This window comes from Ammospiza nelsoni, chromosome 7 (assembly GCF_027579445.1).
Source record: "Ammospiza nelsoni isolate bAmmNel1 chromosome 7, bAmmNel1.pri, whole genome shotgun sequence".
Lineage (NCBI taxonomy): Eukaryota > Metazoa > Chordata > Aves > Passeriformes > Passerellidae > Ammospiza > Ammospiza nelsoni.
This window is the reverse complement of record NC_080639.1, coordinates 39,496,660-39,557,607: the sequence shown is the minus strand read 5'-3', so window position 1 is coordinate 39,557,607 and position 60,948 is coordinate 39,496,660. Positions and strand designations below refer to the sequence as shown.

Below are 60,948 nucleotides of genomic sequence, written 5' to 3'. Positions count from 1 at the left end.
ACCAGGCTGCTTTGGCTGTGTTTCTGTGTAAAACCAGGCTGTTTTGGCTGTTTTGGCTGTTTTGCTGCTGCTCCTGTGGCAGTGCTTGCAGGTCCCCAGTGCCCCCAGCCTGGCAGCTGTGTGGGGATGCTGGGCACAGGATGGGCACAACCCCTGGCAGAGCGGCATGAGGGATGGGCACCAGCAGGTCTCTAGGGGACAGGGGGCCTTGGCAAAGCGGGCAGCAGAGGCTGGGTGCCCCTGTGCCATGGGTTGTGTCCATCCAGTGCACCCTGACCCCTCCTGCATCACTGCAGCATCACTGCAGCATCACTGCAGCATCACTCACCAGCCCGGGCTGCACAGGGGCACCCTGACCCCTCCTGCATCACTGCAGCATCACTGCAGCATCACTGCAGCATCACTCACCAGCCCGGGCTGCACAGGGGCACCCTGACCCCTCCTGCCATCCCTGCAGCATCCCTGCAGCATCACTGCAGCATCACTCACCAGCCCGGGCTGCACAGGGGCACCCTGACCCCTCCTGCCATCCCTGCAGCATCCCTGCAGCATCACTGCAGCATCACTGCAGCATCACTCACCAGCCCGGGCTGCACGCTGGCCAGGGCCCTGTGGAGCCAGGCCAGGCTGCGGTTCCTGCCCTGGCACGGGCGCAGCCCCACGGCTCCCAGCACGCCCGCGGGTGCCAGGCACAGCTCCCCGTGCTGGATCAGCCTCAGCCAGGTGTAGTTGAACTTCTGGTTCTGTGGGCAGAGAGCAGGAGGAGACACGGCCCCGTCAGGCTCCACGGCAGGGCTGGGCACCGCGCTCTGGGCACCTGTGCCAGGCTGCCCACCCTCCCAGCCAGGAATTCCCAATTCCAGATATCCCACCCATCCCTGCCCCTGGCAGTGGGAGCCACTGCCTGTGCCCTGGCACTCTGGGTCCTTCCCTGGCCCTCTCAGAGCACTGGAAGGGCTGTGAGGCACAGCTGGATGGACGGCCAGCAGCTGCACACAGATCACAGGCTGCTGTTTAAATCTGTCTCAGTTTTCATGTGCAAACTCACAGCTTTATCCAGCTTTCCCAGCCAGCTCAATTCGCTGTTTCTGGCGCTGTTGCTTGGCTACAGGCTGCTCCTACCCCTTGCTGCTCCCAGGCATGGCCTGGCCATGGGGCAGGGGCTGTGTCAGCCCCCAGGAGGGGACAGGTCACCGGGGAGGCTCATGGTGCCCGGTGCCGCAGGCAGGGTGGCACACCCAGAGTGCCCGGTGCCACAGGCAGGGTGGCACACCCAGAGTGCCCAGTGCCACAGGCAGGGTGGCACACCCGGGGTGCCCCTGCAGGCAGGGTGGCACACCCAGAGTGCCCGGTGCCGCAGGCAGGGTGGCACACCCGGGGCCCCTGCAGGCAGGGTGGCACACCCGCGGTGCCCGGTGCCACAGGCAGGGTGGCACACCCAGAGTGCCCGGTGCCACAGGCAGGGTGGCACACCCGGGGCCCCTGCAGGCAGGGTGGCACACCCGCGGTGCCCGGTGCCACAGGCAGGGTGGCACACCCAGAGTGCCCGGTGCCACAGGCAGGGTGCCGCAGGCAGGGTGGCACACCCAGAGTGCCCGGTGCCGCAGGCAGGGTGGCACACCCGGGGCCCCTGCAGGCAGGGTGGCACACCCGCGGTGCCCGGTGCCACAGGCAGGGTGGCACACCCAGAGTGCCCGGTGCCACAGGCAGGGTAGCACACCCGGGGCCCCTGCAGGCAGGGTGGCACACCCAGAGTGCCCGGTGCCGCAGGCAGGGTGGCACACCCGGGGCCCCTGCAGGCTGTCCTTACCGTGCTGTTAGCATCACACTCCTCAAAAGCCAGGCTGGTGCCTTGCACAGCGATGCACCCCGCCAGGGCCGCGTTAACGAGCTGGAAACGGGAACAAAAGGCAGATTTAGACAGAAATTCCCAGGATGGGGGAGAGGATGTTGCACTGCACTGAAACGGAACCTGCTGGGCTCTCAGATTAACACTGTCCACACACCGAAGGAGGCAGAACAGAGTGTTCCCGGCAGGCTGGACGGGATTTGGAGCACCGCGGTCGAGTGAAAGGTGTCCCAGCCCACGGCAGGGATGGATTAAACTGAGCTTCAAGGTCCCTTTCCACCCAGACCATTCTGGCATTCTGCGGTGGAGGAGGAGGGGAGCCTGACCGGGTGTCTCTCACCGGGCGCCGAGCGAGAGGCTTGTGCGAGCAGCACTGAACCCACAAGGGCTTTAAAGCGCTCTCTGCCCCCTGCCCTCGGCAGGGTCCGAGCCCGGAGCGGGGCCGGTCCCTTCTCGGGCCCGCAGCGCCGGCAACGCGAGCGGCTGCTGCGCTCTGCTGGCGGCGGAGCCGTGCTACAGACCGTGCTCCTATAGAGCCTGCATCTACAGACCCCTTTCTTATAGACCCTGCTCCTATAGAAACTGCTCCTACAGACCCTGACCCTATAGACCCTGACACTACAGACCGTGCTCCTATAGAGCCTGCATCTACAGACCCCGTTCTTATAGACCCTGCTCCTATAGACCCTGACACCACAGACCCTGACACTACAGACCCTGCTCCTATAGACCCTGACACTACAGACCCTGACACTACAGACCCTGCTCCTATAGACCCTGACACTACAGACCCTGACACTACAGACCCTGACCCTATAGACCCTGCTCCTACAGACCCTGTTCCTACAGACCCTGTTCCTACAGACACCCTGACACTACAGACCCTGACCCTATAGACCCTGCTCCTACAGACCCTGTTCCTACAGACCCTGTTCCTACAGACACCCTGACACTACAGACCCTGCTCCTACAGACCCTGCTCCTACAGACCCTGTTCCTACAGACCCTGCTCCTACAGACCCTGCTCCTACAGACCCTGACACTACAGACCCTGCTCCTACAGACACCCTGACACTACAGACCCTGACCCTACAGACCCTGCTCCTACAGGCCCTGCTCCTACAGACCTCCACCCTCCAGACCCCGACCCTCCAGACCCCGCACCGCACTGCAGCCCCCGAGTGGGGGCCGGGGGTGAGGCCGGCTGTGCTCCCCCTCGCCCATCCAAACACCCAACCAGCCCTCTAGAGGGACGTTATCCCTTCTGTTTGTGACCTGTTTCTCTATAAAAATACTCAGGAATGCAGGCCTCTGTGCTGTATCAAACACCCCAAAAGGTGCCAAAGGCAGGTGGGCACTGCCCAGGGCACGGCCAGCCCCTGGGGGTTACCTACCTGCCCACTGGCCTTGACCAGGGGAGCCTCCAGGTCGGGGTACACGTTGTGCAGGTACCAGCGGAAGGTTTTGCAGCGCAGCCTCTGCCGCAGCTGGATCTGCTGGCTCAGGTCGCCCACGTCCACGCTGTGCAGCAGGTGGTAGGCATGGCCGTAGAACAGCTCCTTGTACTCGTCCAGCCACACCTCGGCCACCCGCGCCAGGTTCCTCTCCACCGTCCTCACCCGGTCTTTGGGGAAGGAGTAGGGATTGTCATTCCTGAAAATGTGCCCGACCCTGGAGCACGGCACTATCTCGATCTCCCCTCCGCACATCCACACCTGCGGGACAGAGACCACTGACAGACACCAGCTGAGGGGGGCACTGCCTCAGAGAGGCAGCTCAGGTGCCCAGGGAGATGGAGCAGTCCCTGGGGAGCCCCTGCATCACCCACCCAGGCTGGCAGGGGTGCAGCTGTGTGACAGTCACCCACCTTGAATGAAATCTCCATGTTTTCCCCTCCCCAGACATCCAGTCCTGGGTCGTACATTCCCAGCTCAGAGAAATACTTCTTGTCGATGGAGAACAGGCCACCTGCCATCACGGGGCACCTGGGGACACAGAGGCCACACGGTGTGACAGAAAGGGTGTTTGGGTGGCTTTACCTGGCCTGAAAGCTGTGATGGGGCAGGGAAGGGCAGGAGAAGCAGTGACAGAAAGGCAGTGAGGAAAGAAAGGCACTGCCAAGAAAGGCAGTGAAATGTTCTCCTGGCTGGCACACCAGCAGTGCCACGTGTGGGGAGAAAGGCTTCCTGGGCTCTGCCCATGCCTGATGGGGGGATTGCCTCTGCCTCACCTGTCCTGGAAAGCACAGGAACAATACCTGGCCACAAAATAACATCATTTGGCCTCAAAGGAGCCTCTACTGCTAAATTATTACCAAAGGAACAGGCTGGTTTGCACAGCTCTCGCATCTCTTTTATTTACCTTATTATATCAGTTTCCTTGATCTTATTTTTCTCAATGACCTCCTGTGGAATCTGCCTCCATCCGAAATTCATTGGCCAAGTAAAAATCCCCCGCTGGTAGTTGTCCACGGTCATGTAACTAAAGAGAGGAAAGATCGGGCTGACTAATTCTGAGTCACACTCCTGATTGAAAGGTCACCCCTAATGGGAGAAGATGAATATCTGTGGGTAATTAAACCAGGATTTTAACAAAATTCATCAGGAATCCTCTTCATGTACTTAAAGTTGTGAGAAAGGAGAAAGGTGTGTGATAAACAGTGGCCACATCCCCAGCTAATGTTTGTGAGAATTCAGTACATCTGAATGTCCAGAGCTGCTGGGACCCCTGCCAGGGGGCTCAGAGACCCTGGCACACAGCCCAGAACACCTGTGGGCTTGGTTATGACCCGTGGAGCAAATTACCAGCTTTGTATGAAGGCCTGAAAGCCACAACAGTTTAAGTAGTGTAATAATAAAATTATCACTAGGTGAAAAAGTAGCTTTTGGGTTTTTTTAGAATGGGGGTTTTGGGGACAAGATGGAGCGACTTGGGCATGTCCAGCCTTTCTTCCTAGTCTTCTCTACCTCCATCTCCTGCTGTGATGGTGGCACTTTGGGATTGGTTCGGAGTAGAAGCTCGCTGTCTCACACAGGTGATGGGCATTGGGCAGTAATTGTAAATATTGCACAGGTAGTTTTTAGTATAAAAAGATAAAACCACCCTGGGGCAGGCAGAGTGCCTCTGTCTGTGCTGCTGAGCAGAGCTGGGCTGGGCACGAGAACAATTTTTTTAGATAAGATATAATAAACAACTCTGAGAAAAAAAAAAAGAAACTGAGAAACTCTAATTCATTCTTTGAACGTGCAGGCCGAAACAGACTTTTCACGCGTCTCGGGGCTGCAAAAAACCGCAGAGCATCCCAGGATGTCAATGCCACAGCAACGCTGCGTGTGCCCCGCGGAAGGCTCTGCGGGCTGTGAGGCCTCTGGAGCCGCAGATGCCCGGCCTGCAATGGGTGCTGTGGGTGCCAGGCTGTGCCTGGACGGGATCCCTGCAGGGAGGGCTGTCCCACCTCATGTCCCTGTCGCTGATGACCTCGATGACGGGGCAGGCCACCTTGGTGCGGCGCAGGCGGACGCGCTCCAGCAGCGGCTCCAGCCAGCCCACGTTGCACTCCACGTGCGAGTCCAGGAAGGTGAGCACAGCGCCTGGGGCACAGCAGGGCAGGCTCAGCCCTGGCACCCCAGCCCTGCCCTGCTGCGCAGCCCCTGCGGGCTCGGGGTGCTGCTGCTTGCCACGGCCCTGCTCTGTAGCCACGTGTTTTCTGAGAAACCCTTTCCTTAGGGTTTTCCCCCTGAGAAGCTGGGAGGCCTCAGGAACAAAATGCAAGCAATGGTTATCTGCTGCTGTGGGATGCAACAGGTGCATCTGGGATTGGTCTCATGGGGTTGTTTCCAATTAATGGCCAATCACAGCCAGCTGGCTCGGACTCTCTGTCCCAGACACAAACCTTTGTTATCATTCCTTTTCTATTCTAAGCCAGCCTTCTGATGAAATCCTTTCTTCTATTCTTTTAGTATAGTTTTAATACAATATATATAATAAAATAATAAATCAAGCTCTCTGAAACATGGAGTCAGATCCTCCTCTCTTCCCTCATCCTCAGACCCCTGTGAACACCGTCACACTCCCTGGCTCCCCAGACCTGCCCAGCCACAGCCAAGAGCATTTTTCCCTGCTTGGCAGGGCAGCTCCTGACAGAAATGGCCATTTTAGTGCTGACACAGCCTGGCAGGACAGGTGGTGGAGCTGGGGCTGGAGATGGTGGCAAAAGGACACCCCTGGTGCACTGGGAGGGACAAAGGCCATACTGGAGGGGGGGCCCAGCACCTCTGGGGTCCCCTAAAGCGTGTTAGCCCAGAAATTTTTTTGGGTTTGATCGCTCCAATTGGGTTTTCTTGTTTTCCCTCTAATCCCAGTTTCCCCTCAGCATCTCGCAAAGCCTTGTTATGGCAGAGAAGAGCTCTGGTGATTTCTCCGAGCCCCCACGCTAAGCATTAAGCCGTAAACTAGGAATATAAGACTCTTGTCTGAATTAAAGTCTTTTCCCTGGCATTGTTGGGCATGGGGCTGCCTTTGGGGGGGCTGGAGGAGGAGCAGAGCCCCCCACCCCTGGCTGGGAGCTCTGGCAGCCCTGGAGCTGCCCCATCCACCCCGGATCCCCCCATACACACACTGCCGCCATCCCGCCCCGCGTTGCTCCCATGCAAATCCTGCAGGTCCCAGGGCTGCAGTCAGAAGTGCCCGTCCCAGCACAGCCTGGCTCGTGTCCCCAGGCCTGGCCCGCCCCCGGCTCCTGCCCTACCTGTGGCGATCTCAGCTCCGGCCAGCCTGGCCCGGATCAGGCCGTGCCTCTCGCGGAGGTGCAGCACCTTCACCTTGGGGAAGCGCGACATGTACGCGTCCAGCTGCTCCTTCAGGTACTCTGCACAGGGGACACGACCCTGAGCCCTCTGACACGGGGAACAGCTGCAAGCAGAGCTTCCCGGGCATGCCAGGGGCTCAGCTCTGGGCTGTGAACACCTGGGCATGGCTCCTGTGCCCGTGGTGAGAGCCCTGAGCCATCTGAGACAGCGCTCTCCTGGAGAACCAGCAGCAGGCAAATGGCACCCCTTCTCTGTCACAGACATCTTTCACGAAAAATCTTTTCTTTACTATTTTTCTTCTTGAGAAGCTGAGAGACCTCAGGAACAAAATGTGAACAATGATTATTTGCTGCTGTGGGATGCAACAGGTGCATCTGCGATTGGTCTCACGTGGTTGTTTCTAATTAATGGCCAATCACAGTCAGCTGGCTCGGGCTCTGTCCAAGACACAAGCTTTTGTTATCATTCTTTCTTTTTCTATTCTTAGCTAGCCTTCTGATGAAACTTTTTCTTCTATTCTTTTAGTATAGTTTAAATGTAATATATATCATAAAATAATAAATCAAGCCTTCTGAAACATGGAGTCAGATCCTCGTCTCTTCCCTCATCCTCAGACCCCTGTGAACACCAGCACACTCCTCGACTTTGGAGGGCTGAGCCAGCAGAGAGTGCAGGGAATCACTGCAGGGGCTGGGTAGCAGCTGAGATGGTGATGGAGGGCCCTGTGCAGCACAGATCCCGGCTCAGCACTGCTCCCACTGCAGCTCCTGCCCTCTGGGGTGTCCCCCCTGCACTGGGAGCACGGGCACCTGCCTGGGAGCTGCACACTCAGGGCTGGGAGCATCTGATTGCACGAGCCCTTGAGCCAGGACACTCCAAAGATGAATGGGCCGGGCAGGACGCAGCTCCCTGGTGCTCCTGGAGCCTCTGGCAGCCTCCTCCTTCCTCCCCCAGAGCCAGCCCCAGCACCCCTTGCCCTGCGATCACCCTCAGCCCCAGCGCAGGCCAGGGACGCACTTCAACACAGCGGAAGGACAAAATGTGATTTCTCTCCTACTCGGAGTTGAATCACAGAGAACAAATTGCGTTTTCCCCCAGGTTATATCAGTTCCACAGAGGCAGCAGCAGCAGCGGGCTCCCTACCCTTGGAGCTGCAGTCGTCCACCAGGATGATCTCCTCGAGGAGGCGCGGGGGCGAGCGGCTGAGCACGCTGTGCACCGAGCGCAGCAGCGCCGACCACACCTCGTCCACAAAGCACATGATGACGCTGGTGCTGGGCAGGTCATCGTGCACCTGCTGCTCAGAGCACCTGCAACGGCAACGCGGCCCACAGGTCACCGCCCGGCCTGGTGTTCCTGGGAAAATGCGTGGGGAAAGGGAAAATGCCCAAGGCGACACAGGGAGGGAAAGCCCTGCAGGGCTGGGAGGGGAACAGAGGGTGAGGAGGGACCCCACACACAGCCCCAGGGCCCCCCTGCACGGGCAGCCCCATGGGACGGGATGGACTCACTTGGTTCAGACACTGAAGGAAATTCAGAGGCATGTCAGGGCTTTGCAGTTAATCACAAGTGCTCTGGCTAAGTGAAATTCACCCCAGAATTACTCTGTGTCACAATCCTTGAGATGTGTTTGTCTGTCTGTCTGTCTGTCTGTCTCAGGGAGGTCAGTGGGCAGAAAACCCCACAAAGTCCATTTTGGATCCAGCCCTGCCTCACCTTGCTGGGCAGTGGTGAGCAGAACTGGGTCACGCCCCCTTTGTCCTCCACCACGGAATCCTGGAATGGTTTGGGGTGGAAGGGAACCCAAAGCCCATCTCTTCCCAAGGGCTCCCATGGCAGGGACGCCTTCCACTAAACCAGGCTGCTCAGAACCCCATCCAGCCTGGCCTCAAACTTCCAGGGACGGGGCAGCCACAGCTTGTCAGGGCACCCTGTGCCAGGGCAGAATTCCCTCCCAGTATCCCATCCATCCCTGCCCCTGGGGGTGGGAAACCACTGCTCCTTGTCCTGGCACTCCAGACCCTTACCCAAAGTACCTATGATCTCTCTTGGAGCCCTCATGCACTGAAGGGGCTCTAAGGTCTCCCTGGAGCCTTCTCTTCCCTTTCTCTCTCAGCCGCAGGACTCCTGATCCAGGCTCTGCACGGGATGCTCCCCACGAGCCTCCTGCCCCCCACACTCCTCCTCAGGGCTCTCTCCCTCACCACACTCCTCCTCAGGGCCTCTCCCCACAGCAGCTGCAGGGACACAGCGCCCATGAGCACAGCACCTCCAAAAGCAGCGAGCACTGAGCACAGGCAGGCACGGATTGGCCAGATTTCAGTGCCCAGTGCAGTACTCCAGGCAGAACCACAACAGGAACTGGAGTTTAAATTGGGACAGACTGGAATACACCAAAAATTAACTGTTGGCTGCCACCAGCCCCTGCCCTGAGCTGGCCCTTACAACCTGGTTGTGCCAGTGGGCTGGGGCAGAGCCTGCACAGGCTCCTGCCAGAACCAGGGTGCCCAGGGCAGACCCGTGCCCCGAGGCAGCAGCTCACAGCCCTGTTTGCCCAGGTGTTCCCGTGACAGCAGCTCACATCCCTGTTTGGCCAAGGAGTTCCCCGGGACAGCAGCCTGTTCTGGGCAGCTGGGCTCAGTGGGTTACAACCTGCCAACTTTACCCAGTTTCGTGTTTAACAGCAGGCTGCTCTGAGCTGGACGGGCAAAAGGCATCTGACAGGTGGCACGGCTGAGGTGGAGGGCTCTCTGTGCCCACAGCAGCCCTGCCCAGAGCCACGGAGCCAGGCCCAGGGTGCAGCCCGGGGCTCTGTGCTAGGGGGGCAGATCTTACCCGGCAGGCCTGGTGTCGGCAATGGCTCGATCCACAGGGATCAGGTCGCTGAGGTAGGCATTGAAGTTTCCTTCTTTCCACCTACTTTTTGCTTCTTCTTGTTTGTCATCAGGCACAGCAACAGGGTGTCCAAACTGGCCGGGAGCTCGGGGGTCTCTCGGGGCGAGTGTTATATCCATGGACAGGACTCTGTGCATCCCTGGGATGCTCCCTGCTTGTTCCTGCCCATCCTGGGCAGCGCCAGCTGCTCCAGGAGCTGCTCCCTGCTGTTCCTGCCCATCCTGGACAGTGCCATTTGTTCCAGGAGCTGCTTCCCTCCGGTCCTGCCCATCCCGGCCAATGCCAGCTGCTGCAGGCACTGCTCCCCCTTGCTCATGCCTATCCTGGTCCGTGCCATTTGCTCCAGGAGCTGCTCCCCTCCGTTCCTGCCCATCCTGGCCAGTGCCAGCCGCTCCAGGAGCTGCTGCAGGGGCTGCTCCCTGCTGTTCCTGCCCATCCTGGCCAGTGCCATTTGTTCCAGGAGCTGCTCCCCTCCGTTCCTGCCCATCCTGGCCAGTGCCAGCCGCTCCAGGAGCTGCTGCAGGGGCTGCTCCCTGCTGTTCCTGCCCATCCTGGCCAGTGCCATTTGTTCCAGGAGCTGCTCCCCTCCGTTCCTGCCCATCCTGGCCAGTGCCAGCCGCTCCAGGAGCTGCTGCAGGGGCTGCTCCCTGCTGTTCCTGCCCATCCTGGCCAGTGCCATTTGTTCCAGGAGCTGCTCCCCTCCGTTCCTGCCCATCCTGGCCAGTGCCATTTGTTCCAGGCGCTGCTCCTGGTGTCGTCCCCGGCGTCCGGCTCCGGCCACCCCCGGCAGTGGCCCCAGCAGCGGCATTCTCAGCGTGGGCACGGTCGCTGCTCTTTTCAGCAGGTTCTCTGGGCTTTCCACGTCTCCCCGTGGCGTTGCCCGCAGCGTGGGGCCCGCGGCGCGGGGCTGCGGGGCCGGCGAGGTTCATCCTCCCTTTGCTAATGGGGACGAAGCGAGTTTCGGACGGAGTTTCTCCTCGTCCCGTGTTGGTGTCCTGAGCTCCAGGCTGGGCTGCGGGGCCCGCATCCTGGACTGCCGCGCCGCTCGGTGCCGCCGAACCCCTCGGTGCTGCTGGGTCCCTCGGTGCTGCCGGGTCCCTCGGTGCTGCCGGGTCCCTCGGTGCCGCCGAACCCCTCGGTGCTGCCGGGTCCCTCGGTGCTGCTGGGTCCCTCGGTGCCGCCGAACCCCTCGGTGCTGCCGGGTCCCTCGGTGCTGCCGGGTCCCTCGGTGCCGCCGTGCCGCTCGGTGCCGCCGTGCCGCTCGGTGCCGCGGGGCCGGAGGGGCGCCGCTCGCTGCCGGGGGCTCCGGGCAGCGCCGAGCCCGTCCCGCCGCCGGGACCCGGGGGCTGGGGTGAGGGCGGCGATGGCCCCGGGCCCCCGGGGGCTGCTCCCGGCCCCGCCGCTGCCTCCGCCGGCGCCCCGGGGCCGCGCCGGGGCCGCGCCCGCCCCAACCCCAACCCCAATCCCGGCTGCATCCCCATCCCCATCCCCACCCCCGGCCCCGGCCCGCGCCCCGCCGCCTCCCGCAGCAGCCGCCCGCCCGCCTCGCCGAGCGAGAGGCGCAGCGCGGCCATGTCGAGCAGCAGCCAGGCCACCGAGGCGGCGAACACGAGGGCCAGGGCCCGCCCGCTGCCGCGGAACAGCCGCCGCAGCCCGCTCATCCCGGGCGGGCGCGGAGCCCGCGGGCCGGCGGGGCGGGAGCGGGACGGGCCGGGATGGGGATGGGCCGGGGATGGGGCCGGGACGGGGCCGGAACGCGGCTGACCCGCCCCACCCCGCGCCGGGACCCGCCCGCGCTGGAACCCGAGCAGAGGAACTGCCCGGACCCGGCGGGACATCCCGGGAGGAGCGGGGCTGTGCCTGAGGGAGACAGCCCGGGGGAAGCGTGGTGGGGCTGGGGGCACATCCCGGGGATCGGTGATGGGGCTGGGGCACAGCCCGGGGATCGGTGATGGGGCTGGGGGAGACAGGCCGGGGATCAGAGATGGGGCTGGGGGAGACAGCCCGGGGATCAGAGATGGGGCTGGGGGCACAGCCCGGGGATCGGTGATGGGGCTGGGGCACAGCCCGGGGATCAGAGATGGGGCTGGGGGCACATTCCGGGGATCGGTGATGGGGCTGGGGGCACAGCCCGGGGATCGGTGATGGGGCTGGGGGCACAGCCCGGGGATCGGTGATGGGGCTGGGGGAGACAGGCCGGGGATCAGAGATGGGGCTGGGGGCACAGCCCGGGGATCGGTGATGGGGCTGGGGGCACAGCCCGGGGATCGGTGATGGGGCTGGAGGGGGGCACAGCCCGGGCTGGGGGTGTCTCTGCCCGGGGCTGTGTCCGGGGGTCCCCGCGGGCGGCAGAGGGGCCGTGCCTGTCCCCGCTCCACGTGGCAGCTGGCGCGGCGCTCGGTGGCTGAGGCGCTGCTGAGGACGTGGGTGTGTTCCACACCCCGCTCAGTTACAGGGCACGGCAGCCACGCTGGCGAGCACGGCAGCCTCCGGGGGCTGAGCCGCACAACGCCGAGGAAGGAGCCAGCAGGGAACCACCCTCCTGCTGCTCCTGTTGGTGCTCCTGCTCCGCCAGGCTGGGACGTGGCAGGCTTTGCTGGCAGGGCTGGCTGTGCTCGCTGTCCTGGCTGTGCCAGCTGTGCCATGTGCGCTGGCTGTCCGGGCAGGCCAGGCTGCACTGGCTGTGCTCGCTGTCCTGGATGTGCCAGCTGTCCTGGCTGTGCCAGCTGTGCCATGTGCGCTGGCTGTCCGGGCAGGCCAGGCTGCACTGGCTGTGCCAGCTGTCCTGGCTGTGCCAGCTGTGCCATGTGTGCTGGCTGTCCGGGCAGGCCAGGCTGCACTGGCTGTGCTGGCTCTCCGGGCTGCTCTGGCTGTGCTGGCTGTGTTGGCTGTGCTGGCAGTGCCAGCGCTACTGACTGTCCCGGCTGTCCTGGCCATGCTGCAGCCATGGGCTGACCCTCAGGTATCAATTCTCCAGGCTTGGCTGCTGCTGGGTGCGGGGGGCACAGAGTGAGCCACCAGAGAAGCTGTTCCAAGAACTTGGGATACTGGCACCGAAGTGAGAGAAAAGCCTGAGCTGGTATTTTGCAGCTTTACTAAACTTAGCTTAAACTCTCTTAAAGTTCTCTGGTATTAATAAATTTAATAGCAATGCACTGTATTTCAAATCCTAAAGCAAGAGATTTTGTTAAATAAAGGGCTCCAACCCACTACAGCGCATATGAATATTGAAAAGAAATCAGTGGAAAAAATGACATTAATATTCATACTTTAGTAATATCAAAACCCAGCCTATGGTTACATTGTGTGGTGGAAAAGAAAGGAAATGGCCATTCTGTTGTTTTTCCAAGGCTTTTCTTTGCCAAGCAAACTCCTTGAGACGTGGCAGGCAGTTCTGATTACAGAGGATTTGCATGTGTGGATAGTGCTTAAGGACTCCCAGTAAGAGAGGGAAGGATAAGGTTGCAAAAACTCTCCAAAGGGAAAAAAAATGAGCAGCAGCTTGAGAGTAAGCAAGAGATGAACTTCAATGGAACAATTCAGTTTGTTTAGAAATAAAACTTTGACGCACACGGTCTGTGCTTTGCTCACCACGCTGGCACCATTTTCCCATTTTCATTTGTTTTTTCCCCTTGCTGGTGCTGACCCTCCCTCGGGCATGGCTGGGTCCCCAGTGCTGGGCCCTGCATGCACACCCCAGGGCTGTGTTTTGGGGTTCAGCACAGCGGGGCTCAGCCATTCACCACGCTGGCACCATTTTCCCATTTTCATTTGTTTTCTCCCTGGCTGGTGCTGACCCTCCCTCGGGCACGGCTGGGTCCCCAGTGCTGGGCCCTGCATGCACACCCCAGGGCTGTGTTTTGGGGTTCAGCACAGCGGGGCTCAGCACCCACACAGGGACCCCTGGAGCTGCTGGAAGTGTGCTCCCCAGGCCAGCAGCCTCTTCCCTCGTCCCTGGGCTGCTGCTCCTTGATCCCAGGATCCAGGAGCCCACTGAGCTTCAGCCTTACGCGTTGTGACAAAGTCTCGGCATGGTCACACACTCTGCGCCTTGGCTCTCCTCCCTGGCAAGTACCAACGTTCCAGATAGCTGAACAGATTCCATGACACAAGACAGCTGCTTTTGTAGGGAGGAATTAATTTAATCAAGTACTCCATCATTAAAATAATCTGACGCGTCAGATGGAAAAGCGCAGAAGCGAGCTTGCTCGAAGATGAAAACTCAACACTTTTCCAGCCAGAAGTGTCCCAGAAGATAGGGAAATGTTAATATAACCCACTCTGGGTCTCTGTATAATATCTTAGCAATGTAAATAATATATTGTCTGAAAAGAATTTGTGAGGGAATGATCTCTTGCCAAAGCCTGGCTAGCTCGGTAAATTGTATTTCTTCCATGGAGCACAAGAATCTCAGAATGGTTTGGGTTGGAAGGGACCTTAAAGCTCATCCAGTTCCACCCTCTGCCATGGGCAGCGACACCTTCCACTGTCCCACTGAAGGAAACACTGAGGCTGGAGTACCCTGTCCCAAGGTGCTGTTCTGGAAGTCAGATGGGAATGAAAATGGGAACTTTGGAACAAGAGTTTGCGGTCGTGTTCTGCAGGAAAAGCCCAAAGCTGTAGAGGCAGGGAGCTAGGAAATACTGTGCAACTGTGTGCTGGATGCTTAAAAATCTGAAGATGAAGAGACTGAAATTCACATTTCTGTTTTGGAAGGTTTCTGTGTTTTTAAGCTGACCTCGTTATACCTGGCTGGATGACGGCAGCGAGGCCCCGGTGCTGGATGGCCTGTGCACCATGTGTGATTGAGGGCAGCTCTCCCCAGACAGGGCTGGTCACACAATCAGAGCCTGGCACAGCTGCTGGTGGCTGCGTTTGGCTGCAGGTGGTGCCTCTGGTGCCTCTGTGGCACTCCATGCCGTGGCACAGGAGCGTGCCAGAGTGCCACTGTTGTCACTGGGAATGGGAACAGCAGCGGGCACCCTGATTTGCATAGAGGTCATGTTTTACTAATATGTGTCTTGTAGAAGCAGACAGCATGTAAAAGAGGATGGTTAGAACCTGACCCAGCGATGTTTTTAAATTTCAAATTATGCATAACGTATGCATTAAATTAATTAGGGAATTTATTAAGAAGGGAAGAGTAAAGAAACTAGTGAGCAGTGTGCAGCATTAGTAATGTAAGCCATTTTCTATAATTGTTATATAGAATTTGTCTCATAACATTATCCTTTGATAAATTATTCCAGCATAATATGATATATGTAGCTTATTAACAGTTTCATTAATTACTATTAGAGCAGAGACACTGAAGTCTGGCACACACAGAACAAGTGCTGAAGCAGATGGTTGAAATTAGTGAAATGCAATTGGTTGCTGAACCCTTTTACCTAATTACATTATTACATCAAAACAGTTAAACCAAATTTGTCAAGTTGTCTGCTGAGCCCTGGGATGTTTGGAGCAGGGATGGCCTGGGCCCAGCTCCCCACGGGGTGCAGGGACCCTCTGGGCACCATCCCCTGGCTCTGGGGCAGGAACTGCTGCAAACCTCGACCTTGTCTCCCTCACTGCACCCTGGTTAGTCTCAGGTTCCTTTTCCTCCTCGTTTCCCACTCAGCCTCACTGTCCCCAGGGCTGGGCAGGGAAGTTAGGCACCAGCACTAACTTGTTGGTTCCTTTATCAGGAGCCTTCACATCCTCCCTGCTGCTGGATTCCGTCTGGGAACATTGTCCTCCTCCCCACATGGAACTTGGGGATCAGTCAGCTTGATGGATAGCACCCATTCCCTGCAGCATTCCCACCAAAAGCAGCATTCCACACCAAAAGCAGCACTCCAGGAGCCTCCTTCCTCATCCTCCCCGTGGCTTTTGTGAGCAGGGTGAGCTCTGGGCAGTTTCACCCCAGCCAGGCAAGGGCTGGGCTGCACACATCCCTTCTCCCCCGGGGCTGGGATGCACCAGCCTGGAATGCTCCAGGTGGGCCAGGGCAGCTGGAGGCATCCCTGGCAGGTCCCCAGACCCCTTCAGGCTGGGGGTGGGCCCAAGGAGAGAGAAAATGCAGAGCCCTAAACACAAAGCGTGAAAATCCATAAGTGCTTCCTTTCTGCTGAGCAGCAGCAGGTGTGTGGGAGCAGCGGGGGAGTGTGGGGACTGAGTCACTGAACAGCATTCCTTGTGCTTGGGACTAATTTTAATTATTCATACCGGCAGTTTTCAGGAGATCTCACACCTTTGTACGCCCCCAGCATGGGCACCAGTGTCCATGGAGACAACAAAATAGATGGGGACAAACCTTCAGCAGGGCCTGTTGTGACAGGACAAGGGAGAGGGGCTTTAAAATTAAGGAGATTTTGGTTTGGTGTTAGGGAGAAATTCCTGGCTGTGAAGGAGGTGAGCCCTTGGCACAGGTGCCCAGAGCAGCTGTGGCTGCCCCTGGATCCCTGGCAGTGCCCAAGGCCAGGCTGGACAGGGCTGGGAGCACCTGGGACAGTGGGAGGTGTCCCTGCCATGGCAGGGGTGGCACTGGGTGGGTTTTGGGTCCTTTCCAACCCAACCCAACCCAACCCAACCCAGTCTGGGATTCTTTGGGGTGAGGGCAGCGTGTCCCCCTGCCAGAGGGACAGGTCAGCTGGGGATGGCACTGGCTGTCCCTGGAGCTCTGTCCCAGCGTGGAACCAGTGTGGAATCAGCGTGGAACCAACGTGGAACCAGTGTGGAACCAATATGGAATCAGAGTGGAACCAGCATGGAACCAGTGTGGAACCAGCATGGAACCAGCGTGGAACCAGCATGGAACCAGTGTGGAAGCAGCCCTGTCCCAGCATGGAACAAGTGTGGAACCAGTGTGGAACCAGCATGGAACCAGTGTGGAACCAGTGTGGAAGCAGCGTGGAACCAATATGGAATCAGAGTGGAACCAGCGTGGAACCAGTGTGGAAGCATCCCTGTCCCAGCGTGGAACCAGTGTGGAAGCAGCCCTGTCCCAGCATGGAACCAGCGTGGTACCAGTGTGGAACCATCGTGGGACCAGTGTGGAAGCAGCCCTGTCCCTGCGTGGAACCAGTGTGGAACCAGAGTGGAACCAGCGTGGAGCCAGTGTGGAAGCAGCCCTGTCCCAGCGTGGAACCATCATGGAACCAGGGCAGAACCAGCTGCAGAGCAGGCACAGCAGCTGGAGGGGCGAGGGCAGCGGCAGCACTGGCTGAGGTCACCCCCATCAGGGCTGCAGAGGAGGGATTGCAGCCAGGAGTGCCAGTGCAGGGCTGGCCTGTGCACACACTGCACGGACACGGACCATGGTGAGCCACAGAGAGATGCAATAAAGCAGCTTCTGCTGCAGGGACCCATTGGCGTGGGGCTCTCTGTGGCAGGGGGCGATGGGCAGGGGGCACCCTGCCCTCAGCACTGCCCACCATGAGGCTCCCAGTGCCAGGGATGGCCAAAAGGCTGGGAAACCCCGAGTGAGTGCAGCTGAAAAGCCGCTCCAGAAACATTCCAGGGCTATTTGTGATGCTTGTGCAACTGAGCAGGCACCTTTTTTTTTATTTCTATTCTGCAGGAATTAAATTAATTTTAGAAATGGCACTATAACTATTTTCCTGCCTCAGGGACCATTTGTTTTAAAATCATAAAAGTCTTTTATATGACACCGCACTGACATTTGATGTGAATAAATTAAGGGAATTAGTACAAAACTGCTTTATTTCCGTGGAACTTCCCAGCCCATCTCTGCTGCACACACAGTGCCGAGGGTGTGGGCAGGCCCTGGTGCTGGTGCCCACAGTGGGATGCATTTCCAGCCCTCTGAGAGCTCCATGGCTGCAGGAGGGTGATCCCCCTCAGTGGGGCAAACCCCTCATGAGTCCCCGCTGTGCAGGGGGAATCACGGATGAACAGGATGGTTTGGGTTGGAGGGACTCTAAATCCCACCCAGTGCCACCCTGCCATGGCAGAGACACCTCCCACTGTCCCAGGTGTTCCCAGCCCCAGTGTCCAACCTGCACTCACAGGAACAATTTCCTGCCGATACCCAGTCTAAATCTGCATTCGGCCCCCAGGTGAGAAGCGCTCAGCCCTGTTTTGCTGTTTCAGGGAGCACTGGGTGCCCATGGTGTTTAACTCTCCCTGTGCAGTGCTGTACAGGGGGGTCACTTGCTGTGCCTCTGACTCCAGCTGTCCCCAGCTCTCCGGGAGCCTGTCCCACTGGGTTTGCTCCCACTGCTCCTGCTGACACTGGGGGGAGTCAAAGGCACCCGAGCTCTGTCAGGAGATCACATCCTTTTGTGTGCTCTAACCCCACCGTGTGATATGTAAGCAAATTGCATTATTCCGTGATTGCTTTCCTCCATGGGCACGTATAGTCAGAAGGGTGCAGGATGCAGGGTGGAGGGATACAGGGATGCAGGGTGCAGGGATACAGGGTGCAGGATGCAGGGATACAGGGTGCAGGATGCAGGGTGCAGGGCTACAGGGATACAGGGATACAGGGATACAGGGATGCAGGGTACAGGGTGCAGGGATACAGGGATACAGGGATGCAGGGTGCAGGGATACAGGGTGCAGGGATACAGGGATACAGGGATGCAGGGTGCAGGGTGCAGGGATACAGGGATACAGGGATACAGGGTGCAGGATGCAGGGTGCAGGATGCAGGGTGCAGGGATGCAGGGATACAGGGATACAGGGATGCAGGGATACAGGGATGCAGGGTGCAGGGATACAGGGATGCAGGGATACAGGGTGCAGGGATACAGGGATGCAGGGTGCAGGGATACAGGGTGCAGGGATACAGGGATACAGGGATACAGGGTGCAGGATGCAGGGTGCAGGATGCAGGGTGCAGGGATGCAGGGATACAGGGATACAGGGATGCAGGGATACAGGGATGCAGGGATGCAGGGTGCAGGGATACAGGGTTTAGGGATACAGGGATACAGGGTGCGGAGATACAGGGTGCAGGGATAGAGGGTGCAGGGATAGAGGGTGCCAGGATACTGGGTGAAGGGTTAAAAGGTGCAGGGATACAGGGTTTAGGGATACAGGGATACAGGGATACAGGGTGAAGGGATGCAGGGATGCAAGGTGCAGGGACACAGGGTGCAGGGATACAGGGTGCGGGGATACAGGGATACAGGGTGAAGGGATGCAGGGATACAGGATGCAGGGGTGCAGGGATACAGGGTTTAGGGATACAGGGATACAGGGTGCAGGGATAGAGGGTGCAGGGATACTGGGAGAAGGGATAAAAGGTGCAGGGATACAGGGTTTAGGGATACAGGGATACAGGGTGAAGGGATGCAGGGATACAGGATGCAGGGGTGCAGGGATACAGGGATACAGGGATGCAGGGATACAGGGATACAGGGATGCAGGGTGCAGGGATACAGGGTGCAGGGATACTGGGTGAAGGGATAAAAGGTGCAGGGATACAGGGTTTAGGGATACAGGGATACAGGGTGCAGGGCCCCAGGCTGAGCTCGTTGCCTTCCCCTCTGTCATCTCGTACTTGTACGGCAAAGTGCTGTTAATAATCATTTAAATGCTTTGGTGTCACTCACTGCTCTTTCTTTGTAAATGTTACTCATTTCATAAATAAATCAAAACCTGCAGACCCTGGGTTTTCAGAAACTTGAATGCTTTTGTTAAAATTGTATGAAGCAAATTCACAAACACATGATTTATATTATCTCGGTACAGCACGGGAGATGATAGAATATACTATTTAAATTAACTCCTCTCCCAACAAATGAAATCAATTCTGTTCTTGGGTTACTTTTCATCTGCCTTTTGTCTTGTTGCTGAATCTTTTCTGTTTCTTTCACTCATTCATCTATTGTGCCCTTTCCTTGATCTGATAGCATTAAACATATAATTAAGTCATAAAGGAGGGAACTGATGAGTATAGCAGATGGTAATTGCTTCCTACATTTGAATGAAATGATATGCATTGCTACAATTTACAGCTCTCGCCTCATATTTTATTCAGGAACCTTTTATCTCTTTTCCTGCAGAATTATTCTGCAATAAATTTAGACATCTTATCAATAGCTTGGGTGATAGTCACAGAAACAGGGGAAACTGAACTTTGTGCATCTTAATGTTTAAAATAATTTTCTACAATAATTGAATTATCCCCCAGCAAATACCATAGCGAGAACCTGCTGGACTCGGTTGTTTTCCTTTTGAAAGCCCATCCTGTGACTGGAGAGGAAAACCCACCGGTGTAATTACACTCATGGCATGAGGAGGGGCAGGGGGCTCCCCATCTCCTGGGGCTGGGTTTGGTTCCCAGGAGGTGCTGGGGAGGTGGAACCTGCTGGGTGCTCGCAGGGCACTCCCTGTTCTGTTCTTCCATGCTCACAATTGAAAACAAAAAAAATTTAAACTTATTTCCTCTGTAACCACACCCACCAGGGCCCGAGGGTGGAGGAGCATCTGTGGCCTCGGGTGAGGAGGGTTTCTTCCTCTGCTGGGTTCTTTAGAGGAGGAGAATTTACAGCTCACAGGGAATGGCATGGGCACTTGGCCATAAAGTTCAGGTAAAGGAGGGAACAGGTGTTTTGGGGAAGAACACCCTAATTTGGATGCTGTTGGTTAAAGAGCCAAAGGAGTCGGGGAAGAAACACTGGAGCAGAATGAAATCGGTTGAATTTAGCTAGGTGCAGAAGCTGGAACAAAAAAGAGGCACATTAAAAGCTAACTTTTTTCTTTTAAGTCTAACTTCAAGAGCAGGAGTCCTTATTCTACTTCTCAGTTTTATTATATCCCTTAGTTTTTATTACCTTATTTTTCATTCTATTTATTGGCTTTTATTTTATTTCTTAGGTTTTCTTCAAGTCTGTTCTATTTTATCCTGTTTTTCTTCTTCTTTTCTCCTCCTCCTCCTCTTTTTCCTCCTCCTCCTCCTGTTCTAGCCATTCTCTCCATCGATGCCACTGTGTCCCAGGCCATTAGAACACAGCCAGCTGCTGTCCTGCTGGAAGGATGTGACTGGGGCTGGGTGGGTCCTCAGCCAGTGCAGCTTTCCCTTTCCCTTTCCCTTTCCCTTTCCCTTTCCCTTTCCCTTTCCCTTTCCCTTTCCCTTTCCCTTTCCCTTTCCCTTTCCCTTTCCCTTTCCCTTTCCTTTCCCTTTCCCTTTCCCTTCCCTTCCCCTTTCCTTTTCCTTTTCCTTTTCCCTTTCCCTTTCCCTTTCCCTTTCCCTTTCCCTTTCCCTTTCCCTTTCCCTTTCCCTCTCCCCTTTCCCTTTCCCTTTCCCTTTCCCTTTCCCTTTCCCTTTCCCTTTCCCTTTCCCTTTCCCTTTCCCTTCCCTTTCCCTTTCCCTTTCCTCTTTACAGGGGCAGAGCTGTTTCCAATTTTTCACAGGATTTTTATTTTTAGCACTTGAGCAGGTGCTAAAAAGCACCCAAAATGTTCCACAGTCGTTTATACCCCTGGTATGTGATTTTGGCCATATTTAGACAAAATTAGACATTTGAAACAACGCGCACTCGGAGATTCTGTTACCTCCGGTGAAGGTAAAACAGGGGGTCCTGAGCACACACAGCAGCAAATCCATGAACTGCTGTCATGCAGAGCATCCCAACTCCTCACCGCGCTCCTTCTGAGGGGTGAGGCAAGAAAGACTTGTCAGCAATGATTTCCTCAGTGATTTTTAAAGGTCTGTGACTCCTTCCCTTTCTGGCTTTAATAAAAGAGTCACTGCTCCCTGAGCTCACTCAGAAAATGATTACCCCTCAGCGAGACAGAAGACAAACACCTGAGCTATTGACAGCCCTGGTGGGGCTGTGGAGGGACAAGCCCTGCCTTTTCTCCACTGCCTGCCTGAAGCTGGGTTCTTTCTGAGGATCAGAGCTCTGCCAAGGCCTGAGCTCCCTCCAGGCCCTGCAATAGCAGAATCTTTGTGTTGGAAGGGACCCCACAGATCACCCAGCTCCACCCCACTGTCCCTGTCCCCCTGCCATGGCACCAGGCTGCTCCAAGCTCTGCCCAGCCTGTGCTGGAGCCCTTCCCTGGCTCTGGGCCCTCTGTGACCATGGGAATCCTGCACAGAGCACGAGTGGCCCTGTGGAACCAGCACCTGGTGCCCAGGAGCTGCTGCAGGCCCTGGATCAGCAGCACAGGACCTGTCCCTTCCTGCAGAGCCGGCTGTCCAGGAGAGGGACAGGGACAGGGACAGCAGGACAGGGACAGAGGCAGGGACAGGGACACAGGGCCAGGGACAGGGGATGGGGACACAGGGACAGGGCCATCACTGCACATCCAGGACCCTGCTGGAGCTCCTGGCTGGGCTCTGGTGCTGTCCCCATGCTGTGACACAGCCAGCACAGCGCTGGAGTTCAACACAACACAACTGATTCCCAGCATTTCATGAAATTCAGTTTTTCTACCCGTCAGCTAGGAAAAAATGTGGTTATAATGCTGAGATCCCGTTGTTTGGAGGAAAAGGAGGGAGGCAGGAATGATTTGGGTTTGGTGAACACAGGCTGAACATGCAGCTGTGTGTGGTCAGGCTGCTATTGATGCCTGCGAGTTTCCAATTGCTGGTAATGGACTGGGGAAAAAGGATAATGTGTTTGATCGATCAGCATGGACAAATTTCATTTAGGGGATCAATAACAGTTTATACTTGACAGAGCAGAGGGACCACATTTATTTTTTCCCTTTGATTGAATAAATGTTTTCAATGAAGGTGCAGATGTGAAGCAGTGCTGGCCATTCCTTCACCAGAGGCTCATCTCCGACCTGGTGTGACTGCAGGTGGGGTGTGTTTGACACAGTGAGGTGTGTTGAACAGGAGTGAGGGGTATTTAAATGGAGTGAGGGGTGTTTAAAGGGAATGAGGTGTGTTTAACAGAGCCCTGGGTGTGACTGCAGTGTGTTTAACAGAGCCCTGGGTGTGACTGCAGTGTGTTTAACAGTGCCCAGTGTGACTGCAGCGTGTTTAACAGTGCCCAGTGTGACTGCAGTGTGTTTAACAGAGCCCAGTGTGACTGCAGTGTGCTTAACAGAGCCCTGGGTGTGACTGCAGCGTGTTTAACAGTTCCCTGGGTGTGACTGCAGTGTGTTTAACAGAGCCCAGTGTGACAGCAGCGTGTTTAACAGAGCCCTGGGTGTGACTGCAGCGTGTTTAACAGTGCTCTGGGTGTGACTGCAGCGTGTTTAACAGAGCCCAGTGTGACTGCAGCGTGTTTAACAGAGCCCTGGGTGTGACTGCAGTGTGTTTAACAGTGCCCTGGGTGTGACTGCAGCGTGTTTAACAGTGCCCTGGGTGTGACTGCAGCGTGTTTAACAGTGCCCAGTGTGACTGCAGTGTGTTTAACAGTGCTCTGGGTGTGACTGCAGCGTGTTTAACAGAGCCCTGGGTGTGACTGCAGTGTGTTTAACAGTGCCCTGGGTGTGACTGCAGTGTGTTTAACAGTGCCCTGGGTGTGACTGCAGCGTGTTTAACAGAGCCCAGTGTGACTGCAGCGTGTTTAACAGTGCTCTGGGTGTGACTGCAGTGTGTTTAACAGAGCCCAGTGTGACTGCAGCGTGTTTAACAGTGCCCAGTGTGACTGCAGTGTGTTTAACAGAGCCCAGTGTGACTGCAGTGTGCTTAACAGAGCCCTGGGTGTGACTGCAGCGTGTTTAACAGTTCCCTGGGTGTGACTGCAGTGTGTTTAACAGAGCCCAGTGTGACAGCAGCGTGTTTAACAGAGCCCTGGGTGTGACTGCAGCGTGTTTAACAGTGCTCTGGGTGTGACTGCAGCGTGTTTAACAGAGCCCAGTGTGACTGCAGCGTGTTTAACAGAGCCCTGGGTGTGACTGCAGTGTGTTTAACAGAGCCCAGTGTGACTGCAGCGTGTTTAACAGTGCTCTGGGTGTGACTGCAGTGTGTTTAACAGAGCCCAGTGTGACTGCAGCGTGTTTAACAGTGCCCAGTGTGACTGCAGCGTGTTTAACAGTGCCCAGTGTGACTGCAGTGTGTTTAACAGTGCCCAGTGTGACTGCAGTGTGTTTAACAGTGCTCTGGGTGTGACTGCAGCGTGTTTAACAGAGCCCAGTGTGACTGCAGCGTGTTTAACAGAGCCCTGGGTGTGACTGCAGTGTGTTTAACAGAGCCCAGTGTGACTGCAGCGTGTTTAACAGTGCTCTGGGTGTGACTGCAGTGTGTTTAACAGAGCCCAGTGTGACTGCAGCGTGTTTAACAGTGCCCTGGGTGTGACTGCAGCGTGTTTAACAGAGCCCAGTGTGACTGCAGCGTGTTTAACAGTGCCCAGTGTGACTGCAGCGTGTTTAACAGAGCCCTGGGTGTGACTGCAGCGTGTTTAACAGTGCCCAGTGTGACTGCAGCGTGTTTAACAGTGCCCTGGGTGTGACTGCAGCGTGTTTAACAGTGCCCTGGGTGTGACTGCAGTGTGTTTAACATGCGACTGTCCCTCCCTGCTGGGGGTGAGAGACCTGGGACTCCAAACAGGACGATCAGACTGTCCTGCTGGGGAGTTGCTGGCTTCCCACAGGTCCTGATGGTCCCCGTTACTGGAGATGGCCATGGCTCTCTTGTGCTTTGCCTTCTCCTAGAGCTGAGGGGAGGTGCAGAGCCGGTGCCTCTCTGGGTCTGCAGGGGCCCCAGGTGAGCTCTGCCACCCATGGAGACAGCAGGAACAACTCCTGCCGGTCCTGTTCTGCTCAGGTGGTCTTCCAAAGTGTCCCTGATGCAGGGATGGTTAAATCATGTCCTTCATTCTCGTTAAGACTGCCTTCAGCTCTCCTGCTCCAGACTGTCCTCATCTCCTTCCATGGTTTGCATTTGCTCCATCAGACCAGAGGAAATTTTGCAGGAATTGGCTGTTTTGGACCATTTCAGGGTGCTCTTTGCATGCAGCCCCTGCTAACCAAGCTGCATGATGGCCACAGGGGCTCCCACAGCAGCAGCTGCTCCTGAGGGGCTCTCGGGTTGGGGCGAGCTTCTTTTGGAACACAGAATTCCCCCGTTTTGTTGCTGTGCTTGATGAACTCTCTCCGAGAGAGGCTTAAACTCAGATTTGGCCGGTGGCAGAGCGTAATTAAGTTCCAGATGACGCAGATGATCGCTCTCCCTTGCAATATGGAGCAAAGGCCAGCAGCGCGTGCAGCCAGCTCCCGCTCCAGATGCAGCGGCTCCCTGTGCTGGCTCGCCGGGCCGGGAGCCTGCTCCAGCAGGGCCCAGGGCCCCCGGACTGCTGTGGGCAGGCAGCTCGGGCCGTTCAGAGCGCATATTGTCTGTGTGCACTGCAATGAGGCAGATGCCAGCCCGGGGCGCCGGACGATGGAGTCCTGAGAGCCGCGGCCCGGTCGCCGCGAGTGAGCACGGCCACGCTGGAGGCAACGCTCGACCTTCCGACAGCACCGCGGGCCAGCACGGCCTCCGCACACATAAATAACCATCCCTCATCCGCTCTTGCGAGGGAATTTACTTAAAAATGCAAATATATTACAGCATATGTGACTTAAGGATATTCAGATGGGAAAGCAGAACGTGTTTCCTCCCGTTGCTTTTTCCCCAGTGGCATTCCAAATGAAATGCTTAATGGGGGAAAAGGGAAGAGATGGAATAAATAATAATAATAATAATGATGAAGATCACTTACCTTGTTCACTTTATGATTGCCTAGTACCTTTTTGTCAATGGCATGCTCTATGCAAAGTCTTCTCATGGCTGAATTAAGTTTGTGATATTAATAAAGAGAACACTCAGTAAATGGCTTGTCAGCTTTGTTTCATCCCATGCCTGATGTCTAGAAAGGAGATAATGCATCTGTGACCTTATTTTATACATAATGTACTGCAGTGCACACAGAATGGGGAAGCTTTCAGGAGTCTTTTCTTCTGCCTTCAATAAATTGTAAAACCAGACCTTTTAAAATCCTGCCTATTGCACTTTGTGGTGACCCGACTTCAATGCAGAAGCCATTGGCTGACTTTATTTTTATCCTTGCAGGAAAAATTGTTGTTTATAAAACTCAACAAGCATAAAACAATATGCTTTGGGATTATAAATAGCATTTGAAAAGGTTTGGAGATTACACACTCTGGCCTGAAAGACTACAGGGCAAAATTCTTCATCTCCATCAAGTTAAATGAGGAGTTCTGATAAAGGAACCACCAGAGCTTTAGGATGTGGCCAATAATAACTCAATAAATCAGCAACGATGCCATCTGAAAGTGTTCAGCTTCCTTTCAACACATAATCAGCGAGCACTTAATTGTTAGAAGTTGTGTAATTACAGCAGAGCCGTGCGGGGCTGCGCGTTCTGTGTCACCCTAATTTCCTGTATCTGTGGTGCTGGGGCTTTCATCAGGGGCTGGGATCAAGCTGCTGCTCATCAGATGGGGCACATTTCAGAGGTGTGTGCTGAGAGGGGCCATGCAGGGTCCTGGCTGCAGGAAATGCACAGTGCAGCTGTTCCTGGGTAGGTTTGGGGGGGATTTGGGAATCTGATCCTGGAGCTGCCAAAGCCAAATGAAAGGATCAGGTGAATTAATGCAGCAAAACTGCCGATGGCTGCATTAGGTGATCTCATGGCTCTTCCAGTGAAAGCAGCAGGGAGATGACAGACAGAGCAATGCTGCCTGCACCTGCCCGTGTGCAAGCTGTACACCCTGCCTTGCACCCACCTTTCTACCCAGCTGGAGAGAGTGTACCCCCCTGGCCACAGAAATGGGGCTTGTGCTGGATCTGGGCATGGACTGCTGGTTCCTTGCCAGGGGAGCTGCAGGGCCGGACAGAACAAAGCCGGCCTGGGTGACAGAACAAGCCAGGCTGGACAGAACAAAGCCGGGGTTAACTCTGGATTAACTCTGGGTTAACCCCCTAACTCTGGCTGGCCCCTGAGCCCCCCAGCCACCCATTCACCTCCAATGGGATGGGCAGAGAATTGGGACAGTAAAAGTGAGAGAACTCTTGGTGGATTGAGATCCCATTCCCTTTGCAGGAACACTCCCATTCCCCTGAGTATGAACTCGGCTCTTGGCGAGGGGAGCAGCTCCTGCACCCCTCCCTGGGGCTGCCCCTCGTTCCCCCTCCTGCCCTCCCCGCCTGCCAGAGCCCACTAGATCTGGGCATCCCTGCTGGACACTCGAGGGGGTTCTTGGTCCGAGGGCAGAACGGTCTGAAACCCTCCAGGAGGCGGGAAGGACGTTGGACCGCCGGCTTTATTGCACAAGAAAAATCCTGCATTTTGCCAGTGTTATGAATTAGCAGAAATTAAAGAATAGGGTTGTCTACACATCGCTTGGAAATTGTTTACAGCAAATAATGAAGCAAGGCAGGAGCGTTGCCAGAGGCCGGGGTTGGAGATGCTGGATCGCATTATTAATTAAAATACAAGTCAGCTCTTTCCAGCGCGTGTAGCCTGTGGGTATCCAACGTGCTCCACTTGATTGAATCAGGTACTGGCAGCAAAGGCATTTTTTATTTTGTGCTGGAAGGGATAACAAAAATGTAAAGCTGTTTTCTGCTACTTCATTTGAAAAAAATATTATTTTGCAATGGCAGCACTGCAGCTGCAGCAGCTGGACAGCAACAACATGTGCACCTCTGCTCTGGAACTGGGGCACAGGGGCTGCACCTCAGCAGCTGCCCAGCCAGCAGCCATGGGAGCAGCAGGGCCTGGCCTGGGCAAGGGAACCCATCCCAGCAAGATTTTGGCTAATCCCCTTACAAGGAGATTTTCCTCCTTCTTGCGTGGAAGGGTCAGTGAATGACCAAAATCCCAGAATCATGGAGTGGCTTGGGTTGGAAGGGACCTTGGGGATCACCTGGTCCAGCTCCCCGGGCAGGGACACCTCCCATCGCACCAGGTGGCTCCAAGTCTCTCTTTGTCAAACCTATTCATGTCTGGCCCATTCCCAAAGGCCACGTGCCCTTCTGTTCCTCTGTATTCCAAAGGGATAAAAGGAACAAAAATAGAAATTCACTTTTTTGGTCTATTTTGAAGATAATAAAGGAAACAAATATTTTTCCACTGTCTGCGGGGAGCCACAGGAGCTCCTGGCACCAGGAACACAGCTGTTCCCCCATGGAAAACTCAGGGTTTATTTTGTCCCAATGAAGAGGAGGGAACAGAATTGCTGTGTTTGCAGTCCCTCTGCAGCTGGGGTCCCCAGGGATGCTCAGCCTGGGGGATGCTGAAATTCCTGGGGTGCCTTGGCCACACTGGGGCCAGCAGCCTCCAACCCCTCCCAAACCCCTGGGTTTGAGCTGGTTTTCCACAATAACGGTGCAAAACCCCCCTTGAGGAGACACCTTAGCCCCAGCCATGCTCTGCCACAGCCCGGGGACCCATTCCCAGCCTGCCAGGCTCAGCCAGGCCATCTCCAAGGGCTCTGAGCCCACACCTGGGATCTCCTGCCACCATTCCCTTTGTTTCAATAGTCTGAAACACGATCACATTTTAATATTGCTTATTTTATTGCTCAGTTATTAATATTTACAATTAGATATACAGAAAAACCCGCATCAAATGGGTGATGCCTCAATTTGGCACGGTTGGAGTCACCTTAAGTTATGGAATTTCCTGACTTCTAAATGCTTGATCCTGCAACATGAGCATTGCACCCACACAGAGGGGTTTGCATTAATTTTATAAAGGCCAGGGGGAAAATAAGCTATTTCCCTGCTGCCCAGACCTGAAATCCATGCTCAAGTGCACACTGGGTCAGCCCCTAACCAGCTGCAAGCACACAAGGCAAGTTATTGGATTTCCAGATGATGAATAGAGATCAGGAAACGCACCTGCCTGGCTGCAGGGGGATTTGCATGAAAATGAAGGTTCCGTACACCTGCGTGTGTGAAATATTGCTGAGCAGAGCGGAGTGTGAGAGTGCAAACCCCTGCACCCCTTCCTGAGCAGCCCTGCCCACCTGTGCCCAGCCAGGCAGCCTGGTGCCAGGCCCTCATCATCCCTCGTCATCCCTGGCACTGAAATGCACTGGGAATTCCAGCTGTGGGGGTCACACAGGTGGGTTTGGGGCTGGCAGTGCCCCTGGCTCCGGCTGCCCTCTCAGTGCTGGCGCTGCTCCAGCGTGGATCTCCTCTCCCTGCTGGTACTGCTTGGACTGAAGTGATTTCCCACCCAAAAGGGAATGCTTCCAAGTACAATGCTCACAGGTTTTACATTCCCCTTAATTCAGGGAAACGCTTATAAATAGCAGAAGGTACATCCCGTGTGTGCACAGCCACTTCCCGGTGCCTCTGCTGCTGTGTGTGACAGGAGCAGAACGGATGGGTGGTGATTCCAATTGTCACCCATTGCCACCAATTGCTGTGTCCCTGGGGAGCCAGGCAGGAGCTGCTGGGGCTGCTGAGCCTTGGGGTGAGCACACAGGGTGGGGGACAAGGGCTGGGGACAAGGGACAGGGGCTGGGGATGAGGGACAGGGACTGGGGATGAGGGACAGGGACTGGGGATGAGGGACAGGGGCTGGGGACAAGGGACAGAGAGTGGGGCCAAAGGGACAGGGGCTGGGGACGAGGGACAGGGGCTGGGAATGCGGGACAGGGGCTGGGGACGAGGGACAGGGGCTGGGAATGAGGGACAGAGAGTGGGGCCAAAGGGACAGGGGCTGGGAATGAGGGACAGGGGCTGGGGATGAGGGACAGGGGCTGGGGACGAGGGACAGGGGCTGGGGATGAGACTGCCCTGGGCACGGGGGCTGTCCTGGCTCCCCTGCCCTCTGTGCTAGTGTCAGGATCTCTGCTGCTCACAGTGACCCCAGATGTGTCAGAAATTCTCTTTTCCCAGCCTGGCTCAAAGAAGGAGTCAGAGCTCTTCAGTTCTCGCTCTCAAGGTTGTTCATTGCTCCTTATCTATAAAATTCTTTCTCCTGTCCAGCCCAGCTCTGCTCAGCAGCACAGACAGAGGCACTCTGCCTGCCCCAGGGTGGTGTTATCTTTTTATACTAAAAACTACATGTGCAATATTTACAATTACTGCCCAATGCCCATCACCTGTGTGAGACAGCGAGCTTCTACTCCAAACCAATCCCAAAGTGTCACCATCACAGCAGGAGATGGAGGTAGAGAAGAAGGAGAAAGGCTGGACATGCCCAGATTCCTCCATCTTGTCCCCTGAACGCCCACTCTAAAAACCCCAAAATCTACATTTCCAGCCTGCAATAACTTCACTATCATTCTACTTAAACTGTCGTGGCTTGCAGATCTTCATACAAGGTTGGTGATTTGCTCCATGGGCCATAATCAAACCCAGAGGTGTTCTGGGCTCCGTGCCAGGGTCTGTCACACCCCTGGCAGGGGTCTTGGCCATCCTGGACAGCCAGAGGGATGTGCTGGGGTCCCACAGAAGGGATCAGCACCCCAGACTCTTCATCTCCCCTGGGGAGGATGAGAATGTGCAGGGACTCCTGGCAGGCAGCTGGTACAGGAATGAGAGCACACATTGTAAAGGGACCTTCTGAAACAGTCGGCTGGCAAATACCAGTGATAACTATTTTAATTCATCTCCTCTGACATGAATAGGAACTTTCTCTTACAACTGAATATAAATAGAAGTTGGACATAGCATTACTATATGAATAAATGAATTAATCAATCAATGACAAAAGCACACTATGTAATCAAAAGATTTTTCATGTTAAGATTAATTTAGTGTAATACACACCTAAATATTACATAAGCCCCCTTGACATTGAATTATAGGGCTGGTGGCTGGGAGGGAGCGGGCTGTGCAGCACGGGAAGGTGGCACAGGGCTGGGGAAGGGGTCCCACCTCAGCAGCCACGGCACAGGAGCTGCTGCACCCTCACAGGGAGCAATTCCCAGTTCCCAGTGTCCCATCCATCCCTGCCCTCTGGCACTGGGAGCCATTCCCTGGCTCCTGTCCCTCCATCCCTTGTCCCCAGTCCCTCTCAGCTCTCCTGGAGCCCCTTCAGGCCCTGCCAGGGGCTCTGAGCTCTGCCTGGAGCCTTCCCTTCCCCAGGGGAACACTCACAGCTCTCCCAGCCTGGCTCCTGAGCATCTTGGAGCATCCCTGTGGCCTTGGAGCATCCCTGTGGCCTTGGAGCATCTCTGTGACCTTGGAGCCTCCCTGTGGCCCTGCAGCATCTCTGTGGCCCTCTCTGGACAGGCTCCAAGTGCCACAGGTTGTGGACTCTCCTGCAAGCCCATGAAAAGCAGAATATTCCTGCAGCACCGGGTGCCTCCCCTGCTCGGGGAGTGGTGGCAGCTGGGGCTCTGCTCCCTCCAGAGCTGGCGTGTGAGGCTTCGCCTGCACGAGTTAATTAAGCTAATGAGGCAACTTCTCTCGTTATGGTATGTGCTCTGTGTGCTTTTTCCCAGCAAACGCTCGCACTTCCTAAAAATATAATCTCCATTCTTCGCTTGAAGTCGCGCCTGGAAGTGGAGGTTGGAGAAGTTCAGCCTTTGAGGGAAATGTGATTTCCTGGCAGGGAGCGAGATGGAGCATATGGAGCTGCTCCCGGGCGGGCAGCACAGCCCGGGGCTGTCACTGCAGAGGGGCCGCAGGGCCACCCAGGCTCGGGGGGGGCTGGGCACGGCCAGCACTGAGCTGTGCCCATCGCGTGCCGCTGGATGTCTGACCCGTGGGGATCTCTGACCTGTAGGGATCCCTGACCCGTGGGGATCTCTGACCTGTAGGGATCCCTGACCCGTGGGGATCTCTGACCTGTAGGGATCTCTGACCCGTGGGGATCTCTGACCCGTGGGGATCTCCGACCTGTAGGGATCTCTGACCTGTAGGGATCTCTGACCCGTGGGGATCTCTGACCCGTGGGGATCTCCGACCTGTAGGGATCTCTGACCCGTGGGGATCTCTGACCCGTGGGGATCCCTGACCCACAGGGTCTCTGACCCACGGGGATCCCTGACCCACGGGGATCCCTGACCCATTGGGATCTCTGACCCTTAGGATCCCTCACCCTTAGGATCCCTGACCCATTGGGATCTCTGACCTGTAGGGATCTCTGACCCACAGGATCTCTGACCCATGCAGATCTCTGACCCATGGGTATCTCTGACCCACAGGATCTCTGACCCACAAGGATCTCTGACCCATGGGTATCTCTGACCCATAAGGATCCCTGAAGCACAGGGATCTCTGACCCGTGGGGATTGCTGACCCACACAAGGATCTCTGACCCACACAGGGATCTGTGACCCACAGGGATCTCTGACCCACAAGGATCTCTGACCCACATGTCCCGGGACACCCAGGCAATCCAGCCTGCTGAAGGGCTGGGGAGCAGTGAGAGGTGCTTTGGTGCTTTTTATTTGCTCAGTGCTGGCAAGATGACACCGTCAGGGGAAGAACCCTTTGATTTTGCATTTATGTTGCCTATTGATTTCCTTTAGAGCAGTGACAGGGGCGATTGCTAATACCTGTCTGGTTAATGCTTAATGGCAACTGCACTCTCACAGCTCGGGAGCAGCTGTGTAATAAACACCAGAAACATTCCTCTGTGCATCCAGAGTTTTCTTTTCTTTTCTTTCTTTTCTTTTCTTTTCTTTTCTTTTCTTTTCTTTTCTTTTCTTTTCTTTTCTTTTCTTTTCTTTTCTTTTCTTTTCTTTTCTTTTCTTTTCTTTTCTTTTCTTTTCTTTTCTTTTCTTTTCTTTTCTTTTCTTTCTTTCTCTTCTCTTCTCTCTCTCTCTTCTCTTCTCTTCTCTTCTCTTCTCTTCTCTTCTCTTCTCTTCTCTTCTCTTCTCTTCTCTTCTCTTCTCTTCTCTTCTCTTCTCTTCTCTTCTCTTCTCTTCTTCCTTTTCCTTTTCCTTTTCCTCTTCCTCTTCCTCTTCCTCTTCCTTTTCCTTTTCCTTTTCCTTTTCCTTTTCCTTTTCCTTTTCCTTTTCCTTTTCCTTTTCCTTTTCCTTTTCCTTTTCCTTTTCCTTTTCCTTTTCCTTTTCCTTTTCCTTTTCCTTTTCCTTTTCCTTTTCCTTTTTCATTTCTAACCCAAATTTGCACAGATCTCAGCTGACAAAATGGGGGGACAAGGGTCAGATCTGCTGTCCCAAGAGGCTCTTGCCAGGCAGGTTGGGTTAGATTTGCTCTGCTGCTGTTCCACAGACAGGGCCATCACATTGGGAATTTTTTTTCTTTTGCAACAGATATCCCTACAGAATAATCTGCTTCAACGCTGAAAGGGAAGCCGGAAACAGAAACTTTCCTTCTCCTGGCCCATGGATCTGCCAACCCCCTTTGGGTTAACACGAAATTCTCTGTTCTGTTTGCGCAACCTGCTGCTGCTAAAGTTTTTGAACTGCTTACAACATGGGGGATTTAGATGGAGACAGGCGGACAGGGGATGCAGGAAAGGAGCTGAAATGGAAACGGGCAGGAATGCACAGTCAGTGCCATGGAAGGATGGAACGAGAGCAGCCAGGAGGGGGAGGAAGCGCTCTTTGCATGGGGAAGGAGGCGGAGGAGGAGCGGTGGCTGAGCCCGGCGCGGCGGGAGCGGCGGGAGCGGCGGGAGCGCCGGGTCTGGGGCTGAGCTGCCCTGCTGGGGATCGGCATCGGCATCGGCATCGGCATCGGCATCGGCATCGGGAGGGGAACAGATCACCAGCGCCCCAGGCTGTCCCCAATCAATGGGGACACAGATCACCATCTCCCCAGGCTGTCCCCAATCAATGGGGACACAGATCACCATCTCCCCAGGCTGTCCCCAATCAATGGGGACACAGATCACCAGCGCCCCAGGCTGTCCCCAATCAATGGGGACACAGATCACCAGCGCCCCAGGCTGTCCCCAGTCAATGGGGACACAGATCACCAGCGCCCCAGGCTGTCCCCAATCAATGGGGACACAGATCACCAGCGCCCCAGGCTGTCCCCAATCAATGGGGACACAGATCACCAGCGCCCCAGGCTGTCCCCAGTCAATGGGGACACAGATCACCGTCTCCCCAGGCTGTCCCCAATCAATGGGGACACAGATCACCCTCTCCCCAGGCTGTCCCCAATCAATGGGGACACAGATCACCATCTCCCCAGGCTGTCCCCAGTCGGGGGACACAGATCACCATCTCCCCAGGCTGTCCCCAGTCAGTGGGGACACAGATCACCATCTCCCCAGGCTGTCCCCAGTCAGTGGGGACACAGATCACCGTCTCCCCAGGCTGTCCCCATCCCACTGCTCAGACGAGGATGAGCCTCCCCCGGTGCCACTCCTGCCCTCTGGGATCCTGCTCGCTGCTGCAGGGCTGTCACTGCTCAGCCCCTGTCCTTGGGTGACATGCCAAGGGACAGGTCCCACTGCAGCAGCCCAGACCTCACGGGTCAGTCCTGCGGCTTGAGGGACCCTCAGAGGCCTGGACAGCCCCAGAATCAGAGGATATGCTGAGTTGAAGGGGGTCCATGAGATCATTGATCCAACTGGTGGTCCTGGACAGGACAGCCCAATGGTGCCACCCTGTCCCTGAGAGCACTGTCCAAACCCTCCTGGAGCTCTGGCAGCCTTGGGGCTGTGACCATTCCCTGGGGAGCCTGGGCAGTGCCCAACACCCTCTGGAGGAAGAATGTTTCCTGATATCCCCCCTAAACCTCTCCTGACTCAGGCCCAGCCATTTCCTGGAGCCCTGTCACAGGTCACAGAGTGAGGAGAGGGGTACCTGCCCCTCCACTGCCCCTCCAGAGGAACCCCAGAATGGTTTGGGTCCCACCCCTGTTCCACCCCTGCCACGGGGCAGGTTATTCACTATTACTATTTCACCGCCCCAGGTTATTCCCAGCACAGCCGTGGTGCATCCCCAGACATCCCTCAGGTGTGGATGGGCACAGGGACACCGGGACTGCTCCCCTGCTGGCACTGCAAAGGGAGGGCAAAGCCTCCCATGTCCCTCCACGTGCTGGGCTGCAGGTGCAGAGCAGGGCACGGGAAATGCAGGGCTCCGCTTTGCACCTGCAGGAGGAACCAGCCTTGTTCCTTTGCAAATCTACCCCATAATGAGAAACATATGTCAGAGAACATGATTTTCCACAAACCAAGCATTTGCTGCACAGTTTATGGTTAAGTCTGCATGCAGTCACAGCTGCCATGGGAATTATGGGTTCCTTGATTTTCATAATTAAAAAGAGAGAGGAGGAGAGAGGGGGAAAGGAAGCAGGAGCCCAGAGCGGGGTTCTGTGGGCACTGCCCGCCTGGCACAGTGGGAGGGAGAAATCCTGCCCTGGAAATTCACTGAGATATTCCCTGTACCGGCAGGGTGTGCAGGAAACACCGTCTGCTGGTTCAGTGCTTAATTAAATAAAAGATATTCCAAATAAAAAAAAAAAAAATAGATCCTGGGTTGGGGCTCTTGGGAAATCATTACTGACTCGTGACCTCTCTTAACCTGGATGAGGTTCAGGCAGGAGATGTCAAGGCGTGAGGCACGGCAAATACCCGTGAGCATGTACAATTACAGGTTTATTAAAGGGAAACAAGGCCCGCACGATAAATGGAAAAATCTCCCCCGGACACAGGGAATGGGTGTTTCCAGAGAGAGCCAGAGCACTTTGGGAAGGGGCTGTGCCCCCATTCCAGCCAAGCTGTCCCGCGTGTGGGAGCGCTCTGCCAGCGCCAGGGATGGGCTACCTGGGCACGGCAGGGCCGCCCGCCACTCCCGCCCGTCCCCACAATTACAGCTCCGCCTAATTAATAACGCGCTCATGAAGGGCATTTCCCTTGCAGAGGGAAACAAGCACAATCACGGTGCCTGTATATCAAGCCGAGTACAAGTCGCTGGGGGAATAAAGCAGAGATGTAATTGAGGAGCCGCTATTTATCACCCTGCTCGCCCGGCTCACCGCGCTCGGCGCTGGCACTCCGGCGCTGCTCTCCACAACTTGCCTGCCTGCCAGCAGACACATTTTTTTAAAAGAAATAAAACACCCAACTACTTTCCAAAGACTCTTTGACTTTCAGTCACGAGCGCGTTGCTTATTAGCAAGATGAATTTATAGGTAAAGTGCTCAGCTTTTACAATCACCCTTTTACAGGCAGATGCCATCGGGTTTGCATAAGTGGTGACATTAACCGCCAGCTTCCAGTAGAAATCCAGGCGCAGAAATGTAAATAGCCGCTGGATTTTAATATGTAATTAGCGATGCCAAGCCTCAGTTACAGTATTTAATTACCCAAACTGGGTCTGTTTCCCCACACCGTCCCAAAGCGGAGCCCTGTGATCCGTGAGCTGCTGACCCGGAGCTCCGGCGCTCCGGCACGGCCGGGCCGCGCAGATTTGTGCAATTGGATAAAGAACCCCAGAGTCAAACCCCAAATCCTCTCTCTTCGGGGGGATTAGCCTGCTAATTCACAGAAGTAGGAATTTCAGCTATTCCTCCTGCCTGCCCGGCTGCATCCTGAGGGAAATCAGGCAGCATCTCTGCAGCTTGTGCGCGCCGCGCCGGCAGCGCTGCACGGCAGGTACCTGCTGCTGCTGCTAATGCTGCTGCTGCTGCTGCTGCTGCTGCTGCTGCTGCTAATGCTGCTAATGCTGCTGCTGCTAACACTGCTGCTGCTGCTAATGCTGCTGCTGCTGCTGCTAATGCTGCTGCTGCTGCTAATGCTGCTGCTGCTAATGCTGCTAATGCTGCTGCTAATGCTGCTGCTAATGCTGCTGCTGCTGCTAATGCTGCTAATGCTGCTGCTGCTAATGCTGCTAATGCTGCTGCTGCTGCTGCTGCTGCTGCTGCTGCTAATGCTGCTGCTAATGCTGCTGCTGCTGCTGCTAACACTGCTGCTGCTGCTAATGCTGCTGCTAATGCTGCTGCTAATGCTGCTGCTAATGCTGCTAATGCTGCTGCTGCTGCTAATGCTGCTGCTGCTAACACTGCTAATGCTGCTGCTAATGCTGCTGCTGCTGCTGCTGCTAATGCTGCTGCTGCTGCTGCTGCTAATGCTGCTGCTAATGCTGCTAATGCTGCTGCTGCTGCTAATGCTGCTAATGCTGCTAATGCTGCTGCTGCTAATGCTGCTGCTGCTGCTAACACTGCTGCTGCTGCTGCTGCTGCTGCTGCTGCTGCTGCTGCTGCTGCTGCTGCTGCTGTTCGGGCACACGGCCCCAGCACAGAGACAGAAAGCTGCACACCTGGCTGCCCACAGCCCCATTGCTGGGACATTGGCAAGTGCATTTCCCCCCTTTAGACAGAAGTCCACCAGCCCAGCCCTCCCATCCTCTGGCCACATGCCTTAGAGAGTTTTATGAGATCTCCAGTGTCACTTCCCAAGGCTGCTGAGAGAGGAAGGAGAGGGAAAGAAAGCAAAGAATTAGACAAATAAAGGACAAAGGGAGAAATGTTAGTTGATTTATGTGGAGCATCCTCGGGAGGAGCTCCCCTCAGCAAGAATGGCCGGTGCTGCAGGATTGGTTTTTGGGTAGCTAAAGGAGTTTTTCCTTGGATCCTTGCACCACTGCAGGCTGTAGGGATGATTATGGGTTTTGTGTGTGCATTCCCATTGTCGCTTCTGCCCTGGAATGCTCTGTCCAGGCCGGAGCAGGATTGGGCTGGGATACGCAGGGAATTTCAGCCTTTCTGCTGTGCCTGTTTCTTCCTGTGGCAGACCCGTCTGGCACTCACCCTGCAGGCCGGTGCTGCCCTTCCCAGGCCTCCAGGAGCTGAGCGTGGTCCTGGGGTGCCCTACAGCAGAGAGAGGTACAGGTGTGCTGGGGAACCCTGTGCACCCAGCGCTGCTGTCAGCGAGCTGTGCCCCCTGACCCTCTGCAGCTGGGCTGGGGGCTCCATGGGCATGGGCTGGGGGGGAGAGGGGCACAGGAAAGGGGCTCAGCCAGGTTCTCTGCCATGGGCATGTGGCTCAGGTGGGAGAGGGGACACAGGAAAGGGGCTCAGCCAGGTTCTCTGCCATGGGGATGTGGCTCAGGTGGGAGAGGGGCACAGGAAAGGGGCTCAGCCAGGTTCTCTGCCAGGGGCATGGGCTGGGTGGGAGAGAGGGGGCACAGAAAAGGGGTTCACCCAGCTGTTCTGCCATGGGCATGGGCTGGGTGGGAGAGAGGGGCACAGGCAAGGGCTCACCCAGCTGTTCTGCCATGGGCATGTGGCTCAGGTGCTCTCAGGTGAGCTGCCAGCTGGACACGGGTCTGGGCAGCCAGTCCAGGCTCCAGTCTGAGGTGTCTCTGCACCAGTGCCCCCAGTAACTGACCAGAACAGAATGGGAATGTTGCTGCTTCTGTCTCTGACTCCATTTACCACTGAGCACTTCCATTTTTTGATGAGATGAGTGAAAAAGGTGTCACGAGCACATCAGAGAGAGTGGGGAGCTGGAAGTACAGCAAGGATGGATGGGAGGGTGTGGAACCAGGGGTGTGTAAGGATGTGCAGGGGTGTCTGTTCCTCAGCCTGCAGGCAGCAGAGCGGCAGCTGTGGGCTGTAAATAACTGAGGGAGGAGGAGAAATTGAGCAGCCACAGCGAGAGGAGAGCCCTGCGATCTGTGCAGCCGGGCTGAGGGCTCTGCCGTGCCCTGCCCACGGGTCTGCTGATGGAAACTGATCCTGGCACTCCCGCAGCAGCAGCCCCGGGCACTCCCTTCTGCTGACAGCACCCGGTCAGGGGCCAGACGCCGGCTGTGCAAACACAGACACAACTCCTAGCATAGGAACCCCTTGTGAAAGTTCCCATCCCCTAACTGGTGGTGGGAGGTGCTCATTGTGCCACACACATTAATTCAGCTGGCACATTACAATGTTAAACTAAATGACATTATTACAAAGCTGTGCTAAGAAGTGTTGACAGGTCCATATGGTAATTTTACAATGTATAATGAACACACAGACTCCTTTCTTGCAGAAATTTATAGTTCAAATCTATACCCAGGATATCCAGTTTTATTTCCAGAAACTTAAATTGACTTATTACGATGTAGTGAATGTATAAATTAGTTCCAGTAGTTAAACTGAAGCATTTCCCTACAGACTCAATTAGATTCATTAATCTACTGTGTAGACCTGTAAACGGTCCATTGTTCTTTTCCCCCCAAAATGTCAAAAACTATTTCTCTAACTATAAAATATTTCCTGCAAAAACTGTTTTAAATGGTAAGAATTATTTAAGATTAGGAACCCAGATCCACAAATTATTTCAGCGCCCTTGTTCTTCTTCAAAAGAAAAATAGGGTTCAGCCCCTGCTGGATAATTTAGTGGGACAGAGGCTGAATTCACTCTCGTATTAAGCTTAAGAGCTACCAGCACAAGCCAGATCACTTCCACCCTCGCTCCAGGGAGTGCAGCAGCTGGAATGGGGATCCTGTGTGCTCCTGGAACTGATGGCACCTTGCTCCTAGTGTTTGTGTACAAGCAGATGCTGCTGAGGGCTGACTGCAGATGCATCCACAGGGACCAGCGCTGGGAATGTGCCCCTGGGCTCCAGAACCTTCCACATCCCACAGGGACCTGGCCAGCGCTGGGGCTCTGCCAGAATCCCTCTGTTTGTGGAGCAGAATGTCTCAGTGCAGGTCAAAGAGGCAGTCCTGACACCAGCACTGCCTTGGCACAAACCCGTGTTATTCACCCCTGCAGGCACAGCTCCTGCTCCGTGGTCTCCTCCCCTTTGGTTCTGCTGAAAAGCAGAGCTGATTGTGTTCTGCTCTGTGGAAGGGACACAGAACCAGGACCCAAGAGACCAGCAGTGCCCTGGTGCTGCTGAGGCCTCAGGGAGCCGCTCTGGCTCTGTGCTGACAGTGACAGGGCACCAAGCCGGGCGCTCAGGGCAGGCCCGTGGTGCTGGCACTGGGGCCGATGGGCTGGGGGCTGCAGGGCTGGGCAGTGCTGAGCACCCACCCCAGCGTGCCCTGGCACCGCATGCCTGGGCACACACGGGCTCACTCCTGCTTTGGAGCAGGCGCTGCTGCAGGCAGATTGTTGGTCTGGGCACTCACTTGGGCACTGACTTAGGCACTATGTTTTTTCCTTAAGAAACCACAGCAGGCACTGTGTTTCCACACAACCTTAATAGTTCCCCTTCAGGGAGAGATTTCAGCACTTTATTCCTGAACCCCCAGCTCAGGAGACCTTCTCTTCCACGTTGGAGGAAACCTGTGACTGTGACGGTGCTCACAGGGGTCTGAGGATGAGGGAAGAGACGAGGATCTGACTCCGTGTTTCAGAAGGCTGATTGATTATTTTATTATATATATTAAAACTATACTAAAAGAAGAAAGGATTTCATCAGAAGGCTGGCCAAGAATAGAATAGGAAGGAATGAATAACAAAGGTTTGTGGCTCGGCTCTCTGTCCGAGCCAGCTGACTGTGATTGGCCATTAATTAGAAACAACCACACGAGACCAATCCCAGATGCACCTGTTGCATCCCACAGCAGCAGATAACCACTGCTGCATTTTGTTCCTGAGGCCTCCCAGCTTCTCAGGAGGAACAATCCTAAGGAGGGATTTTTCACAAAATGTGTCTGCGACATGTGTGAGCTGCTGATGGAGGCAGGACATGCCCTGGGCTCCGGGGCTGTGGGGGCTGTGGGGGGACCCTGGCAGGGTGGCAGGGCACGCGTGTCCCCGTGAGTCAGCATTTCCAGCACGGCACTGCCAGCAGAGAATGCCAGCTTTGAGAATGCCAGCTTTGTGCAGCCCAGGGACAGCTGGGGCTCGCTCAGGGACGGGGCCATGGAGGGAGCAGGGCTCTGCAGGGCATCCTGGGGCCCTGGTCTCGTGGAATACCAGCCCCTTTCTTGCTCCAGGGTTGGGGCAATAAAACTCAGGAGACATTGAAGTTAAATTCAGAAAGCCTGAAGTTTTCAGAGTTCCAGCACGGTCCCTGTGCCGTCTCCAGCATTCCTGGTTGCTGGTCTCAGGCACATCTCCCAGGACACAGCTTCTACACCCCTCCAGCTCTTGCAAACTTTGGGGATCACGGGACCCTGTTTCCAAGCTCTCCATTTACCAGGACCAGAGTGGCCTGTTAATTAACCCCTGGCTCATTACCCTGGGCTCCCAGCAGTGGTCAGCACGGCTCAGCTCCACTGGTGAGTTCTGGTGGGACAGGGACCCTTCCCAGCCTCAGTGCCCATTCCTGCTCTGGGTGCCCTTCAGTGCTGGCACCAAAGAGCTGCTGCTGGTGGGCACGCAAGGCTGTGCCAGCACCCAGAGCAGGGCACCCTGAGGGGCTCTGGTGCCCCCAGCCCCGTGCCCAGCGTGGCTGGTGAGGGTCAGTGTGGTGAGAACGGTGCCACAGGGGCACACAGAGCCATAGTGCCTCTTCCTCCCCAGCTGGAACTGTTTCTCACTGGAAAGAGCTGGAGCTGCTGCCCTGAGTCACTCCCAGTATTGCTGTCCCTGGTGCCAAAAGAAAGTGGGCATTGATGGGGAACAGCCTGGCTGTTCAGGGTGTCCTCCCAACATGCACAATGGGAAGATTGTGGAGGAGGAATTACAAGCAAATAATCTGGAAAATATTTCAGATAAATGGGAGCACTGCAGCAGAGTTTTTGCTTGTTTGTTTTTGCCCTGGGAGCACGCAGAGTGGAGCAGGAGCTGCTGCTGTGGCTGCCTGGGGGCTCCAGGGTGCAGGAATCGTGGGCACAGCCTGGTCAGGACAGCTGCCAGGGGTGAAGGGTGCAGGGCCAGGGGCTGTTCCACCTGTGTGCTTGCAGGAGACTGCAGTGACAGGCTCCAGGCTCATGGGATCAGAGAATCCCAGGCTGGTTTTGGCCAGAAGGGACCTTAAATCTCACATACACCCTCTGCCATGGGCTGGGACATCACTGCCTGTCAGACCAGGTTTATCCAAGCCCTGGCCAGCCTGGCCTTGGACCCTGGCAGCCCTGGGACACCAGAACCCTGTTCCAGCCAAAGCAGTCCCCATACCAGTGTCTGCTCTCAGGACTCACAGGAGGAGTCTGGAGCCTCTCCAGCCCGAACTTTGGCCACCCTGCTGCTGTGCAAACCTCGGCTGGGCTGGCCAGGCCCGGCGCCAGGGACGGGACGTTATCGCCGTCACCTTTCTGTCAGCAAACAGAGGAAGCGCTGCCAACCTCTCCCTGTTGTGTTCGGCGGCGATCGCAGCGCGATAGGGCGCGGGGTACAGCTGTAAACCTTGGAGGAATCAGGGCTGCCGGAGAGAATAGCTTTTCCTAGCTTAACCACGTTACAGCAGCGGGTGTAAATCACTTGTCAGCCGATGGCAAACGCACCGGTGTTATAATCGGAGGAGAAAAGGAATAAAGTGCAGATAATCTTTTTCGCCATTTTGCTGGCAGCGGCGGCGGCGGGAGACTGACAGCCCCTCGCTTGAGTGGCAGGTGTCCTTTGAAGCGCCTGTGAATCACTATCTGCGCAGACTGTTGAAATGCATATTTCCATCCTTATCGTGAAGGAATGGATGGGCAAGATAGGTGCCGTTAACATTGCAAATAGCTCCGGAATTATTCATTGTCAGCTCCGGGCAAAGAATAGGGGGAAAGTTTTATTATTCACCGCGCACAATAGCCGGGTGCTTAATGATTCCCACTACCTTGGCAGGATTGTCTGCCGACTTCAGGCGCTCGCGGTGGGTGACACAGGTCTGGCCAAGTGTTAGAGCAAGATCATACAGCCCGGGCCCATTTTAATTTCTAATACATTAATCTTTCCCTCGCAGATGAACAATGAATATTCCGCAGCCCCTTGTTTGTCAGGAGCCGTCCGCCTTTCATCTATTCAGGTGGGCCCATTGACTCGGGGAGCGCTCAAAGGGCCCGATCAGTCACTGACAGCGGCGGCACAAAGCGGGGGCGCCCCGCGGGCCCGGACACGGTGACACGGCTCCCCGGGGACCCCGCGGGCCTTATCGCGGCCGCCGGCGATATCGCGGCTCCGCAGCCCCGCTCGATTCGCCGGCCCGGATTGGCACGGAGCGAGCGGGCCCAGCGCCGCTCCGCATCGCGCCGCACGCACCGCGGCAGCCGGCTCTAATCCCGCTCCTTTGTCTCGGCACGCTAATTGCGATTGTTTTAAGTTCATTATCCCGGCGCGCACATTGTCGCTGGCGGGGTCCGCGCGCTTGTAAGCGCTGTCCTCACTTTTGCAGGTAGTGACCCTTGAGCTGTTCGATGAGCCCGAGCCGGCGCCAAACAGCGCTCTCTGCTCCGCGGTGCGCGCCCGGCTCGCCGGCTTCTCCTCCTGGTTAATCAGGCAGCGGCCCCGCAAAGGCAGCGGGAGCGAGGCCCGTGGAAACAGCCGGGATGGGGTCCCGGGACAACACGGTGTTGCAGCTCCCATCCAGCCTGCATCCCTGTGTCCATCCCGGCACAAAGCCCTGGGCTGTCACAGAGGGTTAGCTTGGATACTGGGAGAATTCATCCAAGAAAAGGTCTGTCCAGCCCTGGCACGGCCGCCCAGGTAAGGGTGGAGTCCCCGGGCCCGGAGGGAGTTGAAAGCTGTGCGGATGTGGCACCTGGGGACATGGGGTGGTGGTGGCCTGGGCAGTGCTGGGCAATGGTTGGACTCGACGGTTTGAGAGAGATTTTCCAACCTCAGCCATTCTGGGTTTGAGAGGGATTTTCCAGCCTCAGCCATTCCTGCTTTCAGTGATCTCCTGCCAAGGCAGCACTGCCCCTGGTCCCTCCTGCCCTGCAGGAAAACCAGGGACCCCCAGGCAAGGCAGATCCACGGGGAGCAGAGAGCACATCAATAGTTCACTGGGCAGGGAGTGCTCCCCCAGCTCCCTCAGGGATCCCCACACCTGTCACAGCACTGTCCCTCAAAAAGTGACCCCCATGGCTCTGCCTTGAGGATAAAATCCCTGATGGCAGAACCCACACGGGCCATGGCCCCAAACCCAGAGGGCTGCAGGGGGGGAACTGCGAGCTGTGCCAGCCAAAAATGACCCCACTGCTGCTGGCACTCCTGCATTGTCCCCTCTCTGTCATTATAGGGGACTGTTACACCTTCAGCACCCTCCTGATTCTAATTTGTGCATGTTTAACCCAAAGATAACCTGTGGGGATGACAAGGGTTCAATCTGGTTGGATCTGGCCATGGAGAGGGTCCCGTGCTGGGGTGTGCAGATCCCTGGTTCCCAGAGCCCCCCACCCCGGGATGGAAGCTTTGCTGGCTCTCCTGGAGCCCCAGCCCCTGTCCTGTGCCCCAAACCTGTCCTGTGCCCCAGCCTGGGGGCTGCAGCGCTGGCTGAGCTGTGGCAGGAGCCGCTCCCCTCTGGAGGGTCCATGGCCAGGGGGCTGACAGAGCCTGGGGGGGCTCTGACCCCAAACCCTGCAGGGCTGAGCTCCTGCCACCCCTGTGACCCCAAACCCTGCAGGGCTGCGTTCCTGCCCCTCTCTGACCCAAACCCTGCCCCTCTCTGACCCAAACCCTGCAGGGCTGCGTTCCTGCCCCTCTCTGACCCAAACCCTGCCCCTCTCTGACCCCAAACCCTGCCCCTCTCTGACCCAAACCCTGCAGGGCTGCGTTCCTGCCCCTCTCTGACCCAAACCCTGCCCCTCTCTGACCCAAACCCTGCAGGGCTGCGTTCCTGCCCCTCTCTGACCCAAACCCTGCCCCTCTCTGACCCAAACCCTGCAGGGCTGCGTTCCTGCCTCTCTCTGACCCAAACCCTGCAGGGCTGCGTTCCTGCCCCTCTCTGACCCCAAACCCTGCAGGGCTGCGTTCCTGCCCCTCTCTGACCCAAACCCTGCCCCTCTCTGACCCCAATCCCACCCCTGCCCGCGTTGCCCGGCTGGGCAGGGCGGGCTCAGGTTTGAGGCAGCCCCGGTGCCGAGCAGCGAGCTGAGGCTGCCCCGTGCTCTCAATAAAAGCTCATTAAGGAAAGATTATGAACATATAACAATACATTTTAAGTGCGCTGCAATGATCCATAAAATTGGTGTGGCTAATTAGCAGATCAAATCTCCATGAGAACTGGATCACTTTAATATCCTTGGGTAGTTTAATTCTGTAGGTATTTTACTATCCACACATGTTTAGTAAAATTAAATAACAGTATAAATGTTCAGTGGGATTAAAACAACAGTAAAATGAAACCAAACAAAATGAATTTATTTTGTTAATAGAATAACAGAGAATCCCAGTGTTGATATAACATTACACAAAATCTAGAGCAAACACAGCCTGAATCCCAGTCTCATTTCACATGTAATTAACCTTTCTCAATCAAGCTAAGCAGACCTGATACCTCCTCCACGGCGTCTGTGCACCCAGGGCTGTGCCTGAGCGGGGTGAGAGGCAGGGGCAGCCCAGGGCAGATTGTCCCAGTGCTGGGGAGCTCCTGAGGAGCCCAGGCACCCCAGAGGATGCACCTGGCTTGGGGGAATGCAGGGTTTCCCCTTCTATGGTTCATCCAAAAATGCTCCTGCAGGTGGTTTGAGTCTGCACCTTCGTGCAACTCATAGAACCATTCAGTTGGAAAAGACCTCCAAGATCATGGAGTCAAACCTTTAATTCTGTATTAAAAAACTCTGTCTGGATTGAGGCATCAAAAATAACTAGGGCTGATATATATATATATATATATATATATGTGCACACACACACACACACACACACATATATATATATATATATATATGCAGACACACATATATATATCAGGCCAAGTTATATCTATATAAATATATAAATAAATATATAAATATATATAAAAATATATAAACAAACATATAATATAAATTTATATATATTATATACATAATAAATATATAAATTGATATAATTAATTTTTTTCTCGTTTTACTTTTATTAAATTAAAAGCCCCTGAAAAGAATATAAAAAACAATGAAAAATTTGAAACCACTCTAGCTTTTCTCCCATACAAGAGTGCTAAAAATTTGCTGCAGAATCACAGCTTATTTAGTAATTAGGTGGAATTTCCCTAAAAATCGTTGAGCCCAACCATTGACCCAGAACAGCCAAGTTTTCTTTCATTTTGTTTTTGAGGGTCTCTACCTCTCAACTTAGCAATTAAATTAGCAATTAAGCCCAAAAAGAGAATGAATCCTGAAATAGGCCGTCATTATTTTTAACGTCCACAGTGGTTGGTTCTGAGTAACAATTTGGCATTCGGAGGCCAGTTACAATTTCAGTGAATAAATAAAATAAAGATATGAGATCCTCCTCCTGGGAGGACCTGAGTGTGCCAGGGCAGCGACAGCACTTTGCTGGGGACACCAAGGTGGGCATGGCAGCCACCACGATGGGACAAGGGACGGCACCCAGGGAAGGGATGGCACCCAGGGAAAGGATGGCACCCAGGGAAGGGAGGAGATCCAGAGCGACCTGGGCAGGCTGGGAGAGCTGGGAATGTTCCCCTGGGGAAGGGAAGGCTCCAGGCAGAGCTCAGAGCCCCTGGCAGGGCCTGAAGGGGCTCCAGGAGAGCTGAGAGGGGCTGGGGACAAGGGCTGGAGGGACAGGAGCCAGGGAATGGCTCCCAGTGCCAGAGGGCAGGGATGGATGGGACATTGGGAATTGGGAATTCCCAGATTTGCTGTGGCTGCCCCTGGGTCCCTGGCAGTGCCCAAGGCCGGAGCAGCCTGGGACAGTGTGGGGTGTCCCTGCCATGGCAGGGGTGTCACAGGATGGACTTTACTGTCCCTTCCCACCCAAATCATTCTATGGTTCTATGATAATTTCGAGCAATAACTACATTTTTATTCAATAGCTATGGGAAAACACCGAGTTGAATAATGAGATAAAAATGAACGTCTGAGCCCTAAAAGTTCATTAATCAACATATTAACTGTGTAGACAAACTGATCTGATGCTGTTAGAGCTTAATTTGTCTCAAAATCATTATATTTTATGTATTGCATAATGTACATTAAATCGCGCGTCGGAGCGCTCGCATGTGAGCTCTGCGGTCCCACGGAACCGAGCTGTGCCCCGCTCTGTCCCGGGTTCACCATTCGGTGCCATCATTTCACCTTTCCAGGGCGGCTCGCACCGAGCCCGCCCCGCTCGGGACCAGCCCGACGCCTCCGGCTCTGTATCTCAGCCTCTCAGAGCGCCTTCCAAAGGGCCTGGATTAGCGTTTTGCGTCTCTCCATGCCCGGCCATTGGCTCGGCAGCGCTGCCCCCCCTTGGCACGGCCGCTGCGGGCAGGGAGCCCCGGAGCCGAGCGAATGTCAGACGCCAGACGGGCCGGGCTGGATGCGGGACAAAGAGCGGCCGGCTCTGCCTGCCGCCGCACAATGCTGCGGGAGCCGGGACACGGGGCAGGCGAAGCCCCGAGGGAGCTCGGTGCAATGCTCAGAAAGGAATAAAAGCTCAGGTAGCTTTCCCCGTCTGCTCTGCCAGCACGCGGGGGCTCGGTTAAGGCGCTGTTAAACACATCCCAGGCGCTCAGCCCCGAGGAACCCCCCCGGCGTTTTGCTGTCCCGTTCCGATGGGTGTTTGTGTCCGTCTGACCGGGCAATCTGCCCCCGGCGCTGTCACTCCGTGTGGTGACACATGCCGGCCCCAGGGCACCCCGAGGTGACAAGCAGCGGTCGGTCAATGCTTGAGCTCGATCATCTTGGAGCTCTTTTCCAACTTAATGCTTCTGTGATTCTATTCTGTGATTGTCCTTATACTTACTTATGCTTTTCCTTCTTTATCCCCTTTGGTTTTCCCTTTCCTGTTCTCTTTCCTACTTTTCCTTTTCCTTTTCCTTTTCCTTTTCCTTTTCCTTTTCCTTTTCCTTTTCCCTATCTTCTTTTTTCCCTTTCACCATCCTCCTCCTCCTCCTTCTCCTTCTCCTTCTCCTTCTCCTTCTCCTTCTCCTTCTCCTTCTCCTTCTCCTTCTCCTTCTCCTTCTCCTTCTCCTTCTCCTTCTCCTTCTCCTTCTCCTTCTCCTCCTCCTCCTTTTTTTACCTTTCCCTTCCTTTTTCCTTTTTCCCCTTTTCCTTTTTCCTTTTTTCCTTTTTCCTATTTTCCCTTTTCTCTTTTCCCTCTCCCTCTCCCTCTCCCTCTCCCTCTCCCTCTCCCTCTCCCTCTCCCTCTCCCTCTCCCTCTCCCTCTCCCTTTCCCCCTTTCCCTTTCCCTTTCCCTTTCCCTTTTCCCTTTCCCTTTCCCTTTCCCTTTCCCTTTCCCTTTCCCTTTCCCTTTCCCTTTCCCCTTTCCCATTTCCCATTTCCCTTTCCCTCTCCTTTCCCAGGACCCCATCAGAGGGCACAGGATGCCGGGCAGAGGGGGCCGCAGAGGCTCTCCGGGCTTTGCCAGGAGCAGGACGGGGCAGAGCCGCGGGGCTGGGAGCCCTCCGTGCCTCGGTGTGCCCTGCGGGCCCGGGCACCTTCCTGTGCCCCGGGTCCATGCCCAGTGCCAGCCCTGCCCAGCCCCGGCACGGCCATCCCTGGGGAATTGCTCTCGGCTCGCTCCTGCCCCGGTTCCATGCCCAGTGCCAGCCCTGCCCATCCCTGCCCAGCCCCGGCACGGCCATCCCTGGGGAATTGCTCTCGGCTCGCTCCTGCCCCGGTTCCATGCCAGTGCCAGCCCTGCCCAGCCCCGCAGGGATTTCCGCGGGCCGGGGCGAAACGTGCGCTGTGCCAGACGCCGGCGGTGACAGAAAGGTGCCAATCTGCGCTGCTGCCGGCGCTCAGCGAGTGTCTGCCGAGGCACACACGGGGAGGGATGAGGCGCTGCAGGGGCTCCGGGAGCGGCGGGATGGCGTGGCTGGGGCTGAGGCACTGACAGAGCACAAACCCCTTTGGTGGCAGGTCAGGGGATGGGGAATCACTGACAGAGCGCACAAACCCCTTTGGTGGCAGGTCAGGGGATGGGGAATCACTGACAGAGCGCACAAACCCCTTTGGGTGCCTTGGGCTGAGGCACTGACAGAGTGCACAAACCCCTTTGGTCAGGGGATGGGGAGTCGCTGACAGAGCGCACAAACCTCTTTGGTCAGGGGATGGGGAATCACTGACAGAGCTCACAAACCCCTTTGGTGGCAGGTCAGGGGATGGAGAATCACTGATGGAGCGCACAAACCCCTTTGGTGGCAGGTCAGGGGATGGAGAATCACTGACAGAGTGCACAAACCCCGTTGGTGGCAGGTCAGGGGATGGGGAGTCACTGACAGAGCGCACAAACCCCTTTGGTGTTTGATGCAGAACCAGGCTTTGTCTGCGCCAGGCCAGGCTCCTTTCACAAGGCCTTTTAGATCAGCTGCAGGGAAAACCAGGAGGGAAGGAGCCCACTGGTTAAACACAAGGAACACACAAAGTACGAAATAATGAAAATCAAAATCCTTTCACGGCGTCCGTGAGGGCAGCAGACAATGGCAGTTAATGCAGGCTGCAGCCCTCAACTTTTACCTCCGAAAGTTGTTGGCATTGCAGGGCTAATTCTCCTTCCACCCATGACTAAATTGTGCGCTGGGCTCTACTTTTGTTTGACAGCAAAAAGTAAATGATAGAAAATTGGATCCAACAATATGTTCTGATTATTCCTGCACTGCAGAGCGTTCCCTCAACGTGACAAACCGTGTTTATCCCACTAGGGAGAAAGGGGGAGGGATCCCGTGGGATTTACCAGCATGTGCAGTGCCATTAAGTTAAATGGCCACATTAGGGTTTAACAAGGTCAACAACATATTTATTTCTCTTTTTCATTATTATTAAGATTTTATTTTGTAAAATCTTAACTAAACAAAGTTTTGGTGTTGGAGGCACAAAAGTTATTTTGAGAATGACCCCTGTATCAGGAGAGCTACTCCATCCCCAGGCCCTCCTCGTCCCTGGCCCGGAATTTCTCTGTGAGCTCAGACCCTCCCCTCTTTGGCCATTCTGTATATCAGGCCTGGGAGCTGCAGGTCAGGAGTTGTTCCTGGTGTTCTCCATTGTCTCTCAGCTCCCCCCTGTGCAGCACAAACCCCCAGGCACCCCCAGAGCACCCAGAGGGCCCTCCCTGCTCATCCTCAGTGCTGCAGCAGGGGCACGGGGCTGGTTCTGCCTCTCACTCCTGTCTGCCACCTCAGCCCTGCCCACTGCCAGAGGGGTGCCAGGGTGGGAACTCCGTTCTGCTGCTCCTGCCTGGGGAATCATCTGGGTTGGAAAAGCCCCATGGGGCCCTTGAGGCCAATTGTGCTGCCACGGCCACCTCTGACCCATGTCCCCAGTGCCACACTCATCTGGCTTTGAAATCCCTTCAGGGATCCACACCCACCACTGCCCTGGGCAGTGCCAGGCCTGGACAGCCCCTCCAGATGAATATTTTCCCCTAATATCCCACCTAAACTTTCCCTGGCACAACTTGAGGCTGTTTCCTCTTTCCTGTTGCTTGTTGGGTGGAGCAGAGCCCAACTCCCTCTCATCTTCCCTCTCCTGTCAGGGAGTTGTAGTCAATATCTTTTTGCATATTTTTATTTTAATAATTGTCTCCAATTCTATAGTTAGATGTTAACAAAATACTCCAATAACCCCTCCAGTGCTGGTGACTCCAGCACTACACACAGACAGGGATTACCTGTGCAAAACGCTCTGACTTCTCGGTTGAAGGATCTCTTCTTCCCATAAAATTTAATGTTTTCCTTAAAATCCCGTCCCTGTCCCCGTCCCTGTCTCCGTCGCTGCCCCTGCAGTGCCGCCGCCGGCCCACAGGGGGCACTGTTGCCGTGCGGAAGCGCCGAGCGCCCCGAGCCCGCCCGGCCCCGCCCGGGGCTCCGCGGGACGGGGGACGGGGCTGTCCCGGGTGTCGGGGGTGTCGGGGGTGTCGGGAATACCGGGAATGTCGGGGTGTCGGGGGTTTTTGGGGTGTCGGGACTATTGGGGTGTTAGGGCTGTCAGGGGTGTCGGGGGTGTCGGGGCTGTCCCGGGTGTCGGGAATAGCGGGAATGTCGGGGTGTCGGGGGTGTCAGGGGTGTCCAGGGTGACCAGGGTTTTTGGGGTGTCGGGACTATTGGGGTGTCAGGGCTGTCAGGGGTGTCGGGGGTGTCGGGGCTGTCCCGGGTGTCGGGGGTGTCGGGGGTGTCGGGGTGTCGGGGGTGTCAGGGGTGTCCAGGGTGACCAGGGTTTTTGGGGTGTCGGGACTATTGGGGTGTCAGGGCTGTCAGGGGTGTCGCAGATGTCAGGAATTTCGGGGATGTCAGGGGTTTTGGGGATGTGAAGGATGTCGGGGGCAGGGAGAGCAGCCCAGGGTGGGGGGAGCAGCCACTCTTGGTGCCACAGCAAAGCGAGTTTGTCATGGGATAGAATCCCAGGATTGTTTGGAAGGGACCTTAAATCCCACCCAGTGCCACCCCTGCCATTGCAGGGACCCCTCCCACTGTCCCAGGCTGCTCCAGCCTGGCCTTGGGCACTGCCAGGGATCCAGGGGCAGCCCCAGCTGCTCTGGCAATCCCAGCCCAGCCAGGAATTCCCAGTTCCCAGTGTCCCACCCATCCCTGCCCTCTGGCACTGGGAGCCATTCCCTGGCTCCTGTCCCTCCATCCCTTGTCCCCAGCCCCTCTCAGCTCTGCTGGAGCCCCTTCAGGCCCTGCCAGGGGCTCTGAGCTCTGCCTGGAGCCTTCCCTTCTCCAGGGGAGCACCCCCAGCTCTCTCCCATTTAACATGACCTAGGTTTCCCTCAACCCGGCTTTCCAGCCACGGATTCCTTGAGCCCAGCTGTTCACCCCTGGATTCCGAGCTCCTACAACAGCCACCTCGTATCCTCCACTGTGCCCACATCTGTCAGCCCCACCAAAGTCCATTTGTGAAAGAACAATGGTTGTATCGCACGTTTGGGAGCGCAGGGCTTTATTTCCTTTCTCAAACACTCATTACAAGTATAGATTGTGCGTTATTGGAAGTGGCCTTTAATGAACAGCGTTGTTTGCGTACAAGGAGCAGCTTCCAGAGCCATTCCCTGACAGTAATTGTGGGCTGAATGCAGGCAGCACAATGCTGGAGCGCCGTTAATGGCTGTCCTGTGGATTGAGTGCTCCACTTTTGTCATTATCAGGCTACTTTTTAAAATGCAGAAATTAGTTGGGCCAGCAAAGAGTTAATTACGTTCCTTGTGACAGGAAACCCTCAAAGCACATTAATTGTGGAGAATTCTTTGTCTTTCATGCAAAGCAGAGATCCAAAGACCTCGGCAGATGATATCATAGAGGCAGTTACCCAGAGCATCGTTTAGGAGAGAAAAGAAGTGATGAGGGCAGGAGGGAACCCCCCTGGTATGAGGGAACCCCCTGGTACGAGGGAACCCCCCCTGGTATGAGGGAACCCCTCAGGAGCACAAACGAAGCCACCACAGTCCCGTGTGCTGGCACTGCCACCAGAGCCCCCAGGGCTGCTGATTACGGGCTGGGGAGGAGAAGCGGTGATCAGCACAATCACAGCCAGCAGCTGTAATTAACTGCAGTGTGTAAAAAATAAATTAAATGGCTCCTCTCTAATGGCACGCTGGGCTGGGGGCTCACACTGCAGCTCACACGCCCTGCCCTGGGTGCCCAGGGGTGCCAGGGGTCTGACAGCCCGGACCCTGCCAGGGGGCTCACAGAGCCCAAAACACCTGTGGGTTGGATTATGGCCCATGGAGCAAGTTACCAGCCTTGTATGAAGATCAGCAAGCCACAGCAGTTCAAGTACAATATTAGTGAAGGTATCACATGGTGGAAATGTAGATTTTCGGGTTTTTAGAATGGGGGTTCAGGGGACAAGATGGAGCAATCTGGGCATGTCCAGCCTTTCTCCTTCTTCTTCTTCTCTACCTCCATCTCCTGCTGTGATGGTGGCACTTTGGGATTGGTTTAGAGTAGAAGCTCGCTGTCTCACACAGGTGATGGGCATTGGGCAGTAATTGTAAATATTGCACATGTAGTTTTTAGTATAAAAAGATAACTCCACCTTGGGGCAGGCAGAGTGCCTCTGTCTGTGCTGCTGAGCAGAGCTGGGCTGGACAGGAGAAAGAATTTTATAGATAAGGAACAATGAACAACCTTGGGAGCGAGAACTGAAGAACTCTGACTCCTTCTTTGAGCGCCGGGCTGGGAAAAGAGAATTTCTGACACCTCTGGGGGTCACTGTGAGCAGCAGAGATCCCAACAGGTGTAGAGAGGAGGAACTGTGGTGGCTGGGCAGCTCCAAGCTGGCTCCTTCTTTCCAGCAGGTAAGATTGTCCCAATGGCAGCAGGGATGTGGAGGATTCCCCCTTTCCCATTGCTGTTCTGGTTTGATCTGGAGGATTCCCCCTTTCCCATTGCTGTTCTGGTTTGATCTGGAGGATTCCCCCTTTCCCGTTGCTGTTCTGGTTTGATCTGGAGGATTCCCCCTTTCCCGTGTCTGTTCTGGCTTTGTCCCTGCACGGCGTCACTGACGGAGTCCTGAGCACAGCCCAGGGACTGAATCCTCAGCTGCAGGACCAGTGCAGCCCATCCTGCCCTGTCAGCAGGGTTTGCAGGGGCTGAGGAGCTGGGCAATGTGTGGGGCAATATCAGATTGTGTGTTCAGTTAGGGGTTAACAGCTCTTATTTCCATTACAGCAGCTGGTTCCCGCTCAAGGCTCTCTCAGTGGCTGCAGAGTTTCTCCTGCCTTATTGGCTGATTTAGCTCGACTAAGTCAGCATCAGCTGGGCAATGTGTCCTGCCAAACAGCCCAGGCTTTTCCCTTTGCAAATTATGGATAAACCTCCTCCCATGGAAAGCAGGGAAGTTATGGTGGTGACACTTCTGAATGCAAACTGCAGGGAGGGACAGATTGGGCACTGCTGCACTTGGGGTTTGCAGGGAAAAAACAGGCTTCAATGAAGGTTTTTACATGTAAATGTTTTCCATTTGGATTTAATGTATTGATTTTGATGGGAAGCATTAACAGTGTAGGCCAACAGTGTGGTTACTGCTGTGCGTGTTTCCAGCAGGACCAGCTTTCCTGGATTGCCTCTCTCATTCCTGGGAGCCAGGGACACCCCTGGGTGCTGGGGGATGCGGCTCTGCTGCTCCCTCCTGCCTGCCCTGACCCATGAGGCAGAGTAGAAATGTTCCAGGGTAGAAATCATTTTGATTTAGGTGAAATGCACATTTTTGAGTTGAGTCTGTGGTTAGAAAACTGAGCTATTTAGCCTGACTGCAGAACCTAGGCTCAGAGAAACTGCTTCAGAGAAGGACAGAGATAAGGGAGGAAGACAGAGGGTGATAGAGAGAGACAGAGAGACTGCTGTGAGAGCAGGCCAGCCTGACCTAGGAATTCTTTCTGATAAAGAAGAACTAGCGGCGAACATCACGCGAAATTTGCGAAATTCACTGCTGCTCTCCGTGAGCAGAGCAGGCTCCAGAGGGGGACACAGCACCTGTGGCAGCGTTTGGGCTGCTCTGCAGGCAGATTTATGCACTGCCAATTGATCTGTGCTGTTCCCGAGCCCGGCAGTGAGTCAGAGGTGCTGTGAAAGCTCACGGTGGGAGTTGAGGTGTGTGGGACACCGGGACACTCACAGAGCTCAGGGTGGGTGACACCTCAGCCCCAGCGGCCCAGGCTGCTCCCCAGCCCTGGAGAGGAGGCAGGGCAGAGTGTGGGAGCTCTGGCTTTGCTGGCAGCACAACAGTGGTGCACATCATTCATTTTAACGTCCACAGTCTGTGTGGGACCCAAAATCCAGCTCAGCTCCGCAGGAGCCTTCACAGAACCTTGTGCAGCATCGTCCATAAAATCAATGATTGCCAAGGTGACAGAAAAAGGAACAGTGAACCCAAGTGTGAGCCCACAGTGGGCCCCAGTGAGCGGCTCCCTGCCTGGAATAAGGGCTGTTCAGGGATCTAAATAACTCAGGAGAAAACCCCAAAGGTTCCGGAATCCCCACTTGGCCCCAGCCCACTCCTCCTCTCCCCACTGGCAGAGCTGAACGGGATAAATGGTCTGAAGATGTTATCGGAGCTCCTCTCACACACCTCTCGTGCTGGAGGAGCCTCCAGTGTCCCTTTTATCTCCATCAGAGGCTGCTCTGTCTGCTGAGTGACAGGGAGGGAGGGCTCAGCACAAATTACACTGGTAATTCTTCTCCAGAACTAATTAACTTAAAAGATACTGTACTGATTGCGGAAAAGGTGTTAACAGAAGCTTAAGAAGTTGAAAAACAAAATTAATCTGCATTTGAGAAAGGCTCTCCCGTTAATCGCCAGCTGTACCGAGCACCCTGAGTGGAGCAGGCTGGGGCAGATAATGGGCCCGGGGAGGCTGGGGGGGCACAGCTCTGCCCACCTCTGATCAGGAGCAGGGAGGGTTTTAATGTTCTCCGTGGATCTCCCTTCCCACCTAACAGCTTGGTATTATGGAAAAAAAAAGTGCCAGTCTTTGAATATTATTTTCACATAAATTCCTTACAAACCGTAAAATGGAACTTTTAAACCCGGCTCCTTCGGATTTGGGAGCGCTCCATAACTCAAGGCATTTTGGATGCTGCTGGCAATATTTCTCTCTCTCATCCCATTTCCCTGCGCTGTCCCCGCTCTCCTCCTCCATCCATCCATCCTGCTTTGCCCTCTGACTGCAGTAATGTCCCAAAACTCTGCTCTCAGGGTTTCACAGCCCCTGTCACTGCCCTGGGACCCTGTCCTGCCTCCGTCCCCTGTGTCCCGTGGTGCCAGCCACAGCCTCTGTCTGCTGGTCTGTCCTGATGCAGGGTGAATATCTCTCCATCCAGAGACCAAAATGAGTTTATGTTTCAGCAGCTGGCACTCCTGAGCAGCTGATTTGCCCCCCAGGCTGTGAGATCTGGCAATCAATGATGTCCCTGCCCTGCCTTGGCTTCCCTTTTATCTCCCCCTGGGATGTGTGGGCCGTGATGGGAGCACCCTGTGTGACTGTGTGGCCACAGCCTGTGTCCCTCTGTCCCCACAGGCTCCCCACTCTCATTGTGATACAGGAGTGTGGATTTGAGTTATTTACACAAATAAACGAGTTATGGATTTATTTAGGAATACTGCCACTCCCGGTTTGCATCTGGGCACAGCTGGCAAGAACTCCTCTTGGACCAGCCCCCAGGGAGTTCCCAAGGTGACAAAGGCACAGCCAGGGACTCCTTTAAAGCCTGGACCACGCACTCACCAGGAACTGCTCACCCATCAATCCAAGGTAAATCACTGTTTTCAGCTGCCATTGGGTAACCTCTGCCAAAAAATTAACCTGTAAACTGTCTGACGTCCCACAGCAATCCATCAAAATGCTGCTGGCATACTGATCCCTCGCCAGGCTGTGCAACAAATCAATTAGGCTACAATTCTGTTCATTAGAATTCATTTAAATCTCAATTAAAAAGTTAATTAAAAGTAAGAGTGAGAAGGAAATCATGTCTAACATTCTTATTAAACTCGAATCACCGAATGAGTTTTAGCTCCGAAGCTGCGCTCGGCAGCGGAGGTGTGGGGCACAGGGAGGCTGCTGGTGTGCCACGGGAGATGCTGTGCTCTGGTGCTCCCAGAGAGGCATTTCCTGGCCCGTGACGCTGCTCAGAGCCCGTGCCTGGCACCGCATCCCATCTCATTTCAAACACACTCTATCTGCTCTCTGCGATGAATTTGTCTCTGTCAGAACAGCCCCGTGGGCTCAAAGGGCTCCTGCTCCCCCTTGGCTGCTGCCAGCTCACCCCAGACCTGGGGTCCTGCTCCTCCTTTCACTGCTGTGCCACAGGAGGCTCCTCTGGAGAAAGGGATCCTCTTTGGGGTGAAGGATTGCAAATTTTCTTTTCCTTATTTCCTCCTTTTCTCCTAATTTTATCCCATTTTTCAAACCAGTGTGGGCTTAGGTCCTGCTTGCACAAGAATGAGCGCTGCTTTCTGTCCATAAAGCAGAGAGAGCTTTCAGATTGTGCAGGTGAACAGGTCACCAAACAAACCCTCATGAAATGTGAGGTTCACCCTCTACCCACACTTCCTGCTGGTGCCCAGAGTGGAGAACTGTGGCCGTGTTCACAGGGGTCCCAGGATGAGGGGAGAGATGAGGATCTGACTCCATGTTTCAGAAGGCTGATAGATTATTTATGATATATATTACATTAAAGCTATACTAAAAGAATAGAAGAAAGGATTTCATCAGAAGGCTGGCTAAGAATAGAATAGCAAACAATGATAACAAAGGTTTGTGACTCGGCTCTCTGTCCGAGCCAGCTGGCTGTGATTGGCCATTAATTAGAAACAACCCCATGAGCCCAATCCCAGATGCACCTGTTGCATCCCACAGCAGCAGATAACCATTGTTTGCATTTTGTTCCTGAGGCCTCCCAGCTTCTCAGGAGGAAAACCCTAAGGAAAGGATTTTCCATAAAATGTGTCTGCGACAGAGAACACCTAACCCATTGATTTATACATGCCATCAGGACGTGTGCAATGGACATAACAGGGGCTAATGATAAGATTTAGAATTTGGGGTGAAGGTGCCCTGGTGGGGCTGCACAGCCCCCTGAACTGGGGTGGGGGTGTGGGAGGAGGGGGCTCCCAGCCCAGGCTCCCCCAGCTCGGGCTCTGAGTACACCCCACTCCATCCAGGCAGGATGGGCACCCGCAGCTGCTCCGGGATGGTGTTTAATTGGGGCCCAGACCTTTCCCTCCTGCCAGGGAGCAACGGGCTCGCTGCTGCTGTTTTCCTGAGGCCCCAAAATAAACCCCCCTCGGCCGTGAGCAGCTCCTGACAAGCTCCAGCAGGCTGAGCCTGATTTCCCATGCAGTTCCTGGCACCAGGGTCTGGGTGGAGGTGGGCAGGGTCCACCCAGCCTCTCAGTCTCATTAATCATTTGGCTCTCCCTGGCTGCTCGCAGCATCTTCTGGAGGAACCCTTCTCTTTATTCATTCAGACAACCCTTTGGATTAAACAGAGCCAGCTAAATGTCAAACCAAATCTGAGTCTTGATGCAGATAATCATTTCAATAATATTTCTCCATTTGTGCCCAAACACCAGGGGAATAAAGCTTTTCTGCTGTCAGGTAGTGTAAGACTGCAGTTGGTGTAAATGCTTGACATTGAGCCAGATGGCTTAGCCGTGCTGCAAACATATGTTCAACAAGCAGGCTTGCACACACTGGAATTTTATTATTTTGCACTGGTGAGACATGCATATTTATTTACTTGACCCCCTTTGGTGTCACTGTGCTATGAACACAATCAGTTCTGGTGTCTGAGCTGTGGGCAGGGGGCTCAGTGTCCCACTCTGGCCAGGCCAGCCCAGGGGGAGCAGCTCCTGCCCACCCCAGCTCCCAGGGCCCTGGACAGGGCTTTACTCTGCAATTATTCAGCAATTTCCACACTTTTTTAAGGCTGGGGTCTCTCGACAGGTGATATATTATGCTCTGTCAAGTGCATCCCGAGCATCTCACCGAGATCACCAAATTAGAAAAAAAATAATCAGTGCAAAGGGGAAAAAAATGAACAGGATAAAAAATTAGAATCTTTGGGTGGACGCAGCAGCAGTGACACCGTCACACCGAGCCCAGCAGAGCCAAGGCTTTTTTTTATTCCAAGCTGATATTAAATAGCTGGACATAAATCTAAGTAATTTCACAAAACAGCCCTGGAACAGCACTGGCACCCAGCTCACGACTCATTAAAGCTGTAGGGATCTTGCTGTGCCTCACATGAGCTCTGGGCTGGGCTCACACTGGGTTTTGGATCCCATCCTGCTGGGTTGTGCCACCCTGGCTGCTGTGGCACGGCCACAGGCCCTGGTGGGGAGAAGTGCCCAACTAGGACGTCGTTGATGATTTTCAGGATTTGGTGGTTTGATTTTCAGTATTTGGTGGTTTGATTTTCAGGATTTGGTGTTTTTTACGAAGGTGAGGCCATTGGTTGTTCCTGTATGTGGATATGAGGATGATGAGAATGGATAAAGCGAATGATCCTAAGTAAGCTTTGATTAGGCCGCAGCGCAGGCCCAGCCCAGCCCCAGACAGGCGCGGCCTGGAAACGCTCAGGGCTGAGTCTGGGGCCCTTCTGTCTCTGCTCACCCCATCCCCACAGAGCCTCTTCACAGAACCCCAGCCTGGCCTGGGCTGGGAGAGACCCCAAATGCCACCCAGAGCCACCCTGCCATGGCAGGGACACTCTCGGGGCCTTTCTGGGTCACTGCAACCCCAAGCTGTGTCAGAAATTCTCTTTTCCCAACCCGGCGCTCAAAGAAGGAGTCAGAGCTCTTCAGTTCTTGCTCTCAAGGTTGTTCATTGTTCCTTATCTATAAAATTCTTTCTCCTGTCCAGCCCAGCTCTGCTCAGCAGCACAGACAGAGGCACTCTGCCTGCCCCAGGGCGGTGTTATCTTTTTATACTAAAACCTACGTGTGCAATATTTACAATTACTGCCCAATGCCCATCACCTGTGTGAGACAGCGAGCTTCTACTCCAAATCAATCCCAAAGTGCCACCATCACAGCAGGAGATGGAGGTAGAGAAGAAGAAGAAAGAAAGGCTGGACATGCCCAGATTGCTCCATCTTGTCCCCTGAACCCTCATACCAAAAACCCCAAAATCTGGTTTTCACCCCGTGATAACTTCACTATTATTCTACCTAAACTGTTGTGGCTTGCCGATCTTCATCTAAGGTTGATAACTTGCTCCATGGGTCATAATCAAACCCACAGGCGTTCTGGGCTCCGTGCCAGGGTCTCTGAGCCCCTGGCAGGGTCCTGGCCATCCTGGACAGCCAGAGGGATGTCCTGGGTTCCCACAGGACACCTTCCCCTGTCCCAGGCTGCTCCCAGCCCTGTCCAGCCTGGCTTTGGGCACTGCCAGGGATCCAGGGGCAGCCCCAGCTGTGCCAGGGCCTGCCCACCCTGCCAGGAACAATTCCCAATCTCCCATCCATCTCCTCTGGCAGCGGCAGCCACTCCCCTCTGTGTCACTGCAGATCCATCTGCCTCCTCCACCCGCACGATCCTCGGCTCTGGAGAGGGACAGAAAATAATTCAAGCACCATCCCACCCTTGCTCCTGGGTGTTCAGTGAAAATCAGTGCAAAGCACTCGCTGTGGTGGCCCTTGGAGCAGGTCAGAGCAGGAGCAGAGGTGAGCACAGCCCCTGCTCTTTCCTCAGAGCCTTGCTCAGCTCTCCACAGCCTCTGTCATTGTTGTCAGGGGCTGGGCTTGTGCCATTTCCAGCTCCAGGGGCAAGGCCCATCCATTACTTTTGTCAGTAAAGTGCCACACACATCTGGGAGGCTCTTTAACTAGTCATAATAACAATAATAATAATAACAACAGTGCTGCTCCTGACAAAGCTGCTCCCTGCTCTTTGCACTGCGGCAAATGGCTCGGCAGCTCTGCTTCCCCAATTGAGTGGCACACTCCTGGGGACAGGGTGGGGACACGGTCCTGCTGCGTCACCTGGGGCTCCTGAGTGTCCTGTTGCTGTCACCTGGGGCTCAGGGGGCTCCTGTGCGTCCTGCTGCAGGATGATGGATTCATTGTGAATGAAACAGGATTATCCTTTCTATGAGGGAAAATCTTTCCTTGCCCACTGGTGGCTCTTTGAGGGACAAAGGGCACGCAGGGATGGGTGCAGCGAGGCACTGAGCTCTGCCACGCCGTGGATGTGGATGTGGAGCTGCCCTGTGTGGATGTGGCCATGCTCCAGCAGCTCTCATTCCCAGCTAACCAGCCCTGCTGGACAGTCAGTTTGATTTATATCTGCTGGGAAATGGCTCTTCCTCAGCAATGCCCAGCTGGGATGTGGCTGGGAGCAGAGGTGCCAGCTGTGGAAGGATGCTCCAGCACCTCCAGAAATCTCCAGGCCTCCACACACATCACGCGCCTTTGGGGGTGACAAGGAAAGGATCCAGCAGTGTTTTCAGCAGGATCTGGGGTTTGGGGCTGCCTTGTGGGCAGAGCTCCCTCATGGCAGAGCCATGTGCAGCTGCAGTGGTGCTGGCACATCCCTGGTGGGCAGCTGTCAGGAGCCAGGACACCCCTCTGGCTGTTCTGGACTGCCAGGACCCTGCCAGGGGGCTCAGAGAGCCAAGATGCCCCTGTGGGTTTGGATTATGACCCGTGGAGCAAGTTACCAACCTGTATGAAGATCAGCAAGCCACAACCACAACAGTTTAAGTACAATATTAGTGAAGTTATCACAGGGTGGAAAAGTAGATATTGTGGTTTTTAGAATGGAGGTTCAGGGGACAAGATGGAGCAATCTGGGCATGTCCAGCCTTTCTTTCTTCTTCTTCTCTACCTCCATCTCCTGCTGTGATGGTGGCACTTTGGGATTGGTTTGGAGTAGAAGCTCACTGTCTCACACAGGTGATGGGTATTGGGCAGTAATTGTAAATATTGCACAGGTAGTTTTTAGTATAAAAAGATAACAGCGCCCTGGGGCAGGCAGAGTGCCTCTGTCTGTGCTGCTGAGCAGAGCTGGGCTGGACAGGAGAAAGAATTTTATAGATAAGGAACAATGAACAACCTTGAGAGCAAGAACTGAAGAGCTCTGACTCCTTCTTTGAGCCAGGCTGGGAAAAGAGAATTTCTGACACATCTGGGGGTCACTGTGAGCAGCAGAGATCCCAACAGGCAGCAGTGTTGGGCACAGTCAGGACCAGCCCAGCCCA

At 55.1% G+C, this 60,948-nt stretch overlaps 1 protein-coding gene and 1 long non-coding RNA gene across 2 annotated transcripts in view; one reads left to right on the top strand and one right to left on the bottom strand.

Moving 5' to 3' along the window:
- Positions 1-504: 504 nt before the first annotated feature.
- On the bottom strand, positions 505-9,806 carry GALNT5 (polypeptide N-acetylgalactosaminyltransferase 5). Its single transcript, XM_059476193.1, has 9 exons — positions 9,493-9,806; positions 7,801-7,967; positions 6,597-6,716; positions 5,304-5,439; positions 4,211-4,330; positions 3,717-3,834; positions 3,244-3,564; positions 1,811-1,891; positions 505-743 (listed from the first exon to the last, which is right to left on the bottom strand). Exons 1-9 carry the CDS (start codon positions 9,687-9,689, stop codon positions 552-554), a joined length of 1,452 nt encoding a protein of 483 aa, XP_059332176.1. The 5' UTR covers positions 9,690-9,806; the 3' UTR covers positions 505-551.
- Positions 9,807-42,673: 32,867 nt separating this feature from the next.
- The window catches only part of LOC132075275 (uncharacterized), a 37,671-nt gene continuing 19,396 nt past the window's right edge, over positions 42,674-60,948 (top strand). The window contains exon 1 of the long non-coding RNA XR_009418757.1: positions 42,674-42,868. This is a non-coding gene — a long non-coding RNA (uncharacterized LOC132075275). The remainder of the gene's footprint in view (positions 42,869-60,948) is intronic.

What these genes read in the sequence shown, in the direction of transcription:
- GALNT5 (XM_059476193.1), bottom strand. Translation starts at nt 9,689, where the DNA reads ATGCACAGAGTCCTGTCCATGGATATAACACTCGCCCCGAGAGACCCC. An exon ending in GCCGACACCAGGCCTGCCGG is followed by an intron (nt 7,968 to 9,492) that starts GTAAGATCTGCC and finishes TTGCCGTTGCAG; the next exon opens with GTGCTCTGAGCAGCAGGTGC. An exon ending in AGTGTGATGCTAACAGCACG is followed by an intron (nt 744 to 1,810) that starts GTAAGGACAGCC and finishes CTCTGCCCACAG; the next exon opens with AACCAGAAGTTCAACTACAC.